At 50.9% G+C, this 71,474-nt stretch overlaps 1 protein-coding gene and 2 pseudogenes across 2 annotated transcripts; all 3 read right to left on the bottom strand.

The window, feature by feature from the left end:
- Positions 1–1,626: 1,626 nt before the first annotated feature.
- Positions 1,627–7,962, bottom strand: LOC136509878 (putative disease resistance protein RGA3). 2 transcript variants are annotated; one of them, XM_066504461.1, is made up of 5 exons: positions 6,693–7,962; positions 6,521–6,601; positions 6,107–6,410; positions 2,264–5,862; positions 1,627–2,199 (listed from the first exon to the last, which is right to left on the bottom strand). In XM_066504461.1, exons 1-4 carry the CDS (start codon positions 7,315–7,317, stop codon positions 2,295–2,297), a joined length of 4,578 nt encoding a protein of 1,525 aa, XP_066360558.1. In that variant the 5' UTR covers positions 7,318–7,962; the 3' UTR covers positions 1,627–2,199; positions 2,264–2,294. The 2 variants fall into 2 exon arrangements, with proteins under 2 accessions (XP_066360558.1, XP_066360557.1); XM_066504460.1 differs by having other exon boundaries at positions 2,289–5,862.
- A 29,950-nt stretch (positions 7,963–37,912) lies between these two features.
- On the bottom strand, positions 37,913–43,304 carry LOC136509879 (putative disease resistance protein RGA1; annotated as a pseudogene).
- Positions 43,305–50,634: 7,330 nt separating this feature from the next.
- On the bottom strand, positions 50,635–68,563 carry LOC136511222 (pentatricopeptide repeat-containing protein At1g03560, mitochondrial-like; annotated as a pseudogene).
- Between the last annotated feature and the right edge of the window lie 2,911 nt (positions 68,564–71,474).

Here is a 71,474-nt window from a genome sequence, read left to right as displayed (position 1 = left end):
AGGTTCCGAGGAGGGACGGACGGCACGTGGCGGCATCGAGGAATTCGCGTCGAGGCGAAGCTACCAGTGAGAAGGCGCGGTGGCCGTCGGATCAAGATTACACCGGGTTGGACAACAACGCCCTTGGGCTTAGCGGTTCAACTCATTTGTATCCAGGGGCAAAACTGGGAATGTGTAATAGCCCTGTTAAATAGGATGAGGGAGCCCCCACCTCCCTCACCTCTCTCCTGTTTTTCTTTTTCTCCTTTTAGACTTAGGGTTTCTTGCTCTTGAGAGAGGTCCAAGAGCTGAAAAATTCGTCCTTGTTTTTCTGAGATTTTTGGTTTGGGAATGGAGGCCCGAATCCTCCTCGTGCCCTCCGGAATTCACCATGTTTTTCTGTGATTTTATTCTTCACCGATTTGGTGTGTGCAATTTTTGTTCGTTGCTTTTCTCCTCCCGTTTTTCCCAAATCTTGCAGATCTAGAGTTTGAGTTGATCTCAGGCAATGATTTCTTGGGGATCTATTTGTTCCTAGTCGAATTACATATCTGCAAAATTTGGAATCGAATCATCGAGTGTGGAGTCGGATTGCGTCAATTTCGTGTCCGCTCGTTTTTCTGTTCTTCGCTTTCAGTCTGTGTTCGTGCAGGATCTGTCTGATGGGTGGACGCAGCAGCGCTACCAGCGCCAGTGCTCCTGCACTGAGCGTGCTCAGATGAGCAGCGCGTGCTCAAGTCTCTCGTCAGTTCCAACGTTTGAAGCTCCCATGCCAAGTTCGCTAATTTCTGTGTTCTTCCGAGTTTATTTATTTCATTTCTCTGTGTTCGTCATGTCCTACAGCAGGAAGAACCAGCAGCGTCGCTGCAGTGCCTATGCCCTTCCCAGTCTAGGACGAGCAGGAGTCTAGGCTGAGCTACCTGCTCCTCCCTCAGCTTTTTATTTGCCCAGCACAAATCAATGCTCGACCATGAGCTTGTGCTTGCATAGCTGAGCATATCACGTGAATTGAAATGATGTTCAGGAAATGTCTCAATCAAGCAACAGTACTTTGAATATTAAATTTGGTCTCAAGCTCATCATTGCATTTTACTGAATCTCTCTTGGTTAGTCGGTTACTATATCTATATGTGAATTTGCTTCTGCAAGTGTGCTTCGTGCCCATCCATTTAGGAGAAGGCAGGCTTGTCATTGCTGCTGGTAGGCTGTGCACCTTCGAGTGCCATGCAAGTCCAGCTCTCTCCTTCTGAGTATGTTTTGCAGGTGTGTCTCACGGTGGTGGTGTCCAGCTCTTGTTGTTTTGTCCGCAGCTCGGTCATTTGAGTTCTGATTCATTTTTGGTTGGTTGCGTTGGTTTCGTGGTGTCCCGCTGTGTTTCTAGGGAACATCCACCCACTCATTTGGGTCGTGGACATCACGGTGTTTGGTTTGCGAGTTTGGCGGTGATTTTGGGACAGTGGCCGAAAAAGTTTCGGAAGAAATTTTACGGCTCCCATTCACCCCCCTCTGGTCGCCATTTTCGGTCCTTCAATTCCAAAGCTCATCCATGCCTTGGACTGTTCCTTGCGATTGGTGCTGCTCGTTGTCCAGGTTTATAGCAGAGAAATAAATGAGTTGCTTCAATCCCATCCCCATTATGTCTACTGGTTAGCAAGAAAGCAAGATGATCGAGGATAACATTATTTACACCAACTCTTTTGATTACAGAAAGTGCATTCTATATATATTGTAGTCCCTTCTATAGTCAACATAAAGAATAAACACCCTCGGGAAGAAAATACTGATAGGCTCCTTTCAGTCATATGACAACAGAACCTCTACTACCTCGCTGCTTTCAGAACGGCCGGCAAGGCCAATCAGGAAAACCGTATACAGCATTCAGCAACATGAGCACTTGAGCAACGAGGACAAGGTTTACAAGTGAAACAAAACCCTGTGCAGAATCAGAGAACCTGTCACAAGAAACATCAGTTTTTTTTTTTAAACTAGAAACATCTGGTTTTTGAGGCTACAGAGTGAAAAGAACAACACTTTTTTGGCACTTTTGGCATTGGCTTCTCGCCCTTGGGCCGTGGTCAACAATAAGCCTTGTAATTTGTAGCAGGTCTCCTAGGAGAAACAGGGAAGTGCTTTCAACACTTGCTCGAACAGCTTGTAACAGTATGATACTCCTATAGGTTCCGAAGACGGTCACTGCAGCCATGGTGTCAGCTTGAATGCCTGCAAATAGACATAAAAATGTATGTAAACCATCAAGATTACATGGTCAACGGTAGAAGTATACCTTTCAAGGCGAGATGTGGAGAAACCTGTAATCAGTTCACATAATTCCCATCAATTTTTACATTTAGCTTGCTTGTCGCTAGCATTCTGCATTGCTCGGTTAGCTCCATGCTGCAATGGCGGACCTCCAGTTTTTCCAGGGAAGGTGGGAGGCCCCTTTCTGGCAGCCTTGAGATACTCCGGCAAAGACTGATCTCCAACCGCTTGAGAGAGAGAAGGCTATGCAGACCCACAGGAAGATCCGAGAGTTCCCAGTAACCATCAAATTGGAGCTCTTGCAGGGACGTGAGGAGCTGAAGTGCTGCCTCTTGCTCGCATGTTAGTCCTGCCGCGTCGATATTATCTTCATATTCGTTCACGAGCTGTAGGCATTGGAGAGAGGTGAGGTGCTCGCAGAATGGCGTGGTAAGAAAAGACGGGTCGTCGATCCGAAGCCTTTCCAATCGAGGGAACAGCTCATAACCCTGCGTTGATAAACTCTTCAAACATCGAGGTAAGCCTGGGCATCCGGATACTTTGAAATACCTGAGACCGCGGAGGGATTGGAAGCCCTCTAGTGCGTCTAGCGATTTGCAATATCGAATTGCCAGCTCTTCCAGTGCTGTGCAGGAATGCAGCTGTAGAGATTTCAATGCATGATTTTCCCACACTTCTAGTACTTTGAGGCGGGTCAGATCTCCCGGAAAGCAGGGCTGCAGCGTTTCTACGGAAGCGTCATAGATAGTCAGTCTGCCAAGTGAACACGGGAGAAGCCATCTTCCGTTTGCCTGGTCATCGATTTCGTCTTCACGCACCAAGGACGATATCAGCTCGGGGCAACCAACAATTCTTAGCTCCTCAAGGGAGGTGAATCCACAGAAGCAGTCCTTGTGCCCCAGAAACTTTAGCTTGCAACGTTCGATGGACATCTTCTTGAGAGAGGGTATGAGGTTAGATGGAATCCGCAGGAGTTTGTTAGGACATGGCCTTGTCGATGCGCCATCTGGATTTCCCTGTGATGAAACACATGGAGCCGAGGGGAGATTTGATAGTCCTGTTATCTGCTCACACCTCACTAAATCCAATGTCTCTAGGGCTCGCACATGTTGCAATATCACAGATAACCACTGGCCAGTTATTCCACAATTTCTAATGCTGAGACACTCGAGAGATGGACTGGCATCAAAATTTGTGCTTGTCATGTATTCATGGGTATGTGTTGACGACACATCTGAAGAGAAAATTGTTTGGCAAGACCATATTTCCAACCTCTTCAAGCAGACGAGTTGCTTCAAACCTTCTAGTGAAATAGACAACAGATTATTGCAGCCCACTATTTGCAATCGAGTTATGGTCCTCAGGTTGTGGAATGACAAAATTTTCTCATCAAGGAAATCAATGGTAGATGGATCACCATAATCATCATCAGATCCAATTCTGTATTCCCCGTTTGATGATCCCTCCATCTCTGGAAGTGCGGAAACTTTTGTGATGGATAATTTACAAAGGCTACTTGAAGGTGGTAGAGGATTTGATACCATTAAATGAGGACAATCCTCGATGGTAAGCTCGCTAACACTGGGCAACCATGACATGTGCTCGATTTCAAAATTTTCACAGCTCTCAAAGAGGATAAAGGCCTTCAGTACCCAGCATCTCCTGATCTCCTGTACCCTCAAACTTGAGTTCAAGTCCCTCACTGAATTGGAGAAACATGTTTCCAACTTTGGCATATCAATCAATACCAGCTCCTCTAACGAAGGAATTAGCAACTCTGTTACTTCTGTCATATTCCTTAACTTCAACTTTGTAAGAGATGATAGACTTTCTAGAGATGGGATTATTTGCCATCCTTTACAATCCTCTAGATGGATCTTCTGCAAGCAAGCAGACCATGCTGGGGAGCAAGCACCGGAGGCTCCCTTTGTTAGAATAAGATTCCTCATGCTGACAAGATCACTCGTACCATCAACAATAAGTGGTTGTCCAACATCTAATACTTCAAGATGGTAAAAATTGCTCAGAGATATAAGCAAAGCTTCATTGCTCCCTTTGTTCTCAAGTTTTAGGTAACGAAGATGGGTACAATTTACCAAACTGCACATGAAGGTATGGAAGGACCGGAAGAATAATGAGTCATAATGCCCAATTAAGATCAATGTCCTCAATCTTCTCACTGAAGAAATCATACTCATCAACTTTTCTTCAAACTTCCCATTACGAAGTATGAACCCACGTTCATCTTTATGATACATTGAATCAATTAGGATTGAAAAATGGCGTACAGTTGGTAGAACTTCTTTGCACTCTAAACCATCCATAGTTGCAAACTTGGCCCTTGAAACCAGTCTTGCAAATTCATGCATCACACCACACATAACATAGTATTTTTTATGGCCAAGTGTAATGAAGTCTGTTATTATAATAACATGCTCAAGGAAACCTGAGTTAACCAGAGCATTGAGGTAATCTTGTCCTGCCTCAACAGATTTTACAAATCCCGACGATATCCACATTTGAACCAAATTGTCAATATGGAACAAATAGCCATTCGGAAATATAGAACAAAACAAGAGACATTGTTGTAAATTGTATGGCAACTGATAATAACTAATCTTCAAAGCAGTCACGATGCCTTCACGGAATTGCAGAGATTCCCAAACACCATTCTTCATGATGCTTTTCCAATGGTGAAGACCAGGCTGCTCTCTTAACATGTCCGCTGCATTTTCTGCTGCTAATGGGTTGCCATTTAACTTTGTAGCTATTTGATGGCCGATATCTAGATGTTCTTTGCATTGGTTATCACCAAATGCACAAGCTCTAAACAATTGCAAAAAAGCATTATTTCCTAGAGCTCTTAATTCAACTGGTTTGATTGTACCTAGCCTTTTTGCAATGGCCAAATTCCTAGTTGTCACAATAATCACATTACCCTTTCTGCAACTTGATCCCAAAGCATCTATTAGATCTTTCCATTGGGAATTATCCATGCAGTCGTAGACATCATCTAGAACAAGTAGAAACTTTTTGGACTGACATGCTATATGTTTCTTTAAGGCCTCTAGAAGTTTCGAGTAGTTGCTGACTCCTTCATAGCTTTCTCTTTTGCGAGATCCTTCATGGTTGGCTAGAGCAACTACGTCTAAGATCTCCCTTGTCACTCTTACTTCATCAAAGATGTTGGACACCCAAACCCATATCCGCTCAAATTTTCTTTCAACACGTGGTGCATTGTATACAAGTTTAGCTAAAGCTGTCTTCCCAACTCCTGGAATGCCTACAATAGGTAGCACAGTAATGTTGTCCGACTTAGCAGCTTTGATCGCCTTTATGATTTTGGCTTTCTCCACATCCCTTCCATATACCTTTCCAGGAAGAGAGCTTGATGTTCTTACTCGTGTATCTGAGTTGTTAATCTGATACTGATCAGGCCTTGCAATAGAGTCCTTGAGATACTCAATCACATCGTGTCGGATTCTTCTTAACTCAAGAACTATTTCCTGGATACTTTTCAAAAAGTGCGTGGTTGCAGCTACATTGTACTCAATTCTCATTCTTTTTCTGCCCTCTGAATCATAGGTCGAAATTGTGGCACCATTTTGTACACTGTCGCCGACACTACAAGAAGAAAAGGATCACAGGTTGGTCACCAGAAATTTATTACCGTGATTTAAAGTTGCACTGGATGTCACAGTTTCAGTAAAACGATCATATTGCTTTCCTATAATAACAAAAACTTGTATGCATATATTAAGGTGCTGGCTCACGCTTGTGTTTTTAAAAAGAATGAAAGCATTGCAATGTTCATAATTTTTGTCCATCATAGTTGTATACAATGCAGATCTTGAAGGGTAAGTAGTACCTTGGACGGTTCGGCGTCTCTTCAATTGCTGAACGTTTTTTGTTGCAACTTTTGAGATGCTTGTGCAAAGCTGATGTCCCGTGACCCCATGTAAGCTCTCTGCCGCAGCAATTGCACTTCGCTTTTGCAGGCTCTCCGTTAACAGATGGTATAATCTGAAAATAATCCCGCACCTCGGATCGATTTTTGCGGCCGCTATTATTCAGTGTACCAGTATTGTTGGCCGATGCATCTGCTTGTTCTTCTCTATCTCTGTCTCCATCTCCAACCATGCCTTCCGGTTCAGTAGCAGGAGCAAGCATACCTGACAGAGAACGGAGAAAGTAAGGACACGTCAAGCGTTACATTTATCATCACAATTTACTAAAGAAAAAAAACTGTAGAGAATCACAGATCACAAGGATCGAAGTATACCAAAAGTATTGGCCGATGCATCTACTTGCTCTGCTCCATCTCCAACCATGCCGTCCAGATCAATAGCAGGAGCAATCATAGCTGAAAAAGAAAGGATAAAGAACATGTCATGAGGATTATGATTATCACAATCTAAAAAAAACACAAATCGCAAGGATGGATGTATACATACCTCTTTCGACCTGGTGCTGGAGCCTACAATAATCGAGCTCATCCACGACGTCGTCAGCGTCATACATGAGCTCCTTGACACGAGCGAGGGAGCGGGCAAGCGGCTTGTTCCCGATCGCCCTGCCCCCGACACCGTTGACGACCGTCTCCATCCTCTCGACCTCATACTTGAGTGCACCGATGGCACCAGCGAGGCCAACTCGTTGAAGCCACGCGTCGAGCTCGCCGGTGGGTAGAAGAGCTTCGAGGATAGTTTGCACCAGCCATAGAATCGCGGACTCCACAGCGGTCGCCTCTGCCACCTCCATCAGATCGATCTGAGCCATGGTGATGGTGAACGGAGGAGGAAGCAAAACTGAGGGTTGCGTAGCCAAAGCAGAGTAGTCAGAAGTGCATATGGATGGTTGGATGGAAGCTGGAAAGATGAGAGAGCGGGTCGATGGTCTATGCCCAGTCACAGTCACCAGCGGAAGCGTGGAAAAAAGAGGGCCCGCGATTTCCACTGCAACGTGGAGCAGTGACCAGCACAAGTGTCTACTCATCATCCGCAAAAAATATCTCCAACCTTCGGTTTCCAAATTGAACAACCAACGTCGATTAAGAAGAAAATGCTCGGTGGAATCCATCTTCTCCGTGAAATCATGAGAACCCCAAAAAGATTAAGTTTTAAAAAACTAGTAAGTTAATTCGCACGAATAGTATAGGTAGCTACTTTGATTATTATTAAAGTATATTTGGGTTTTTTTATTCAGTTGAGCGCAGTGAGAACAAATAAAATAAGAATGAGCACAACGAGAAAAGTATAAAAAAAGAGAATGCAAAAATAGTAGTTGCATTTTCAGTCCGACGCTCTCCCAACTGAGCTATCTCCACTTGTGTATTTCATTTTTATATATTCTTATATATGAATACATTTCTGGGCGGCCTCTACCATATGACCGCTAAGCTGAGTGCTGTGTACCAAACAGAGTATGCCGGTCCAGGGCTCAATCCTTCAGATCTTCAGTCTGACGCTCTCCCAACTGAGCTATCCCCGCTTTTGTGTTTTGTTTGTACAGTTTTGTTTATATCAATTAATTTCTGGTCGACTTACACTGTATAACCAAGCTGTGCTCCGTTCCAAACAGAAGCAGTGTGTCCCGGCACAGGGCTCAATCCTGGGTGACGCCGGAGCACTGCAGGTCTGAACACCGCCGCTAGCACCTTGGATAGTATTATAGTACGTTTTTACTTGCTCATCCGTCATCCCTACCAGGGACGTGCTGTGTTCAGTCATTGTAGAGAACTGATGTCCCTTCAGTAGTGTTGCACCTAACAGCCATTGTAGAGAATGCACTCTTCTTTCACAGGTTTCCGTCAACACTCAACAGCCATTTGCAGTCTGAATTCCAAAACTCATCCATGCCTTGGACCGTTCCTTGCGATTGGTGCTGCTCGCTGTCCAGGTTTATAGCAGAGAAATAAATGAGTTGCTTCAATCCCATCCCCATTATGTCTACTGGTTAGCAAGAAAGCAAGATGATTGAGGATAACATTATTTACACCAACTGTTGTGGCATGGCCGCCGCGAGTGGCGGAGACCTACGCAGTCAGCAGGTTACGAGGGCCTCCGCCCGGACGTCGTGGAGACGTCTCCGGCCGGCGCTAGCAGAACTTCCCTGGCTATGCTCGTAGGGCACCACGCGAGGCCCGGAAGGCTTGTCGCAAATTCCGCCCAGGCCGTGCGTTGGAACCTCCGACCTTCGCTCAGGCGGACGGCGCCTCCGACCAGGAGGGCGGAGGCCGCCTTACCTCCAAACTAATTAAACGACGATCTTGCCTAAGTGTGTGCAGGTACTCAAGCGCGGGCGCCCGGGGACCGCGCCAGCGTCGAGAGCCATGGCCCCCGCGCAGCCGGGCGGAGACCCGCGGGAGATGTCTCCGACCGGCCGGCGGAGACCCGCCAAGGCGACGGCGCGCCCCTGAAGTCGGAGACCACCGTCGAGAGCCATGGCCCCCGCATGGCCGGGCGGAGACCCGCCGAGGCAGCGGCGCGCCCCTGAAGATGGAAGCCAGCACTAGGGACCCGGGCCTTTGGGCCGAAGACCGAGGCGTGGTGGGCCGGCTATTCATGGAGGCCCATCACTCGGAGACGGTATGGCAGGATTGCCCCGCAAACAAGAGGCTAGCGGCGGAATATTCCAGGAATGTATTGTAGCAGTTGAGGGGCATTGTAATAAATTCTGTTACGAAGTAGTTGAGCCCTATAAATAGGGAACACTTGTAACCGTGCAGAGGGTTGGTGAATGCGTTAATGGAACCCTAGTTTCGTGTGCCAACACATCTATTGTCCGTGCCAATCTTTCTGGCCTCAGCCCGAGGGCAACCCGTAGCGGGCGGAGGCCCTGACCACCCTCGCGTTGTGTGCCACCGCCAGTCTTTCTTGTCGCGCCAGTCTGCCGAGCCTTCACCCGAATACCGTCAGCGGTGGGCGGAGGCATCCAATCATCTGTCTGAGACCGCTAGTTTCAACATTGGCGCCCACCGTGGTTGGCCAAGGCAAACCAACGATGGCAGGGAAGAGAAAAACCACCACCAGAGCGGCAACAACCACGGGTCGGAGAGGAAGGCCTAGGCGCACCACTCGTAGCACCTACGCAACTTCGCCAGCAGAGGTCGATACCAGAGCAGATTCCCAGGGTCAACCACCGGAGCCCCAAGAACCAGAAATCCAAGGTCCGGAGGCCCAACCAAATCCAGGCACAACACTCGACCAAGAGCTGCAACAGCTGCAAGCACAGTTGCCGAGAGCGCAACAAGAGAGAGACAGAATAGCAGCAGCGTTCGCAGCTAATCAGCAAGCTACTCAAGCATCAGCGCAAGCAGCAGAAATCAGACAGCAGTTGGCAGTCCTACATGCCGAGATGCTGAGTATGCAGCATGCAGTACCAGCCTCAACCTCCGCAATCCCAGCCTCCCCAGCAATAGCAACAATACCACAGGGGCCTCCGCCAGTGATCAACTAGCCCACAATGCCACCTCAGGTGACGTGGAGGCCTGTCGATCCCAAGTCCCCACTTTCAGAAGGTATACAACAGTCGCCATGGCCAACAGCGTACAAGCCAATCACACTGCCAAAATTCAATGGAAAGACAGACCCCCATCAGTTCATTATGAGTTACGAGGCAGCAGTAGCCTCAGCCGGCGGAGACGACGCCATCCTGGCAAAGTCTTTTGTTATTGCTGCCGAAGGCGACACGTTGGCTTGGTATTCCATGCTCAAACCAAGCACGGTCTATTCTTGGGAAAACCTTCGGGACAAAATATTGGCAAACTTCAAAGGACTAGCAGCACAATCGCTGACATCCACGGATCTGTTCCAGTGCAAGCAAATACAGGGAGAGACACTACACGACTACTTCCGGAAATTCGTGCAAGTAAAGGCGAAGGCACCAGACGTCCCAGATGAGATCGCCATTGAAGCAGCGATCAAAGGCCTTCGAATCGGGCCGTTCGCAGCACACCTAGCAAGAAAGAAACCAACTTCCATACAGCAGTTGTATGACGAGTTTGAGAAATACTGCAGATCAGATAATGACCTCCGGAAAAGGCTAGAGGAGCAGGGTCAAAACAGACAGCAAAGCAGCAGTAAAAACTCCCAGAAGAACTACCCAAACCAGAATGCATCAAATCAGAAAACAGGCCAGGGGCAAGTGCTCAACATTGAGGGTCAACCTCAACCCGAACAAGGGCAATTGGCAACGCCAGCAGGGACGGAGACCCAGACCAGGAACCAAGGTCGGCAAGGCTACCAAGGCAAAAACTGGGACAAAAACAAGCAGAAACAACGCAGGCCATATTGTGTTTTTCACGGCGAAAGTGCAGGGCACAGCACCAAAGATTGTCTGGAGACAAAAGAGACACAAGAAAGAATGAAGAACAAGCAGACTGCCCAGCCTCCGACACAGCAGAGCGCAAGAGAGGTCAACACCACCTACACAACTGGCCACCAGCAGTACTGCCCAATGTATCCAGCGCTGAACGCAAACCAAATACATCCCTCCACACTGGCCTCTGCCTATTACCCAAACTTCTTGCCAGCATGGCGGCCAACGCCTTTGCAGCAGCACCCGGCGGGCAACTACAGGTCGGAGGCAAGCCTAACCTATATAAACCCAAATACTCCCCACATAACCTACCTCGAAACAAACCCACCACCACAAAGCCAGAGCAGGTTCGAGCCTCCGCTGCAACAGCAGCACATTCAGCAACTGCCTCCGCCGCCAACTCACAACCAACTCCCAACACCAAAAAACGAGCCAAACCCAGAAAACCAAGTCAACCCCCATGGACCGCTACCAACAATAGGCATGATACTGCCAATCGCCGGAGGATCATCAATGGAGTTTCAAACGAAAAAGCAGAAAAAAGATCACCTCCGCCTGGTAAACAACGTAGCAGTCCAAGGCCCAGCAAAACACACAGATTGGTCTAGAGTCCCAATCACCTTCACAGAAGATCTCCAGCTAGAAAGCTACCCTCACACAGATGCAATGGTAATCAAGACCAATATAGCTGCATGGGAGATAAGCAGAGTATTGATTGACACAGGCAGCTCAGCAGACATCATCTTTGCACATACCTTCGACCAAATGAAGCTCAGTAGGAATCAACTACAGCCCTCCGAATCCCCTTTGATAGGATTCGGAGGAAAGCAGATACAAGCACTAGGAAAGATATCACTCCCTGTGTCGTTTGGAAACCAAGCCAATGCTAGAACCGAGTACATAACCTTCGACGTCGTCGACCTATACTACCCATACAATGCTATCCTGGGCAGAGGATTCACAACTAGATTCAATGCCGCCCTGCATATGGCCTACCTGTCCATGAAGATACCAGCACTCCACGACATCATCACAGTCAGAGGCAGCCAGAAAGAAGCAAGAAACATAGAAAAAGCAATCTACAGAGCCCAAAGAAACATCAATGCAGTTGAGTCAGCAGACAAAGAACTAGAGCCTCCGGACATGCCCAGAGGAAAAACAGATATGGCAGGTCAAGAAGAGACAAAGTTGACCCCTATACAAAAGGAGTTACCAGATAGAAAAGTAACAATCAGCTCAGAATTGAACAAAGCAGAGGAGCAAGAGCTCATGCAAACTCTAGAAAAAAACAAAGACATCTTCGCCTGGTCAGCCTCCGACCTACAAGGAGTCAGCAGGGACATCATACAACATGAGCTGAATATCAATGAAAACACAAGACCAAGAAAGTAGAAACAGAGAAAAATGTCGGAGGACAGAATCCTAGCAGCAAAGGCGGAGGTGCAGAGATTGCTAGATGCAAAGGTTATCAGGGAAGTCAAGTATTCAGAATGGCCTGCAAATGTAGTACTGGTACCAAAGAAGAATGGCAAAATGAGAATGTGCATAGATTTCACAGATCTGAATAAAGCCTGCAAAAAAGACCCTTTCCCATTGCCAAGAATAGATGCCTCCGTCGACAAGGCCGCCAGGTGCCAGAGGTTCTCTCTCTTCGACTGTTTCTCAGGATATCACCAAATCTGGATGAAAAAAGAAGACGAAGACAAGACAAGTTTCACCACACCATTCGGGACATATTGCTACACCCGAATGCCGGAGGGCCTAAAAAATGCAGGAGCAACCTTCGCCAGAATGACAAAGGATGTTTTGGGCTCACAACTAGATAGAAACATCATAGCCTACGTCGACGACATAGTGGTCATGAGCAAGAACAAAGATGATCATGTCTCCGACTTGCAGGAGACCTTCGCCAACCTTAGGGCAGCTGGCCTCCGCCTCAACCTAGAAAATGTATATTTGGAGTCACAAAAGGGAAGATGCTTGGATACATCATAAGCAGCGAAGGCATTAAAGCGAACCCAGACAAAACCAGAGCAATAATGACAATGACAGAACCCAGAAACAAGAAAGAAGTGCAAAAGCTGACGGGAAGAATAGCAGCGCTCAACAGATTCATCTCAAAATCAACAGAACGTAGCCTACCTTTCTTCCAAGCACTGAGGGGCGGAGACAACTTTGAGTGGGGGTCCAAGCAGTCGGAGGCATTTCATAACTTGAAAGAGTATCTTGCAAACTCACTGGTGGTCTCTGTTCCGGAGTCGGACAACCACCTATTGCTTTATGCGGCGGCCTCCGACCATGCAGTCAGCGCAGTCTTAGTTCACGAGCAAGAAAAAGAATCAGGCAAAACTCAAAAGCCAGTCTATTTTATCTCAGAAGCTCTGTCCAGAGCCAAGCTAAACTACACTGAGGTAGAAAAAGTCGCCTACGCTGTGCTAATGGCATCAAGAAAACTAAAGCACTATTTCCAAGCCCACGAAATCTTAGTCCCAACATCACTGCCACTGTAAGACTTGCTAAGAAACAAAGAAGCCTCCGGCAGAATAGGCAAATGGGCTACAGAGCTATCACAGTTCGGTATCTCATATGTCCCCAGAACAGCAATCAAATCACAAGCACTAGCCGATTTTGTAGCAGATTGGACACCTTCAACAGAGCCCAAGGCACAACCAACCAGTCAAGGCTGGGTAGCATACACGGATAGAGCCTAGGGCCAAGCCAGAGCAGGAGCCTCCGCCGTACTAACGGCACCCTCCGGCGTCAAACTGAAATACGTAGCAAGGCTAGAGTTCAAATCAACAAATAACATAGCAGAATACGAAGGCCTGATCCTGGCACTCAGCAAAGCAAAGGCCCTAGGGGCAAAAACATTAACAGTCAAAACAGATTCTCAAGTGGTTACTGGCCAAGTAGAAAAAGAATACACAGCAAGAGAACTAGAACTCATCAAGTACCTATCCGTTGTCAGAAATTGGGAGCGGAGATTCGAGGGCTTCACCCTGAAGCACATCCCAAGATCAGAAAATGCGAAGGCAGATGAGCTGGCGAAAGCTGCGGCAAACAACCTGCCACTGCCACCAAACACATTCTATCAGACCCTGAAGTCTCCGGCAACTGCGGAGACATCTAAGACACCAAAGCCCATACTACACCTACAAAATGAAGATTGGAGAAAGGCGATAACAGAATTCTTGGAAGAAAAAAACACAGAAGAAGTTGAAGCAAAAGCAGCAAGAATACAGGCCAGGGCAAGAAATTACACAATCATAAATGGTGTACTATTCAAGAAAGGAGTAGTCCAGCCTCTCCTCAAATGCATATCGCAGAGCGAAGGCATAGAGTTGCTCCAAGAAATACACTCAGGAATTTGCGGGTCACACATTGGCTCTAGAGCATTATCAGCAAAGGCAATAAGGCAAGGCTTTTACTGGCCAACACACATAAAAGATGCAGAGCAGACAGTCAGAACATGCAAAGCATGCCAAACATTCTCTCCCGGTCAGTCAAAACCATCGTCGGAGACCCAGCTTATACCTCCGACATGGCCGCTGCAAAGATGGGGTATGGACTTGGTCGGCCCATTACCACCATCCCAAGGAGGAAACAGATTTGCAGTAGTGGTAGTAGAATATTTTACAAGATGGATCGAGGCAAAGCCGCTGGCAAAGATAACCTCAGAAACTGTCAGAAAATTCTTCTGGCAAAACATCATCTGCAGATTCGGCATACCAAGGATTCTGACAGTAGACAATGGAAAGCAGTTTGATTCAGAGAACTTCAAACAATTCTGCAAAAGCATTGAAACAAAATTAGCCTTCGCCTCAGTATACCACCCAGAGTCCAATGGTGCTGTGGAAAGAGCAAACGGGATAGTTTTTTCAGCAGTATCAAAAACATTGCTGGGTCTCCGCAAAGGAAAATGGGTAGATGAATTACCCAGAGTGATTTGGTCACATAACACAACTATATCAAGAACAACAGGATTCACACCATTCAAACTGCTCTATGGAGAAGAAGCCATGTTGCCAGAGGAAATTAAGCACGAAAGCCTCCGGACAACGAGACAACTAATGATACAAGACGAAGAGTACGCAAAAGAAACAATAGAAGCCACAAGAATGGAATTAGTAGAAAACATTGCAAAATATCAGTCCCAAACCAAGAAGTGGAGAGACTCTCAGGTGGTAAGAAAAGACATAAAACACGGAGACCTCGTACTCAGAAGAAAACCAAACGCACAACTTGTTGGCAAACTGCAACCGAAATGGGAAGGACCATACACGGCAACAGCAGCAGGGCGCACAGGCTCTTTCCACTTGACAGACGCCGAAGGTGTCACAACGACACACACCTGGAATATTGACAACCTCCACCGATATTACATCTAGGCAATGTAACAAAGGGCAACCTCCGCAAACAATAAGCGGAGGCCCCTCCGTTAGTTTACTTTTTAGTTTCTTTTTTCTATTACCAAAAAAACTGCAAAAGAGCCTGTACTCTTTTCTTCACAGGGGAACTCCATGCGGAGGTGAGGTTTTTAATGAGGCAGGCTCAATGTAAAAATCCTCTGGAAGTATAAAGAGGTAATTCCCCAAAAGAACGACCGAAAAGTAAAACACCGAAAGCGGCCAGCCCTGGCGCCGCAATATTCGGTGAACAGAAATAACCATAGGTCCTTTCAAAATGCCAGTCACAGGAATCGGCAATTTGAAACGACCTCTAAGGCCAAATAGGCCTCCGACCTTGATAAAGACCTGTCCAAAAAACAAACATCAAGGCAAAAACAACCTCGGCCAAATAGGCCTCCGACCTTGACAAAGACCAGTCCAAAAAACAGGCATCAAGGCAAAAACAACTTTGGCCAAATAGGCCTCCGACCTTGACAAAGACCTGTCCAAAAAATAGGCATCAAGGCAAAAACAACCTCGGCAAAATAGGCCTCCGACCTTGACAAAGACCTGTCCAAAAAACAGGCATCAAGGCAAAAACAACCTCGGCAAAATAGGACTCCGACCTTGACAAAGACCTATCCAAAATCAGGCATCAAGGCAAAAACAACCTTCGCCAAACACGGCCAAATAAAAAAAGGGGGGCAACACCATTATGGTGCTAACACCAGGAAGAAGGTCTCCGCCATCGAAAATAGGAAAAACGAAAAGCGCCTGACAAAGCAATGCCACCACCGCGGCGCCAGGCCTATTTACTTCAAAAGATCTCAAGGGGAACAAATAATACAAGCAGGACACAAGCTATTAAAGCCAAGATACGCTCCAACTAACAACGTACAAAAATGTTAACACCCGAAAGCCACCACCCCACTATAAAAACGAACCCCCCCGCGCCCTTAAAAACTCAGTCAGCATAGGGCGCAAGGGCGCAAGGGGGGAGCAAGGCATAGCACGGGCAAAAGCCACAGCGACAGCCATGGAGGCAGGGGTCTCCTTAGATATCCAAGTTGGCCGTAGATATTGTACGAAAACTCGTAAAATCGGAGGCAACGGTAGACTGTCGGAGCCAGAGGGAAGAGAGATAGGACCTACGGCACGGTGATGAACAGCAAAGGCTTACGAAAGAAGGGGGATATCACACGAAAACTCGTAACATCCCCTTGACGCCGGAGACTTAACCTGCCACCTCCAAAGATCAACCATGTCCCATGGGTGTGCAGCGCCAGAGACCCAAGCCTCCAGATAGCTAAAACACCCAGCTAACAAAATATCAAAAGTCTCTGCCATCTGCACAAGCTGCGCCAAACCTCCGGTTGGATCAAACACCGATTCGGCAAGCATCGCCAGGCGGACTCCAAGTACACCTCCGCTGGTCGAAAAACTGTGGAGACTTCGGCCCCAGCCATCAAGCAAGCACAGTGTCGGTGTTTTTGACCGGGGGGGTCCTCAACCGACTAGTGAATTTGTTCTGCGTGCTCCCGATTCCGGATGGTGATGCAAAGAGACACAAGATTTATACTGGTTCAGGCAATAGGCGCCCTACGTCCAGTCTGAGAGATCGAACTTGTATTCCTTGCACCGAAGTGCTCGTAGTAGGGGGTTACAAGCTAAGGGAGAGAGGGAACTAGTCCTAGGTCTCGGCAGGGTGTCGTGTGGGCCGTCTGAGACGTTGCTCTCAAGCGACTGGAGTGTGTGCATGTCCGTGTGTTACCCGGTGTTCCCCCCTCTCTAAGTGGCCCAAGTCCTCTCCTTTTATAGTTGAAGGGAGGACAAGGACCGTACATGTATTACTATGCGGCGTCGTGCCAATAGGGGTGGCACGTCCGAGCCCTGTGGCCTGTCCCTATGGTGGCGTGGTCGTCGGAGTGGTCCATCCTTGGAGTACTGGGGCGGCGTGGTCGTCCCATCAGATCCTGTGCGTCGTGGGAGCCCCGGGAATGCCTCGGAGTGGACGCGGCGGCGAACGTGCAAGCCACTGTGGACGGACTGTGCGTGAGGCCGAGACTTGGTCGGTGCCGAGGCTTGTACTGCGGTGGGGGGGTCTCGGCAGGCACGAACCCCAAGATCGCCGAGGCCCTGGTGTACGGTGCCGAGGCCTTGAGCGGGCAGCCGATCATGGGTACAGCGTTTGGACACAGTGGCCGGTAATCCCCGTCGTACCCTGTCCCAGCCGGTATGGCGCTGATCGTGGACACAGTGGTAGGACACAGTGGCCGGTAATCCCCACCGTGCCCTGTCCCGGCCGGTATGGCGCTGATGCGACCTCAGGTCGCGTCGGCCATCCTGTGGCATTGAGCCACCATCCGGCTGAGATTGCGGGAGTGGTTGAAGCATTAATGAGACATGACACGCTGTCGGGAGGGTCGGCCGAGGCGGGGGGCGACGGACCGCGGACGAGCCGGCCTCGAGCGACACGGAGAATGAGGCCTCGTGTGAGACAGAGATCAGGCTCCTTGCCGAGGCCTCGGGCGAGAGGCCTCGCGCGATACGGAGAACGCGCCTCCTGCCGAGGCCTTCCGTGGAGAGCCTCGGGCAAGGCGGAGACGGCGTTCCCTACCGAGGCCTTCCCTAGGGAGCCTCGCATGAAGCGGAGTTTGTGTCAGGATGCTGAGACCTCCTGCTCGAGGCTCGAGGTGAGGAGGGGGAGGACCCAGTGGGCTCGGTCGTGGCGGGTGAGGGGCCCATGACTTACCTTCTAGCTAGCGCCGACCCATTTGATGTTTTGCTTGGGGTACCCCATTCTAAGGTACCCGACACACAGAGAAGGAAAAAGAATGGGGCGAAGGCCCTGGCCACCACCTCTGTATCGCGCACGTTCGCCCAAGCAAAGGCCAACAGTGTGCAGGTTCAGAACTAGATGAGATATGTAAACTAGCGTAATAGACGTAGGCCCCCGCACAAACAATCAAGAAAGCGAACCTGCTTTGTATTCCATAAAACCTCAAGTAGCATTCTTACAGGACACAAACTTACAACAAAACCCAAACTATTGGGGCGGAGGTCCGCGCCAAGCGAGGGCACGAGTAAACTCAGCGCGCTCGTCGTCTATGTCAAACCTAACTGACTCAAACACGTCACGCGCGAGTGGCGGGTGAGGGGCCCATGACTTACCTTCTAGCTGGCGCTGACCCATTTGATGTTTTGCTTGGGGTACCCCATTCTAAGGTACCCGACAGTAGCCCCCGAGCCTCAGGGGGAGTGCGTGCACTCCCCCTGAGGGTTTGCCGAGGCTTGGTTGATACCTGCCCCATAGGAATTGGGGTTTGTTTTTTGAGGTTCCGGTGGGTGCGCGCGAGCGCACCCGCCGGGTGTAGCCCCCGAGCCCTCGGAGGAGTGGAGTTACTCCTCCAGGGGCTTTCTTCATTTTCGCGTCTGAACGAGTAGTTCTTATTGCATTTGCCGAGCCCCCAAGCGCAAGTTCGGGTTGCGGGGGTCTCGGTGAGGCTGTAGGAAGAAGCCCTCTAGCCTCCGCACGGAGCGAGAGGTTCGTCAGGGGTCCCCTGACTTTGGGTATGATCCTCACGCTTCCTTTCGCTCAGAAGGAGGGGTGGAATGTGCCAGGCTACCCTCGATGGGCACGAGCGTGGACACTTCCGGTGAGCTGTTAGCGGGTAGTCCGAGTGGAGGCCCGAGCCCCGTTCGCTGGGGGACGGCTAGTGGTCCAGAGACGCACTCCAAGAGTACCAGGGGGTTTCTCTAGTGGGTGCCGAGGCCGTTCGCAGGCCTCGGTGGCTCGGTGCCTCCCTACGGTGGGATCCCATTCGGATACTTCCCCGCCGGTCTCGGACACGACTTAGGACGCCCCGAGCGACCGTTCGCTCGGGCCTGGGCCATTCGTAGGCTCGCCCCGATGTCATCCCTGACTCTGTTGCCCTGGGGTGGCTGTCGAAACCTTTTGGAGGCCCAGCCTTCGAACCCCTGGACCGTAACGGGCTCGATGCCCTTTTATCGTGTTTGTAGCGAAACCTCTGGCGCGGTTTTGGACTGTTTGTCTTTGTCTTGGGTGTTCTGGCCCTTTCATCTAATCTTCACATGTCCTTTTCGTTCGGACAGAGGGTTAGTTTGCTGAGCCCATTCTGGTCTCGGCAAGGTTGCAGGAAGAGCCCCTAGCCTCTGCGTGAGAGGGCCGTCGGGAATTCTCCTGACTTTTTATACGCCCCTCGCACGTGAGGGTTTGTTTGCCGAGGCCCCTTTGGGCGCGAGCCCGGGTCGTGGGGTCACGGCATATTTGCAGGAGGAGCCCCCTAGCCTCTGCATATGGCGAGAAGGCCATCAGGGGTTCCCCTGACTTTTTATGTGACCCTCGCGCTTCCTTTTTGCTCGGAAGGAGGGGTGGAATGTGCCTTGCTACCCTCGATGGGCACGAGCGGTGGCACTTCCGGTGAGCTGTTATCGGGTAGTCCGAGTGGAGGCCCGAACCCCGTTCATTAGGGGACGGCTAGCGGTCCAGAGACACACTCCAAGAGTACCAGAGGATTTCTCTAGTGGGTGCCGATGCCGTTCATTGGGCCTCGGTGGCTCGGTGCCTCCCTACGGTGGGATCCCATTCGGATACTTTCCTGCCGGTCTCGAACACGACTTTGGGCGTCCCAAGCGTTTCGCTCGCTTGGGTCTCGGCCCCATATAGGCTCGCCCGCAGTCGCCCCTGACTCTGTTATCCTGGGGCAGCTATCGAAACCCTTTGGGGTCCAGCCTTCAAACCCTTGGATCGTAATAGGCTCAGAGCCCAGTTCCTTCCTATGAAAGGAACAGGCCGCGGGAAATATCTTCCCTATTGGCTCGGCCGCGGGTGGCGCGCCTTTTGAGGCGGTTTCATGGGGAGGCGAAACGACGCCTGCTGCCATAGTGGATGAGCGCGACGTGATGGACGGGACGTAACTGTCCTCGCATTTAATGCGGGAGACGTGGGCGCGTGGGCCGCCGAAATCGGCTCGTGGTTAACCGCACCGGACGGGGGAAAATCTCCCTGATTTCATCGCCCGTTCGTTTCGCCTCCTCCCTGCATAAATACCCGAGGAATCTCACCCCTCCTCGTCTTACCTTGCCTGCATTAGCACCGCCTCCGTCGAGCCGTCGCTAGAGCAGCGGGTGCCGGGAAGAAGAGGAGAGAAGAGCGAGCCTAGGGAGAAAGCGAGGAAAAAAGCGAGGGCGTGGGAGGGAGAGAGAAAAAACTCACCGCCGCGCCCGATTCCTCCATCGCACCCATGGCCGGCAACGTCGTCGTTGTCGAGGTGGACCCTTGGGATCCGTCGGACGTCACCGAGGAGATGCTCCAGTCGCTTATCGATGGACTCCTCCGCCCGGTGACAGACCCTAGTAGGCCGGAGTGGATTGCTCCGTACGGCGAGCCGGAGCCGAGGCCCCGCGACGGCTATGTCGTGAGCTTCGTCTCCTTCCACGAGCGCGGCCTCGGCGTCCCGGTGGACCGGTTCATGCAGGCGCTCCCGCACTACTACGGCGTGGAGCTTCATAATTTTAATCCCAACTCCATCGCTCAGGCGGCTATCTTTGTTGCCGTCTACGAGGGGTATTTGGGGATCGCTCCCCATTGGGATTTGTGGCTCCACCTGTTCCGGGCGGGGCATACTACCAAGCCGACGGGCACATCGGGTAAGAGGAAGGCATCGAGGGCCGGAGGCTGCACTCTCCAAGTGCGTCAGGACCGCCTGCACCTCTACATCCTGGCCCAACTCGCGTCCTCCAACCGCCGGTGGTACACGAGTTGGTTTTACCTCCGCAATGACAACGGAGGACTTCCCCCTTATACTGGGCGGATTGTGGGGAGTTGCCCGGAGAAATGGAAGTGGGGCATCCCGAAGGTCGACCAGCCCAAGCTGGAGCCGCTCCTGGAGGGGCTGGCGAGGTTGCGGAGCCATGGCCTCACGGTTGCTGTGGTCGTGGCTGCCTTCCACCGCCGGAGGGTGCTGCCGCTGATGGCTCGGCGTCGGCGGCTGTTCGAGATGAGGCCAGGTGAGCCTGTTGAAGGCACCCGGATGTCTTCCTCCGCCCTCTCCGACGAGGAAATTCTCCATTGGGTGGGGGAGACGGTAGATGCAAAGTTGAGGGGCGGCAACCTGACCCCCTTCGCGATGCGACCGTCACGGGGGTTCCTTTCGCTGGTAAGTCGAGTGCCGCTGTGGCCTCTGAGCCTCCTCAATCTCCCTTTATCCCTTTTTTCCTTATGCGCGTTTGTTGTTCCTTCAGGGGATGAGGGACGTGAGCTCCTCCCCGCCGCCCGTTCCCGAGGACGTGGGGCAGCGGGCGATCAACCGCGCTCACGCCGACGCGCAGAAGAAGCGAAAGGACGCTAAGGCGGCGAAGCGCACGAAGCACATCCTTGCGCGCGAGGCATTGGATAAGCACCGCCATCAGCAACGGAAGGATGGTCTCCCGTTGGAGGAATCCCCGTCGACGTCGTTGTCGACGGAGGCCTCGGACGGGAACGACAAGGGCGAGGTTGGGCGAGGTCCCCTAGACCACCTTCCTGACATCGTGGAGGTGGCGCCCGGGGCATCGGCATGCAGCCCGGCACCCCCGGGAAGGGGAGGAGAAGCGGACCTGGTGCCGGCGGTTGCCTGCTCCGGGGCTGAGGCCGACACGCCCGAGGCGCGGGCGTTAGGCAAATGCATCGTCAGCCCGGTAAGCTCGGCGGCCGCGGCGGAGCAGGTGGCGGTGGAGGCGATGCCACCGCCCCCGCAGAGGACCGAAGGGGCACCGGGGTCCGCTGAGGACCGACCGGCGCCGATGGATATGGATGCGATGCCACTGCCACCGCCTCCGCCGTTGCGGATGCGGTTTGCCGTGGCGAAGCGGGGGCCGCCCCGTTCTAAGTAAGTGTATTTTTGGTAGGGTCGTAGTGTCTTCCGTTCGCTTTTTTGGTCTCGAGTTGACCCTGTAGGTTAATTTTCTTTAGTCGGAAGCGGCCTGCGGATGACCTCCCCTTGGCGCCCCTTAAGGCGCTTAAGGCGAGCCCCGGGTCCTCCGCCCACTAGGTGGCGGAGGCACAAGCCGCTATCCAACACGGCGCGGCGTCGGCGAGGGTCGACCCAAAGGGACCGGCCGCCCATGGAGGGGTTGCCGAGGTGGCCCCTACATAGTCGGATGGGGCCGTCGTGCCCTTTGTTGCCGAGGCTCCCGGGGCCTCCGAGGCTGAGGCGATGGAGGCCACGGCGCCCACGACCGCCGAGACCGCAGTGGCAGTGGTCGGTGTCTCTGCGTCTGCCGAGGCCACGATGGCGGAGGCCGGAGCCCCCGAGACCGCCGAGGCCGTGATTGCAGAGGCCGGAGCCCCCAAGGTCACCGAGGCCGTTGTGATGGCGGCGAGGCCGTCTGTGCAGGAGGCGGAGATGCAGGCGGCGGAGGCCTCGGCTGTGCCCTTGGCTCAGGGCCCGCCGTTGTTGTGGGAGAGCGCCTAGGAGACGGAGGTCTATCCGATCTCCTCCGACGATACTTCTTGGGCGCGGGAGGTGGTCAACGCCGAGGAGACCGATGTCGTGGAGCAGCCGGCGCCACTCTTAGACGAGGGAGGCTCGGCCCTCATGCGGGTGCGACCCGAGCCCCGCGGGTGGGATCACCCGCAGGTACTGTGGCGGAGCCGGGACGACCCTAAGGGGGAGCCTCTGTTCGCCCTCGAGGACACGGCTGAGGGCGGGCGCTGGAGTACCTTCGAGCAGTACCGCGAGCTGGCGGAGCAGTTGCTATGGACGGCGCTGTCGGTGGTGGCCGATGAACTGCCCAGAGTCGCCCAGGTTCGTGTTTTCCTTTCTCGCGTGACATTGTTCTTTTCTCGGTTTTGTCGTAATCGACGACCTCTGCTCTGCCTCCTCAGGAGCTCGAGACCCGGTCCCTCGGGAAGTCGGTCTTCCTCCGGCAGGAGAGGGGAATCTGGGACCAGCTTCAGCGGTAGAGGGGCCTTCTTGCCGATGCTAACGAGCTTCTGTCGGCACGAAGCGCGGAGGTGGAGGACCTCTGCCTTCACTGTGCCGATGCGAAGGTCGAGGTGGCCACAGCCTAGACGCAGCTCGCCCCCTTGGCGACGCGGATCAAGGAGCTAGAGGAGGAGCTTACCCGCGCCGTCAGCGATCAGGATGCCTTCAGATCCCGGGCTGAAGAAGCGATGGCCTCAGGCAAGGCCCTCGCCGGGCAGCTGGGGGCAGAGGAGAGTGCGCACCGGCTGACCAAAGGCGCTCTGAACAAGGCCCTTGCTGCGGTTGAGGCCTCGCAAATCGAGGCTGTGGTTTTGAGGGGGACGGTCGAGGGTGAGTTTGAGTCCCCTTGTTTTATTTTCTTCTCCTTATGTTCACTCCCTAACTTCCTTGTGTGACGCAGAGCTAGGGAGTGAAGCTTCCAGGGCGGCCGAGGCCTCTCGGGTCGAGGCCCAGCGGTTGAGGGAGAAGGTCGAGGCTTGTCAGGTGGAGACCCGACGCTGGGAGCTGAAGGCCAAGGGTGAGTTCCGTGGGCTTCCATCCCTAACTTAGGTTGTTTTTTCTCTAGCTCGACCTCATTACATTTTCCGCGGTGCAGAGTCAGAGGCGGAGTTCACCCGGGCCACCGAGGCTTCCAGCGCGGTGCAGACAATGCTCGATACCGAGATCAAGGAGCACGAGGCGCTAAAACGTGCCACCCTTTCCGCCTGCGAGGCCTTGGAGGTCGAGGGGGTTCAGTCAGGCAGCTCCCTTGGGAGCCGCTTGATTGCGCTGAGCAGCCAGATGCACGAGCGGCTCCGAGGGGCGCTGCACACGGGTGTCAAGCGGGCGATGGCCGTCATCTCCTCTCACTATCTTGGCGTCGACCTCCCGGCCATCAGTGATGGCTATGTCCTACTTGATGATGACGAGGAGGCCGACGCAGCGGTCGCGAAGCTGATGGAGGCGGTGGAAGGCCCTGGCGCGGCGCTGGTGACGCTCTTCGAAGAGGAGGTGGTGCCCCCCCTACCATCTGCCGGTGCTAAAGGCCCTGAACCTTGATCTGGGCCCCGGGGGCTATGTAAAGATAGAATAGGGGTTATTTTTGTATCATAACGTTTGTGGCCGTCGAGGCCTTTATTTTTGAAGTATTTGTGTTTCTTAGTTGTTTTTCTCATGTTTCCGAGCCTTTGTCCTCTGTTGCTTCTGATCAGATTTCATTTGCGAAACACCCCTTTGGGGCCTAAGCCATTCCTTGAGCGAGAGGTAGTGAGGGAGTGCCGTAGCCCGGGGGCATAGGCCATCTCGCGACTCTACCGGCCTCTTGCTTAGGAAGCAGACCTTGGTCCGAGGAGTCTTCACAAATGATTCGTCAGAGCCTGCTAGAGTCTTGGCGTAGGAATTTTTGCGAAAAAGCAACTTAAAGAATGGTGCGTGGGACCTAGGGGGAGTCCCCCATCTAGCCCCGGAGGGAGGCTTGGTTCTGCTGAGGCGGAGCCGAGTCTCCCTTGTCGTGTTTATTGTACTGCCGAGACCTACGGTGGGCTCGGGGGGTTTCTCAAAAAATAAGACCAACTAAAGAACGCTTTTTAATTGTATTTCGAGAAACGACATATACAATGCTTGGAAATTTAGGGATAGAAGCGACGTAGCTGTTCTATGTTCCAAGCGTTGGTGAAGATTTCGCCCTTCTCGTTGGCCAGCTTGTAGGTCCCAGGCTTCAGTACTTGGGCGATGATGTACGGTCCTTCCCATGGCGGGGTCAGCTTGTGGCGACCCTTGTTGCTCTATGCTAGCCTCAACACCAGGTCGCCTACCTTCAGGTCTCGGCCTCGGACGCGTCGGGCCTGATAGCGCCGCAGGCTCTGCTGATACTTGGCCAAGTGTAGTAGCGCGACGTCTCGGGCTTCCTCCAGCTGATCAAGGGCGTCCTCTCGGGTGGTGCGGTTGCTTTGTTCGTTATAAGCTTGCAGCCTCGGGGAACCATATTCTAGGTCGGTGGGGAGGATGGCCTCGGCCCCATAGACTAGGAAGAAACGCGTGAATCCCGTGGCTCGGCTTGGAGTGTTCCTCAGGCTCCAGATGACCGACGGGAGTTCAGCGAGCCATTTCTTGCCAAACTTTTTCAACCGATTGTGAATCCTTGGCTTGAGGCCTTGTAGGATCATGCCGTTGGCACGCTCTACTTGGCCGTTGGTCTTTGGGTGTCCTACGGCCGACCAGGCCACACGGATGTGGTGGTTGTCGCAAAACGTCAGGAACTTTTTGCCGGTGAACTGCGTCTCGTTGTCGGTGATGATGGTGTTGGGGACCCCAAACCTGTGGATAATGTCAGTGAAGAACAGCACCGCCTGCTCGGATTTGATTCGATTGATCGGACGAGCCTCGATCCATTTGGAGAACTTGTCGATTGATACTAGTAGATGGGTGTAGCCCCCGGGGGCCTTTTGCAGAGGCCTGACCATGTCGAGCCCCCACACGGTGAATGGCCATGTGATGGGGATGGTTTGCAGGGCCAGGGCCGGGAGATGTGTCTGCCGAGCATAGTACTGGCATCCTTCGCAGGAGCGTACTTGCTTGGTAGCGTTGGCGACCGCCGTCGGCCAGTAGAACCCTTAGCGGAAAGCGTTCCCTACGAGCATCCGAGGCGCCACATGGTGCCCGCAGGCGCCTGCGTGCAAGTCCCAAAGCAGGGCTTGGCCCGCCCCGGCAGTGATACATCGTTGGAGGATACCTGAGGGACTTTGCCTGTACAATTCGTCATTGTAGAGGGCATAGGTCTTGGCTCGGCGCGCAAGCCATCATGCTTTGGTTCTATCGCCAGGAAGCTCCCCCCGATCAAGCCAATCGAGGAATGGGGCTCACCAATCCGCGTCCTGATCAGTCTGCGGAGGCTCGGTGTTGACTTCCATGACCTCGGGCTCGGTCGAGGGGGTCTCGGCAGTAGAGGGGGCGTCGAGCTTTGCCGTGGGTTAAATAGGTGGGTCCTCCTCTGTTGTCGAGGTGTAGCCAATGGAAGGTTTGTGGAGGTCTCTGGCGAAGACGTTCGGGGGGACCGGGGCCTATGCCGAGGCTATCTTTGCCAGCTCGTCGGCGGCCTCGTTGTACTTCCACGCGACGTGATTTAGTTCGAGACCGTCGAACTTGTCTTCTAGGCGTCGTACCAACTTGCAGTAAGCCTCCATTTTGGGGTCGAGGCAATTTGACTCCTTCATCACTTGATCTATGACGAGCCGCAAGTTGCCTCGGACATCGAGGCGCCGTGCCCCAAGTTTGATGGCGACTTGTAAGCCGTTGATGAGGGCCTCGTACTCTGCCACGTTGTTGGAGGCGGCAAAGTGGAGCCGCACCATGTAGCGCATGTGTACTCCGAGGGGCGAGATGAACAGCAGGCCCGTGCCTGCCCCGGTTTTCATCAGGGATCCATCGAAGTACAGGGTCCAGCACTCCATCTGAGTTTGAGCCGGTGGCAGTTGGGTGTCTGTCCACTCAGCCATGAAATCGGCCAAGACCTGAGACTTGATCGCTTTCTGAGGCGCAAAAGTCAAGGTTTCCCCCATAAGCTCGACGGCCCACTTGGCTATTTTGCCCGAGGCGCAAAAGATGATACCACAGTCACTGGGTGAGACTCGAAGTAGTGACGCAGTTTGCGCCGGGCTAGGACCACGACGTAGACCAGCTTCTGGATGTGGGGGTAGCGTGCTTTGGTCTCGGAGAGCACCTCGCTGATGAAATAAACAAGTCGTTGGGTGGGCAGAGTATGCCCCTCTTCCTGCCTCTCTACCACTATAGCAGCGCCGACCACTTGGGTCGTTGCGGCAACGTAGAGTAAGAGGGCCTCGTCCCTGGCCGGGGGTACCAGGACGGGAGGATTTGTGAGTAGGCTCTTGAGTCTGTCGAGGGCTTCCTCGGCTTCGGGGGTCCAAGAAAAACGCTCGGACTTTCTCAAGAGTCGGTACAGGGGCAAACCTTTTTCGCCGAGGCGCGAGATGAAGCGGCTTAGGGCCGCAAGGCATCCCATAACCCTCTGCACTCCCTTGAGGTCTCTGATTGGTCCCATGCTGGTTATGGCCGAGACCTTCTCTGGGTTGGCTTCAATGCCGCGTTCCGAGACTATGAATCCCAAGAGCATGCCTCGGGGGACCCCGAACACACACTTCTCGGGGTTGAGCTTGATGCCCTTCTCCCTAAGGCATTTGAAGGTTATCCTCAAGTCATTGACGAGACCCTCAGCCTTTTTGGTCTTGACCACGATGTCGTCTACGTAGGCCTCGACGGTCCGCCCGATGTTGTCTCCAAAGACCTGGGTCATGCACCGTTGGTACGTGGCACCTACATTTCTGAGGCCGAAGGGCATCGTCACGTAGCAGTACATGCCGAACGGTGTGATGAAAGAAGTCGCGAGCTGGTCGGATTCTTTCATCTTGATCTGATGGTAACCAGAGTACGCATCAAGGAAAGACAGGGTCTCGCACCCTATAGTGGAATCAACAATTTGATCGATTCGAGGTAATGGGAAGGGGACCTTTGGACAGGCTTTGTTTAGACCGGTGTAGTCTACACACATCCTCCATTTCCTATTTTCGTTTTTGACTAACACGGGGTTAGCCAACCACTCTGGGTGGGACACTTCCTTAATGAACCCGGCCGCCAAGAGTTTCTGCACCTCCTCTCCGATGGCCCTGCACTTTTCTTTGTCGAAGCGGCGCAGGCATTGCCTCACCGGTCTAGATTCGGCCCGGATGTCCAGGGCATGCTCGGCGACCTCCCTTGGTATGCCCGGCATGTCCGAGGGACTCCATGCGAATATGTCGGCGTTCGCATGGAGAAAGTCGACGAGCACGGCTTCCTATTTGATGTCGAGGGTGGCGCTGATCCTCAGCGCTCGGTCGTCGGGGCAGGCGGGGTCGACCGGGATGAGTTTGATGGTTTCAGCGGGCTCGAACGCCCCCGCGCGACGCTTGGAGTCAGGCACCTCGCCACTGAGTTGGTCGAGGTGGGTGATGAGGGTCTCGGCCTCTGCAAGAGCCTCGGCGTACTCGATGCATTCGACGTCGCAGTCGTATGCATGTTCGTACATGGACTCAATTGTGATGACACCACTAGGGCCTGGCATCTTGAGCTTGAGGTAGGTATAGTTGGGCACTGCCATGAACTTGGCGTAGCATGGCCGCCCCAAAATGGCGTGGTAGGCTCCCCCGAACCCGACTACCTCGAAGGTGAGGACTTCCTTGCGGTAGTTGGAGGGGGTGCCGAAGCAGACAGGAAGGTCGATACGCCCGAGGGGTCGCGTGCGCTTCCCTAGCACGATGTCGTGGAAGGGTGCGATGTCACCTCGGAGCCTCGACCGGTCGATCTCCAAGAGCTCCAGGGTGTTGGCGTAGAGGATGTTGAGGCCGCTGCCTCCGTCCATCAATACTTTGGAGAGTCGGGTGTTGCCAATGATCGGGTCGACGACCAGTGGGTACTGCCCGGGATTCGGAATATGGTCAGGGTGGTCATCTCGATCGAAGGTGATCGCCTCTCAAGACCAGTCGAGGTACTGGGGGGTGGCCACCTTGACCGAGAAGACTTCTCGGTGTTCCCTCTTGCGCTGCCGCACCGTAAGGCAGGCCGAGGGCCCACCGAAGATCATGAAGGCGTTGCGTACCTTGGGGAACCCGTCGTCCTTGTCTTCGTCCCGGCCGCCGGTGCCCTTCTGCTTGGCGTCATCGTCGGGGAGCCCGAGCTTGGCGTAGTAACGCCGTAGCATGGTGCAATCCTCGAGAGCGTGCTTGACCGGGCCCTGGTGATAAGGGCAGGGTTTCTTGAGCATGTCGTCGAAAGGCCTAGGGCCTTTGAAGCCTCGGGGGTTCTGGCGTTCCGCGGCTGCGACCAGGTCAGCCTCCAGGACCTCCTGCTTCCCCAAGCACCCCTTTTTCTTTCTCTTAGGGAGGTGGGAGGCTGAGGCCTCGTGGGCCTCGTCCCTCCGCTTACCCTTGGTGTCGGTGTTGGGGAAGATGGCTCCGACAGCCTCTTCACCCAAGGCGAAGCTGGTGGCGATGTCGAGGAGCGCGGCAGCAGAGCGCGGCACGTTGCGACCTAACTCTTGGACCAAGTCCCAACAAGTGGTGCCGGAGAGGAAAGCCTGGACGATCTCCGAGTCGCCGACGCTGGGTAGCTCGGTGCACTGTTTGGAGAAGCGCCGGATGAAGTCTCGGAGAGACTCGTCTGGCTTCTGGCGACAGCTCTTAAGGTCCTTGGAGTTCCCAGGGCGCACGTATGTGCCCTGGAAGTTCCCGACGAAGATCCTGACCAAGTCGCGCCAGTCGTGGATTTGCGAGGGAGGAAGGTGCTCGAGCCAGGCTCGTGCCGAGTCCGACAGGAGCAAGGGGAGATTGCGGATGATGAGCAGGTCATCGTCCACGCCACCCAGCTGGCAGGCCAGGTGGTAATCGGCAAGCCAGAGCTCCGGGTTGGTCTCGCCGCTGTACCTCGCGAGATTGGCCGGCTGCCGGAACCGGGTGGGAAAAAGAGCAGCGCGAATGGCCCTACTGAAGACCCGAGGGCCTGGCGGTTCAGGGGAAGGACTATAGTCTTCCCCGCTGTCGTAGCGACTGCCTCGGTGTGGGTGGTAGCCCCGAGTGGGCCCCTCATTGTCATGGCGTCGTCGCCTGCTGACCACCTCATGGTCTCCCTGCACCTCGCGCCGGTTGCCGAAGCGGTCTAGGAGCACGGGGACCCTGTGGGCTATTGGCGCTCGGTCAGGCTCGGGACGAGCCGGGGCTTCCCTGTCCTGCCGAGGCGGTGCCATGGGCAGGTTCGATGCGCCCCCGTGCCGTCGGGAGGTGGAACTCTCGGCCTGCTGAACCGCGGCGGTCTCTAGGAGATCCCGGAGCTCGTCGTGGACCCGCCGCCCCTCCGTGGTAGAAGGCTCGGGCATTGCGCGGACCAGCATTGCGCAGCCGCGACGTTCTGGCTAGCGCGATTGAAGACTGGGGGTTGCTCGCTCCCTTCGTCGTCATGGATGCGGTGATGCACATCGTGGGCCCTCCGTCGAGCTCCTCCGCCTTCGCCGCGACCTCGCTGCTCTTGTTCGAGAGAGTCTCGAAGCTGCTGCAGAAGGAGTTGGTCTTGTTCGACCTTGGCCTGGAGCTCACGGAGCTGCTCTAGGTCTGGGCGCTGAGGTCGTGCAAGAGCGACGTTCTTGTTTCGTGCGGCCGGCAGGACCTTGAGTGGGGGTGTGGCGGCGCCTGCCCCTGGGCGAAGCGGGGAGCGGCTACCTGCTACCCCGTCCTCTTCGCCTGCCCTCGGCATCCCGAGCCCGACGTGGAAACACTCGCGAGTGGGGTCGTAAGTGCCTTCGTCGTCGGAGTCGGAGTAACCGAAGCAGTAGTCGCTTGCGGTCAAGAACTGGCGCAAAGCCCCAGGGTCGTGGAGCCCGGAGAAATCCACTCCGGGCCAAAGCCCCAGGGTCGTGGAGCCCGGAGGGATCCTCGTGAGCGGCAGCGTATGCGTAGGCATAAGAGGCGGCGGCATTTCTCAACCCAAAGGGGTATGGAGATGGTGCCGTCGCCAGATTCTGCTCCGCCGGGGTCGGTTCTTCAGGGAGTGGTGGAGCGGAGCTAGACGACTGGGCATCACCGCGAGCCACCGGCGATTTTCCTTTGTCCAAGCTCAGGCCAGACAGGTCCCCAGCCAGGGACCCCGTACCAACAGCTGGTCGTAGGATATCGGCGGGGAGTGGCGTGCCGCCCCGGGTTCGCGTAGCGTCGGGGTGGCCTTGTTCGCGTCGTGCCTAGCGAGCGCGGCGAGAGCGGCCGCCCGGGCGCCGCCTACGCCTGGGCTACCGGTGTGTAACTTCATCGTCGGACGGTGGGGCTCGAGGAGTGAGGAGTACCATGTCGTACTCATGCCCTAGAGACATGAACTCTAGGCTCCCGAACCAAACCACGGTGCCGAGACGCAATGGTCGTACGGGGTCTGCCATCCGGCACCTACTGGGATGACGAAATTGACACGCAGAGGGCCCTACCTGGCGCGCCAACTGTCGGTGTTTTTGACCGGGGGGGCCCTCAACCGACTAGTGAATTTGTTCTGTGTGCTCCCGATTCCGGATGGTGATGCAAAGAGACATAAGATTTATACTGGTTCAGGCAATCGGCGCCCTACGTCCAGTCTGAGAGATCGAACTTGTATTCCTTGCACCGAAGTGCTCGTAGTAGGGGGTTACAAGCTAAGGGAGAGAGGGAACTAGTCCTAGGTCTCGGCAGGGTGTCGTGTGGGCCGTCTGAGATGTTGCTCTCAAGCGGCTGGAGTGTGTGCGTGTTCGTGTGTTACCCGGTGTTCCCCCCTCTCTAAGTGGCCCAAGTCCTCTCCTTTTATAGTTGAAGGGAGGACAAGGACCATACATGTATTACTATGCGGCATCGTGCCAATAGGGGTGGCACGTCTGAGCCCTGTGGCCTGTCCCTGTGGTGGCGTGGTCGTCGGAGTGGTCCATCCTTGGAGTACTGGGGCGGCGTGGTCATCCCATCAGATCCTGTGCGTCGTGGGAGCCCTGGGAATGCCTTGGAGTGGACGCGGCGGCGAACGTGCAAGCCACTGTGGACAGACTGTGCGTGAGGCCGAGACTTGGTTGGTGCCGAGGCTTGTACTGCGGTGGGGGGGTCTCGGTAGGCACGAACCCCAAGATCGCCGAGGCCCTGGTGTACGGTGCCGAGGCCTTGAGCGGGCGGCCGATCATGGGTACAACATTTGGACACAGTGGCCGGTAATCCCCGTCGTACCCTGTCCCAGCCGGTATGGCGCTGATCGTGGACACAGTGGTAGGACACAGTGGCCGGTAATCCCCACCGTGCCCTGTCCCGGCCGGTATGGCGCTGATGCGACCTCGGGTCGCGTCGGCCATCCTGTGGCGTTGAGCCACCGTCCGGCTGAGATTGCGGGAGTGGTTGAAGCATTAATGAGACATGACATGCTGTCGGGAGGGTCGGCCGAGGCGGGGGGCGACAGACCGCGGATGAGCCGGCCTCGAGCGACACGGAGAATGAGGCCTCACGCAAGACGGAGATCAGGCTCCTTGCCGAGGCCTCGGGCGAGAGGCCTCGCACGATACGGAGAACGCGCCTCCTGCCGAGGCCTTCCGTGGAGAGCCTCGGGCGAGGCGGAGACGGCGTTCCCTGCCAAGGCCTTCCCTAGGGAGCCTCGCACGAAGCGGAGTTTGCGTCAGGATGCCGAGACCTCCTGCTCGAGGCTCGAGGCGAGGAGGGGGAGGACCCAGTGGGCTCGGTCGTGGCGGGTGCGGGGCCCATGACTTACCTTCTAGCTGGCGCCGACCCATTTGATGTTTTGCTTGGGGTACCCCATTCTAAGGTACCCGACACACAGAGAAGGAAAAAGAATGGGGCGAAGGCCCTGGCCACCACCTCTGTATCGCGCATGTTCGCCCAAGCAAAGGCCAATAGTGTGCAGGTTCAGAACTAGATGAGATATGTAAACTAGCGTAATAGACGTAGGCCCCGCACAAACAATCAAGAAAGCGAACCTGCTTTGTATTCCATAAAACCTCAAGTAGCATTCTTACAGGACACAAACTTACAACAAAACCCAAACTATTGGGGCGGAGGTCCACGCCAAGCGAGGGCACGAGTAAACTCAGTGCGCTCGTCGTCTATGTCAAACCTAACTGACTCAAACACGTCACGCGCGACGCTGCGAGGAAAGGCTGAGCGCCAATACTCCCAAAGCTCTCCGCTCACAAAGATACCGTTGTTGTAGAGAGTCAAAGGTGCACATCTTGCACAGGCTCCCGATTCGAAACCTGCGCGAGGTAAACATTTCACACAAAATCATTCAGAACAATAGAAACTTTATTCACAAAAGTCCAACTGGACAACGATTTACAAGACGGAACAGCTAATCCTAGAATGAGCCTAGACCTCTGGCGTCTTGGCCGCAGCTGAAGCCCCCGCAACATCGCCCGCATCCGTTGTGGGCGGAGACGGCACCTGTGGCCTCCGACCTTCACCACCGCCGGTCGTAGCGCCCTTCGGAGTGCTAGCGGAGGCGGAGGCATCGCCCGTAGTCGCCGATCGAGGAATCAGCGGAGGCCTGCTCGCCAGCACCTTCTGTGCCTCCTGTTAAAACAGGCTACAACTTCAGCAACATAGAGCAATAAAAGCATCCACAGCTTTGCGAGAGAAAAGAGAAACAGAAGAAGTACCTTCGCCCTCTTCTCCTCCGCTAACTTCCGGGCGGCAGGTCTCCCAAACGGAGCCCAAAAGAACCCTATGAAATTTCTCAAGGTTTTTCGTAAACCAGGAGAAGTCTCACCAAGCGCCTCCGGACCTGGCAGCACCCCCTCTGGAATACTCTCGGTATGTGTGCAACCGCCACGCGCCAGAAGCTTGGCGTAATTCGTTACACCCGCTAGCGCCCCCGTAGTCCGTGCAGCCATTTATCAGATCGGGAAGCTTCGCAAGGTGACGCTTTAGCCAGGAGGCGAGGGCGTAGACGCTGTCTTCCTCCGGAGGAGCGGAGGTCTCGCCTCTGAACCCGGCCATGGCAGCCCGGTACTGGGCAATGGTTGCGGCAAGAACCCCCTTGACCGAGTCCAAACACCTCGTCGTCAAAGACAGCTGTTGCTCCACCGTAGCAGCGGATTCCTTCTCAGAGGTCAGCTCTCGCCGAAGACCCTCGGCCAATTCGTTCGCCTTGCGGGCATGCTCGGCGGACAAAACTTCAACGTCCCGGGCCTTGACGAGATCGGCCCTCAAGGCTTCCTTTTCTTGTTCCTTCTCCGCTAGGGAAAGGCGGAGAGCTGCAAGGGAGTTGGCCAAGCCCACTTTCTCACCTTCCAGATGTTCGTTCTCCGCCTTGAGCACTTCAATCGCAGTGTCTCGATCTAAGACCTCACGAGTGCAGCGCTCTTCCATAACAACGCCCATGTGATACCCCTGCGCTCAGAAAAAAGAAGACCAGGGCCGTCAGCGATACAAAATAGAAGCAAGTATAAAGGAGAACAGACACACAAAAAGGCAAACGGCCGAGGACGCACCAAGCTCTGGTGTTCTAGATGAACGCGGAGAAGCTGGAAGAAATCCATGTCCCTCAGACGCTGTTTGAAGCGATCTGTTCAAAGAACAAAAAAGCCGTAGGGTGAGAAAAGAAATCTCACAACGAATACAAAAATTGCCGGAGACCACCTCCGACGTTTTCAAGAACCCCAAGATAGCACTCTTCCCAACCTGAGATAGAAGTGTCGGAGGAGCCTGCGTAAAAAGAAATAGCAACAATAACAACTCAGGTCAGAGGGCCGATTACAGGTAGGCGGTAGCAGCAGACCGAAAGACGAGTAAGCTAAAAACAAACTACGCTCACTTGGACCCGGCGCCAGCGGCCCCTGCTACCCCGGACCAAACCTAGCGCTGGCGGTGGCCGCTCGCTCCTCCGGAGTGAGGAGTCCGACCATGACCCTACCTGCAAAACAAGTACGCAGCATTAGCATTTGGTAGAATACAAAAATAGATGAACCCGGCGAAGACAGTACGAACACAAACGCGCGCCAAACAAACTCACCCATAAAAGGCCCAGGCCGAGACGCTTGGTGAGCGCCTTGGGAAGAAATCTCCGCCCCATCATGCGGCGAAGGCCTAGAAGGCCGGCTGACCCTAGCCAACGGCCTGGCAGGCGGAGGGCTCGGAGAGGCCCGGACCGCCGGGGCACGCTCGGCGAGCAAGGCCTCCGGTTGCCCGTCGCCGACCTCTAGCCTGGGGGGAGATGAAGTAATAGGCGGAGGCGAAGAAGCGCGCAGCGGGACGGCCTCCGTGCCATCTTCAGAACTTGAGCACAGCCCGCCGAGAATGTCGGGCATAGGGTTGGCGGCGCTGGCCTCTGGCTGTTCGGTGCCTCACGCTGCACCCTGCGGGGAGCATGCCGGAGCAGCGCCGGCCTCCGGTAGCCCTGCACCCCCTGCGGCGCCATGCAACGAGCTCGGCGGAATGGCTATTGCCACGCCACCTCCGCCGCTCGCCACCCGCACGTCCCCTGGGGCCGATGAACTTTGGGCATCTTCGCTACCGGCCGAAGAAGCACCCGCGCTGTCGGCCGAAGACACGGCCGGCGCGATCACCAGAGCACTGGACTTCTTCTTTTTCGCAGGCGCCTGGTTTACAGCGGCGCCCTTCCTCTTCTTGGACTCGGCCTCCATCGTAACATTCTTCGCGGAGGCCTTCTTCTTCTTCTTGTCAATTGAGGCAACGACCTCCGTGGGAACCTCACGCTCCCGGTAGATAATTCCGAGCTCCTCAAAAACTTGATTGAGGCGCGGCATGATGCCGGACACGGCTCTCCGAGACGTGTACTCACGCTCGGAGATTTTGCCGACCAACCCGATAGCGGCTTCCTCAACCTTGGAGACAAAACTGTCCTCCGTGACGCCCTCGCCTAAAGACTGGCCGAAACGGGGGAACGGAATCCCAGCCTCCGGCCCAAAAACGGGAATCTTCACCATTTCGAGCTGAAAGGGTGGATTGTCTCCTTTGAGGGGCCAATAGTCGGAGGCCATGATCTCCTCCACCAGATCGCGGCCCCCGGAGTAGCGGCACGCCGACGCGAAGGCCCGGTCACAGGCCTCCCTCGCCGGAGATACCGCCTCCGGCGGCTCCACGCGCGTATGCGGCGCCATCGCCTCCATCCTTGAAGTTAGTGGATACTCCACGACCTCCACACCATCATCGGTGGTGCCACGAACCCTGTAGGTCTTCACATAAAACCACCCCTCGAGCCAGCCGTGGTCCCATTTGCCCTTCTGGCAAAAAGAAATTTCTAGGCGATCTACGCCTTGGTTCCTCTTCGCCATGAAGGTGCAACTACCATACTGGTAGACTACCTCCACCTCCTTGCCATCCCGCATCTCTTTCTTCTTCTTCGGTTGCTTCTGCAGCTCGTAGTAGGCGCAAAAGGTGTCCACATCTGGCTCGGCGCCATAAGAAGCACACGCCCAGCAGAATTTGCTGAGCGTAAGGAAGGCCGTAGGAGTCAGATGATAGAACTAGACATTGAAGGTCTCCAACACCCGGCGGAGGAAGGGGCCGTAAGGTAGGTGGAGGCCGCATACGAAGAAGTCCCAAAATACCACAGCGTATCCCTCCTCCGGCTCCGAAACAGTCTGGCCAGATGGAGGGATCTTTACCCTTGAAGGCGGAAAATACGACTCCTTCAACATCTCCGCGACCGCCGCCTCAGTAATGGAGGAGGGGCCGAAATCCCACGACTTTATCGCCATGCCTCCGGAATCTGCAGCGATCAGGTCTCCGACGGACACGGAGACACTCCCCAAATCCTCCTCCAGCAGATCCTCAAATTCCAACGCGGACGTGGAGGCAAGCATGCACTCCTCGAAACGTGCACCCCAGCCGCCTGCCCTAACACCAAGAAGGTGGCGATAGGGACCGAAGAAGGCGGGCCGGCGAGAATGGGCAGAGGTGGAAGAGAGAGCCACCGCGACTGCAACCTCGGAGGAATGCGCAAGCAGAAAGAAGGAACGCGCGGATGCGATTCAGGCAAGAGCAAAGAAAGCAGAGAGCGGTGTTTGGCGCTGCAAGGAGAGCGAACGAGTCGTGTGGGGGGGGACCCCGCCACCAACCTTGCCCTTATATAGGCCGCGGGCGGGTGGCTCAGCTCTCGTCGAGCAACGGTCATCTCCGGTCAGCACGTCTGGCAGCAACGGTCTTCTCCGGATAGTTTGCCTGGCCCAACGGTCATCTCCGGATAAAATGCAAGATGCGCAACGACTAGATTTTCAGCCAAACGGCCACTTCGACAAGACCAACGGCCGCGCCAGAACGGGTCAGGGGGGAACCGGCGGGGATCGGTCGGAGACGAGACTGCGCGTAATCTCCGCCCCCATGGACGTCCTTGCTTAGGGCGCTTTTCGAGCTCACGACACGCTCAGGTGGACCGTGGTCTCAAAAGGGGGGAACTGTTGTGGCATGACCGCCGCGAGTGGCGGAGACCTGCGCAGTCAGCAGGTTACGAGGGCCTCCGCCCGGACATCGTGGAGACGTCTCCGGCCGGCGCTAGCAGAACTTCCCTGGCTATGCTCGTAGGGCACCACGCGAGGCCCGGAAGGCTTGTCGCAAATTCCGCCCAGGCCGTGCATTGGAACCTCCGACCTTCGCTCAGGCGGACGGCGCCTCCGACCAGGAGGGCGGAGGCCGCCTTACCTCCAAACTAATTAAACGACGATCTTGCCTAAGTGTGTGCAGGTACTCAAGCGCGGGCGCCCGGGGACCGCGCCAGCGTCGAGAGCCATGGCCCCCGCGCAGCCGGGCGGAGACCCGCGGGAGATGTCTCCGACCGGCCGGCGGAGACCCGCCAAGGCGACGGCGCACCCCTGAAGTCGGAGACCACCGTCGAGAGCCATGGCCCCCGCACGGCCGGGCGGAGACCCGCGGGAGATGTCTCCGACCAGCCGGCGGAGACCTGCCGAGGCAGCGGCGCCCCCCTGGAGATGGAAGCCAGCACTAGGGACCCGGGCCTTTGGGCCGAAGACCGAGGCGTGGTGGGCCGGCTGTTCATGGAGGCCCATCACTCGGAGACGGTATGGCAGGATTGCCCCGCAAACAAGAGGCTAGCGGCGGAATTTTCCAGGAATGTACTGTAGCAGTTGAGGGGCATTGTAATAAATTCTGTTACGAAGTAGTTGAGCCCTATAAATAGGGAACACTTGTAACCGTGCAGAGGGTTGATGAATGCGTTAATGGGACCCTAGTTTCGTGTGCCAACACATCTATTGTCCGTGCCAATCTTTCTGGCCTCAGCCCGAGGGCAACCCGTAGCGGGCGGAGGCCCTGACCACCCTCGCGTTGTGTGCCACCGCCAGTCTTTCTTGTCGCGCCAGTCTGCCGAGCCTTCGCCCGAATACCGTCAGCGGTGGGCGGAGGCATCCAATCATCTGTCTGACTGAGACCGCTAGTTTCAACACCAACTCTTTTGATTACAGAAAGTGCATTCTATATATATTGTAGTCCCTTCTGTAGTCAACAAATTAAACAATATACACCCTCGGGAAGAAAATACTGATAGGCTCCTTTCAGTCATATGACAACAGAACATCTACTACATCTCTGCTTTCAGAACGGCCGGCAAGGCCAATCAGGAAAACCGTATTCTGCATTCAGCAACATGAGCACTTGGGCAACGAGGACAAGGTTTACAAGTGAAACAAAACCCTGTGCAGAATCAGAGAACCTGTCACAAGAAACATCATTTTTTTTAAACTAGAAACATCAGGTTTTTGAGGCTACAGAGTGAAAAGAACAACACTTTTGGAACTTTTGGCATTGGCTTCTCGCCCTTGGGCCGTGGTCAACAATAAGCCTTGTAATTTGTAGCAGGTCTCCTAGGAGAAACAGGGAAGTGCTTTCAACACTTGCTCGAACAGCTTGTAACAGTATGATACTCCTATAGGTTCTGAAGACGGTCACTGCAGCCATGGTGTCAGCTTGAATGCCTGCAAATAGACATAAAAATGTATGTAAACCATCAAGATAACAAGGTCAACGGTAGAAGTATACCTTTCAAGGCGAGATGTGGAGAAACATGTAATCAGTTCACATAATTCCCATCAATTTTTACATTTAGCTTGCTTGTCGCTAGCATTCTGCATTGCTCGGTTAGCTCCATGCTGCAATGGCGGACCTCCAGTTTTTCCAGGGAAGGTGGGAGGCCCCTTTCTGGCAGCATGGAGATACTCGGGCAATAAATGATCTCCAACCGCTTGAGGGAGGGATGGCTATGCAGACCCATAGGAAGATCTGATAGTTTGGAGCAACGGTGAAATCCGAGCTCTTGCAGGGACGTGAGGAGCTGAAGTGCTGCCTCTTGCTCGCATGTTAGTCCTGCCGCGTCGGTATCTTCATATACGTCCTCGAGCTGTAGGCATTGGAGAGAGGTGAGGTGCTCGAAGAATGGCGTGGTAAGAAAAGACGGGTCATCGATCCGAAGCCTTTCCAATCGAGGGAACAGTTCATAACCCTGCGTTGATAGACTCTTCAAACATCGAGGTAAGCCTGGGCATACGAATACTTTCAAATACCTGAGACCGCGGAGGGATTGGAAGCCCTCTAGTGCGTCTAGCGATTCGCAATATCGAATTGTCAGCTCTTCCAGTGCTGTGCAGGAATGCAGCTGTAGAGATTTCAATGCATCATTTCCCGACACTTCTAGTACTTTGAGGCGGGTCAGATCTCCTGGAAAGCAGGGCTGCAGCGTTCCCAGGGAAATGCCTCTGATATACAATACGCCAAGTGAACACGGGAGAAGCCATCTTCCGTTTGCCTGGTCATCGATTTCGTCTTCACGCAAAAGGACGATATCAGCTCGGGGCATTCAACAATTGTTAGCTTCTCAAGGGAGGTGAATCCAGAGAAGCGTTCCTTGTTCCCCAGAAATTTTAGCTTGCAAAATGCAATGAACATCTTCTTGAGAGAGGGTATGAGGTTAGATGGAATCCGCAGGAGTTTGTTAGGACATGGCCTTGTCGATGCGCCATCTGAATTTCCCTGTGATGAAACACATGGAGCCGAGGTGAGATTTGATAAAGTATTCTCTTTACCTTGTATCAATAGTCCTGTTATCTGCTCACAGTTCACTAGATCCAATGTCTCTAGGGCTCGCACATGTTGCAATATCACAGATAACCACTGGCCAATTATTCCACAATTTGTAATGCTGAGACACTCGAGAGATGGACCAGCATCAAAATTTGTGCTTGTCATGTATTCGTGGGTATGTGTTGACGACACATCTGAAGAGAAAATTGTTTGGTATGACCATATTTCCAACCTCTTCAAGTAGACGAGTTGCTTCAAACCTTCTAGTGAAATAGACAACAGAGTATTGCGGCCCACTATTTGCAATCGAGTTATGGTCCTCAGGTTGTGGAAAGACAAAATTTTGTCATCAAGGAAATCAATGGTAGATGGATCACCATAAGATCCAATTCTGTATTCCCCGTTTGATGATCCCTCCATCTTTGGAAGTGCGGAAACTTTTGTGATGGATAATTTACAAAGGCTACTTGAAGGTGGTAGAGGATTTGATACTATTAAATAAGGACAATCCTCGATGGTAAGCTCACTAACATGGAGCAACCATGAGTGCTGCTTGATTTCACATTTTTCACAGCTCTAAAATAGGGGAAATGCCTTCAGTACATAGCACCGCCTAATCTCCAGCACCCGCAAACTACAATTCAAGTCCCTCACTGAACTGGAGGAACATCTCTCTAACTTTGGCATATCAATCAACACCAGTTCCTCAAGTGAAGGAATTGACAACTCCGCTACTTCTGGCATATTCCTTAACTTCAACTTCGTAAGAGACGATAGACTTTCTAGAGATAGTATTTCCCATCCTTCACAATCCTCTAGATGGATCTTCTGCAAGCAAGCAGACCATGCTGGGGAGCAAGCACCGAAGGCTCCCTTTGTTAGAATAAGATTCCTCATGCTGACAAGATCACTCGTACCATCAACAATAAGTGGTTGTCCAACATCTAATACTTCAAGATGGTAAAATTTGCTCAGAGATATAAGCAAAGCTTCATTGCTCCCTTTGTTCTCAAGTTTTAGGTAACGAAGATGGGTACAATTTACCAAACTGCACATGAAGGTATGGAAGGACCGGAAGAATAATGAGTCATAATGCCCAATTAAGATAAATGTCCTCAATCTTCTCACTGAAGAAATCATACTCATCAACTTTTCTTCAAACTTCCCATTACGAAGTATGAACCCACGTTCATCTTTATGATACATTGAATCAATTAGGATTGAAAAATGGCGTACGGTTGGTGGAACTTCTTTGCACTCTAAACCATCCATAGTTGCAAACTCAGCCCTTGAAACCAGTCTTGCAAATTCATGCATCACACCACACATAACATAGCATTTTTTATGGCCAAGTATAATGATGTCTGGTATAATAACCTGCTCAAGGAAACCTGAGTTAACCAGAGCATTGAGGTAATCTTGTCCTACCTCAACAGATTTCACAAATCCCGACGATATCCACATGTGAACCAAATTGTCAATATGGAACAAATAGCCATTCGGAAATATAGAACAATACAAGAGACATTGTTGTAAATTGTATGGCAACTGATAATAACTAATCTTCAAAGCAGTCACGATGCCTCCACGGAATTGCAGAGATTCCCAAACACCATTCTTCATGATGCTTTTCCAATGGTGAAGACCAAGCTGCTCTCTTAACATGTCCGCTGCATTTTCTGCTGCTAATGGGTTGCCATTTAACTTTGTACCTATTTGACGCCCGATATCTAGATGTTCTTTGCATTGGTTATCACCAAATGCACAAGCTCTAAACAATTGCAAAAAACCATCATTTCCTAGAGCTCTTAATTCAACTGGTTTGATTGTACCTAGCCTTTTTGCAATGGAGAAATTCCTAGTTGTCACAATAATCACATTACCCTTTGTGCAACTTGATCCAAAAGCATCCAATAGATCTTTCCATAGGGAATTCACCATGCAGTCGCAAACATCATCTAGAACAAGTAGAAACTTTTTCGACAGACAAGCCATATGTTTCTTTAAGACCTCTAGAAGCTTTGAGCAGTTGCTTACTCCTTCATAGCTTTCTCTGTTGCGAGATCCTTCATGGTTGGCTAGAGCAACAACGTCTAAGATCTCCCTTGTCACTCTTACTTCATCAAAGATGTTGGACACCCAAACCCATATCCGCTCAAATTTTCTTTCAACACGTGGTGCATTGTATACAAGTTTAGCTAAAGCTGTCTTCCCAACTCCTGGAATGCCTACAATAGGTAGCACAGTAATGTTGTCCGACTTAGCAGCTTTGATCGCCTTTATGATTTTGCCTTTCTCCACATCCCTTCCATATACCTTTCCAGGAAGAGAGCTTGATGTTCTTACTCGTGTATCTGAGTTGTTAATCTGATACTGATCAGGCCTTGCAATAGAGTCCTTGAGATACTCAATCACATCGTGTCGGATTCTTCTTAACTCAAGAACTATTTCCTGGATACTTTTCAAAAAGTGCGTGGTTGCAGCTACATTGTACTCAATTCTCATTCTTTTTCTGCCCTCTGAATCATAGGTCGAAATTGTGGCACCATTTTGTACACTGTCGCCGACACTACAAGAAGAAAAGGATCACAGGTTGGTCACCAGAAATTTATTACCGTGATTTAAAGTTGCACTGGATGTCACAGTTTCAGTAAAACGATCATATTGCTTTCCTATAATAACAAAAACTTGTATGCATATATTAAGGTGCTGGCTCACGCTTGTGTTTTTAAAAAGAATGAAAGCATTGCAATGTTCATAATTTTTGTCCATCATAGTTGTATACAATGCGGATCTTGAAGGGTAAGTAGTACCTTGGACGGTTCGGCGTCTCTTCAATTGCTGAACGTTTTTTGTTGCAACTTTTGAGATGCTTGTGCAAAGCTGATGTCCCGTGACCCCATGTAAGCTCTCTGCCGCAGCAATTGCACTTGGCTTTTGCAGGCACTCCGTTAACGGATGGTATAATCTGAAAATAGTCCCGCACCTCGGATCGATTTTTGCGTCCGCTATTATTCAGTGTACCAGTATTGTTGGCCGATGCATCTGCTTGTTCTTCTCTATCTCTGTCTCCATCTCCAACCATGCCTTCCGGTTCAGTAGCAGGAGCAAGCATACCTGACAGAGAACGGAGAAAGTAAGGACACGTCAAGCGTCACATTTATCATCACAATTTACTAAAAAAAAACTGTAGAGAATCACAGATCACAAGGATCAAAGTATACCAAAAGTATTGGCCGATGCATCTACTTGCTCTGCTCCACCTCCAACCATGCCGTCCAGATCAATAGCAGGAGCAATCATAGCTGAAAAAGAAAGGATACAGAACATGTCATGAGGATTATGATTAGCACAATCTAAAAAAAAACACAAATCGCAAGGATGGATGTATACATACCTCTTTCGACCTGGTGCTGGAGCCTACAATAATCGAGCTCACCCACGATGTCGTCAGCGTCATACATGAGCTCCTTGACACGAGCGAGGGAGCGGGCAAGCGGCTTGTTCCCGACCGCCCTGCCCCGGACACCGTTGACGACCGTCTCCATCCTCTCCACCTCAGACTTGAGTTCCCCGATGGCACCGGCGAGGCCGACTCGTTGAAGCCACGCGTCGAGCTCGCCGGTGGGTAGAAGAGTTTCGAGGATGGTTTTCGCCAGCCATAGAATCGCGCCCACCAGTGCGTTCGCCTCTCCTGCCTCCAGCAGATCTGGCCGAAGCATTGTTCTTGAGCGGTGGTCAACGGAGGAAGACAACGTAGACAATCCAGAGAAGACAGAAGAGTTCAGACAAAGCATCAAGCCATCAACCACTCCTTGGGTGAATGATGTGGGCCAGTGGCCCAAACGAATATCCCCGGCCCAGGGCCCAATCCTTGGGTGGGGTTCGTCCTCCGACTGACTGGGCAGACGCCGGAGCACTGGGACCTCGGCGGAGATGGCGAAGGCCGTGGTAGACGTGGGGAGCTCGCCGTCGGGTGAGCTCTCGTTGCAGCTCTAGCACGTGTCCCTCATCTCCTTCCTCTCGAACCACCGCCCGGCGCGCCGTAGCCGTTGGGCCCACGCCCTTCGAGGCGCTCCTAGAGGAGAAGACGAGGTGGGAAGGGCAGCTCCCGCGGGGACCAGACCCGCTGCCGCCGCTTCCTCAGCCGCCGTCCCCGCAGCCGTAGGCCTCACAGATGGACACGGATGACCCCATGGAGGAGAACGATTGCTGCATCCTCAACCAGGCTTACTTCTGGTAGGTTTCGAATCGTGCTCAGTCTCAACTCAATTAACCACATTGCTATTCCTTTTCTAGCTGTTTTTCAGCACCACAGATTACACCACGCCGGAGATGCCGCAGTGTTGCCGTGCTGGTTAATGTATAGGAGAACATCCCTTGCCCCAAATCTCCGGAACCAGACTTCCACCTCTCAGACTGATTATCGATTGATTACAAAGTGTATCTGTTTCTGCCACAATATCCAATCATCCAACTATAATGACTTACTCAGTAATTGTCATGACTTACTCAGTAACTGGCTCGCTCCATTTCCTTGTCCCCTCTTGAGTGGGTGAATGCCCAATACTTGTAGATTGTTCTCCCAGAGGTCTCAAATCCACATATTTTTCTTTCTTTCCACCTGCAGATTACTCCATTCCAGTTTCACAAAAACGATTCGGAGGAAGAAAGGTTGATATGACCTGTGTTGCATAAGAGTGGCGGCGGTTATGTCTCCTAGTCAGCAGTGGCTACGCGCTGCTGGGTGATGCCTCCATAACTTAATACACATCCATGCACATGATGATGTTTATGGTCGGTGGCAAGGCAACTCAGCAGGTATCATTTATGTATTTTGTGGCATCAAAACAGTTCAAAAGTGTGTACATTTCCCTGTCATCTAAGAGTCCTACTTCAGTAACTATCTTGTACCGCATATCTTTTCTGTTTTCCCTCAGTATAAATAAAACATATTGATATCTGTGTAACTATAGTGTAGGCTGAAACATAGACCTAATTTGTTTCTTTTGTTTAATTTATGAAGGTTTTCCCCTTTTTCGTTGGCGCGGAGGAAGCCGACGAGCGCGCTTTCCTATTTAGAGAAAAGCGTGGTGCCAATGCGCACCACCTTGCCCTTGGTGCTGCCGGAGTCTATGAGGACCTCCTCGGAGCCTTCCACTGGCTCGAAGGTCCCGGCCGACCGCTTGGGGTCGGGTGCTTCTTCGGCGACCTCATTCCTGATGGCCACGAGCTCTCCGAAGGCAACGATTGCCGCGGCGTGATCGCAACACTCAACCTCGCACTCGTAGGCGCGCTGGAAGGAGGTTCCGACGGTGATGACCCCACCGGGGCCCGATATCTTCAGCTTGAGGTAGGTGTAATTGGGGACGGCCATGAACTTCGCGTAGCATGGTCGCCCCAGGATGGCGTGGTAGGTTCCGTGGAACCCAACCACTTCGAAAGTGAGGGTCTCCGTCCTGTAGTTGGACGGACCCCCGAAGGTGACGGGCAGATCGATCTGCCCAAGCGGCACGGCCTGCTTTCCAGGCACGATGCCGTGGAAAGGCGCTCCGGTCGGCCGGATGCGCGCTCGATCGACACCCATAGCGTCAAGCGTCTCGGCGTACATGATGTTGAGGCCGCTGCCTCCATCCGTCAGTACCTTAGTGAGCCGCTTCGTGCCGACGATCGGGTCGACCACGAGCGGGTATCTCCCCGGTTGTGGGACGCTCTCCGGGTGGTTGGTCCGATCGAAAGTTATGGCGGACTCCGACCATCAGTCGTATAGACCTCGCGGCACACGAGCTTCTTGCGGCACTTGGAGTCATAGGCCGCTGACCCTCCGAAGAACATGAGGCAGCCATCCGACGTTGGAAAGCCGTCGTCCTTCCCCTCGGCGTCGTTCATGGTTGGGTCGGGGTCCTTCCCGTGCTCCCCTATGTTGGAGCCTCCAGACAAGAACCGCTTCATGAGGCCGTAGTCCTTGTACAGATGCTTGACGGGGAAGGCGTGGTTCGGGCATGGCCCCTCGAGCAGCTTCTCGAAGTGGTTTGGAGTGCCCTCCGCAGGCTTCTGACCACCCCTGCGGTCGGCGGCGGCCACGAGCGAGCCCTCGCGCCGCTGTTTGTTCTTCTTCTTGGCGGGACGATTGGAGGCACCTTCATCGGCGTCCTCATCTCGCCTCGCATTGCCCTTGAGGCGGTCGAAGATTGCTCCGACCGCCTCCTCACCCGAGGCATGGCTGGTGGCGATGTCGAGAAGCTCCTTCGTGGTTCGTGGGCCCTTATGTCCCAGCTTATGAACCAGGGACTTGCATGTGGTCCCAGACAGGAAAGCCCCTATAACATCGGTGTCGGCGACGTTAGGCTGCTCGTTGCACTACCGGGAGAAGCGCCAGATATACCCACAAAGGGTTTCTTAGGCCTTCTGTCGGCAGTTCTTGAGATCACATGGGTTCCCATGGTGTTTGTACGTGCCCTAGAAATTCCCCACGAAGATCTCCTTCAGGTCCGCCCAACTTTGAATTCTATTGGGCGGAAGGTGTTCCAATCATATTCGTGCCGAATCGGCCAGGAACAATGGAAGGTTACGGATAATAAAATCATCATTATCCGCTCCACCGGCCTGGTAGGCAAGCCGATAATCCTCGAGCCACAATCCAGGGTTCATTTCCCCAGAGTACTTTGGGATGTTGGTTGGTGGTCGGTACCTCGGCGGGAAGGCAGCGTTGAGGATGTGTCGACCGAAGGCCTGAGGCCTCGGTAGGCTAGGGCTCGGGCTTCGGTCCTCACCGCTGTCGTAGCGTCCGCCATGATGAGGGTGATAGTTGTGGCTCGCTCCCTCTCTTGGTTCGTCGTAGGTACGCCTGCGGGCGTCGAGGGTGTCGCGTGCGTCACGGTTGCGGCCGAGACGCTGATGCACCAGGACCGTGGTGCGCTGCCTGCCGCCTTGTGGCGACTGGTGGACTAACGCGTCCTTGCCGGGGCGCTCTAAGGGGGTGCGCTGGCTGGCGTCGAGCTCGCATCACCGAGACAACGAGCTCTCGACCTGCTGCGCCGCCGCACGCTCGAGCAGCGTACGAATCTCATGGTGGACCAGACGGTCCTCGGGCGTCGTGGCTCCCGGAAGGCCATGGAGCAAGGCCTCCACAGCGGCGATGTTTTGGCTCGCCCGAGAGAAGCGAGGGAGGGCTTCATCGTCCGTGATGATCCTCCGGTTCACGTCGCGGGCCATGGCGCGCGCGCGCCCACCATCTCCGTGGCGCTCGATCTCTCGATTGAGCTTCGTGCATTCCTGCTCGTGCTGGAGTCGCGCTTCCTCGAGCTCTTGGTGTCAGGCTCTCAGCTGCTCCACCCACATGTGAGGTGGGGTCGCTGTCTCCCCCTCGACCTTGTCGTTGAGGTCATTCGTCGGGGTTGCCTCCTTTTCATGGATGTCTTCGACGTGTCCCTCGGAGGTACCTTTCATAAAACATTCATAAGAGGGGTGATGACTCCCCCTGCTGGAGTCAGAGCCAGAGGGCGACTCTGATGCTCCGACAAGGAGGTCGTGAAAAGATTCTGTGGCATATTCGGTCATCCCCACGAACCCGTCGTTCGCGAGGGATGAAGGCGTATGGTGCACTAGAGGGTGGTCATCGGTCTCTGTGGCATTGCGGAGATCGAACGGGAGTGCTGTTGGGGCACTCCGGATGAGGTATTCCGGAGAGAGTGGCTCCCCTCCGGTGAGGTGGCGCAGGTCCTTCCAAGACGGATGGGGTCCCAGGAAGGCGCTGAGCTGATGCTCGAACCTCCCGTGGTTGAAGTCGAGGAGCTAGTTGCTTCCGGGGGCATGGGCCCCCGACGCACGCAGCTGCAGCTTCTCAAGCGTCTCGACGATTGCGTCGAGGCCGACGGAGGGGAGAGGTCGGATGGCAGTGGGAGCCATTGCCAACTCTCCCTCCACTGTGATGACGAAGTCAAGGTCCCCGAATTGCACGTGCACACCCGGGACTCAGCTGAGGTTGTGATTAGCCATCCGAGGCCTAGTGTTGATGTCGAGACGCGCAAAGGCTCCTACCTGGCACGCCAACTATCGGTGTTTTGAGTAAACACCAACGAGTAAATTTGTATTATTGCGCGTCTAGGCCAGATGGTGTGCTAACAGGACACAAGGTTTATACTGGTTCAGGCAGAATGTCCCTATGTCTAGTTCATTGCTGCTGCTCGTGTTACTAGCACGGAAAATTTCATAGTAGGGGTTACAAACAGGCGAGAGAGGGACAGGTCCCAAGTCTCTGGTGGAAAGAACGAATGGGAACCGAGAGCCCGATTGTCGCTCGGCTATGTGTTCGAGGTTTGATGCTAGTCGTCTTGATCTAATGCGGTGTGATGTGCGATCCCCATAATGGGACGCCCTGCTTTCCCATTTATAGGCCAAGGGAAAGCACGGGTTACAATGGGAGAAAAAAGGAGAACGAGAGGCAGAGAAAGTCCTTCAGGGTCTCCGGGCCTTCCTTTTCTTCTGTGCGGGCCCCGCTGACATGGCAGGTGGTGACAGGGACCGCCCCACGCCGGGCGCCTGTCCACTGACAATGCTGGGAGTAGGCAGCATAGTGACCACACGTCCGTCACTGTGGGCGATGTGAGTTTCTTGGAACGTCATGTCGCGGGGATAGGTCATGTTGAGATATGACCGCTCCCTGCACGATGCCAAAAGTTAGACCTTGGGTAGTACTTTTCTGGCCCGTAGCGGTTGGCGGGGGCGTGAGCTTCTGTTAGGAACCATGTCCGAGGGATCAGGCGAAGTGTAGCTAGCCCTCAGACGTCGGGCAAGGCGGAACTAGTCCTTAGACGTCGGGCGAGGCGAAGCCAGCCCTCAGCCGTCGGCAGAGGCGGAGCCAACCCTCGGGGGTCGGCCCAGGCGGAGCCTTCCCTCGGGAGTCAGCCGAAGCGGAGCCAGCCCTCGGACGTCGGACGAGACGGAGCCAACCCTCAGGGGTCGGACAAGATGGAGCCAACCCTCGGGGGTCAGACGAAGCGGAGCCAACCCTCGGGGGTCGGGCGAGGCAGAGCCCGCGGCCTCAGTGTCTACCGAGGCGGAGCCAACCCTCGGTGATCGGACGAGGCGGAGCCCAGCAAGAAGTGTAATCGCGCTCTTGACTGCTCGGATGAATCAATGGTGATGGTTATTAGCTCCTCCTCTTTGAATACCCTAGTATTGGTCCCCGACAATTATATATCTAAATACATAGAAAAACTATATATCTAAAAAAATTAAAAAGAGAACATTTTTATCTGAGCTACTAGTTCTCTTCTCAGTATTAGTAAAGCGGCTAGGTGGATCATCAGCAGGTGCTGGATCGCGGGCGCGGCGTATATTAGCTTTTCGTAAAGTGGCCTGCATGTACGTGAGTGATCGATGTCGATCGGATACGGAGATTAACTAGTTTCATCGTGATCATCTGCGATAGATGTGGGTGGTTAAGGGCATCATGTGTGTGGCACTACGTAAAAAATGATTTTTAGCAACGGTTTGAATTTTTTGTAGGGGCGGCTGGTGATGGAGCCACCCCTACAGTGGCGTGCTCGGGTGCCCAAACACCAGCCGCCCCTACAAATGGGGTCTGATTTGTAGGAGCGGCTCAATCACCAGTCGCCCCTGGAGTTGCTATTTGTAGGGGCGGCTGGTGATTGAGCCGCCCCTACAAATGCCCCCGTATATATAGCTCCGATTTGTAGGGGCGGCTCAATCACCAGCCACCCCTATAAATGACCCACATATAAAACAGCTGCAGCACCTTCTTCCTCCTCGGGTCACTCACTCCAACCTGTGAAAGAAAGGTGAGGAGGCCTTGAGCACCTCCCAAAAATTGCTCTACTAAGGGGGGAGGTTTTGGTCTCAAATCCTTTGGTAGAGAGGTTGTAGAAGGTAAGAAAATGCTATTCCACACTTTTTTTGAAGTTTTAATGGTTGGTTAGTGAGTAATTAGAGTTTTATTTTTCTCTCTCTTCTTTGGTGCTTGAGCTATTTATGAAGCAAATTAGACCCAAATTTTAAATGTACTAGGGTAAATTAGGGAGGGGAACAAGATCATACCCTTATTTGGTCCATGTTTCTTGATTTTAGTGAATAATTAGTTAGTTTTATGGATGTTTCATGTGCATGTGGATCTAGATTTAGGGTTTGTTTTTTTTATTAATTTCGTTTTTATAAATTTATGTTTGATGAAATTGGACTAGGGTTTGTATGAAAGATATTGGGTAAAGTATAATTGTTGCTAATTGTTGTCTTTGAAATTGTTTATTGTAATCAATAAATATGTATTTTAATTATTTATGGATAAATGGGTCATTAATTAATTTTTCTCTACCATGGTGTGTTTGTATGCTTCTTGTAATTATATTAGATTTATATTCATATATATCTGAAGTATATACAATTATTTTCAAGTAATTATTAATTTGTTTCATTTTTATATATATCTGAATAAGTAGTCCTTTAATGTTTGTTTTGTTGTTGTTGTAAAAAAGATGGAGTACAGGAACTCTTGGATGTATGGTTCATTAAGGTTCAAGGCAGGTTTCCATGAAGAGGTGGATAAATTTATTGAAGCCGCAAAGAAGCATGCAACGGCATTGAAAGAGAATAATGATACAATTATTTGCCCATGTAAAGATTGCTAGAACCGTATGGCATGGACAGATCTGACTATCATCAGATCACATTTGATTATGCGAGGATTTGTTGAGGACTACACAGTGTGGATTCATCATGGTGAAACGGTTATTGTTAACGACGAGGATGAGGATGAATACGACAACGAAACCATAGAATCATGAGAGAATTCCTTATTTGACACCAGACAAATGACCCATTCCTTTCTTGGCCCTCAAAAAATTTCCGTTCCCTATTTGACACCGAGTTCAACTTTCGTTCCTTATACGACACTCCGTCGGGTTTGCCATTCGTGAACCGTTAACTGACATGTGGGCCCCACCACCCTTCTCCCCTTAACTGACATGTGGACACCAGACAAAACGACGGCGGCGCTTGGACGGGGCGCATCCGCGCGTGGAGGTGGCGGCGCAGGCGCGCTCGCGCGGCCAGGGGCGCGTCCCATCCCCGCGGCGAGGAGCTATCGTGGCAGCAAGGCGGCGACGGCGGCTCCAGGGCCGCACGGTGCCACCACGTTGAGCTTCTCCGACTCTCCGAGTGCTCCAGCTATGACGGGCTCTCGTCTCGAGCGTCGCCGCCGCCGCGAAGTCCGAGCCCGCGCCGGAGAAGAAGGCTGCCAAGGAGGCCGGCGTCCCTCGGTGCGCGGCTCGCAGGTTCCTCAACGCCATCTTCAACGGCAGGCCTGAGCCGCCAACGCCGCCGTCGTCGTCACGGGGGGCGGAGTCCGCGTGCTCCACGGCGTCCTCCTACTCACGCTCAGGTCGTCCAGGAACTGGAGCAGCAGGAGGCGAGTTGGGCATCGTCGTTGTCACGGTGGGGACGTGGATCGACTCTTGCGCGACGGCGCGGGCGTCGTCGCCGTCGTCGTCCCGGCAGGGATGCGCCACCGTTGCCAGATCGGTATTTCCTGCACCAGCTTAAATGCCAGATCGGTATTTCCTGCTTTCCTTAGCGCGTTGATCATCATCGTTCGAACCCTCCCAGGTATCTCACGGCCCTTCTGCACAATGCCATATGCTAATTTGCAGGCCTGCTTGAATCTGCCAGTCTTACACAACACATTGATCATATCCTCATGAGCTGTCTCAGGAATCACACCCATTGGAGCCAGTTCATCCAATATCCTCCATGCACGGCTGAATTTACCAGAAAGGCAGAGTCCATTGGCGAGGACCCTGAAAGCTGCAGCTGTTGGGGTGATTCCCTTATCAATCATGCTGTCCCAGAACTTCAGTGCCTCCTCATTCTTGTGTTCCTTGAACAAACCATCAATTAGAATGGTATATGTGTAGACTGTTTGATCACAGCCATCATCTTCCATTCTCTTGTTCGTCCTGCTTTGACTAATGCGTCGATCAGAACATTGTAGCAATACGAGTCAGGCACAAATCCTTTAGCAATCATCTCCTCGAAGAGCTCCTTTGCTTGGTCAACCATCCCAGCTTTTCCAAAGCCATCAATTAGGCTTGTATAGAAAATGGCATTCACTGCAACACCCTTCTCTACACAACTCCTGAAGCACGCAAGTGCCTCATCCATATTGCCAAATCTGCACAAGCAGTTAACAACCACACCATATGTGACCGCGTCAAGCTCAACTCCACTGGCCTTCATCCTCTCAACGAGTGCCATTGCTTCTTTCTCCCTCCCGAATTTACCCATCGAGTCAATGAGCGCAGTGTACATGGCTGCATTGGCTGGGCAACCTCGCTTCAACATCCTCTCAAACACAGCCAGCGCCTCAAATGGTTTCCCGTCCTTGCTGAGGGCGCCGATCACCAGCACATAAGCATGTTGAGGTATCTCCTTCCCCATTCCCCTCTCTTCCATCTCTTGGAACAGTGCTATGCATTGTGGAAACGTGCCCTCGCTGTAATGGCGCTGCATGAGAGTGAGGTATGTCACCTTGTCCGGCGTGAGCTCTGCCTGTTCCCTCATATCCGCAAGCCGTGCCATCGCATCCTGCGTCCTCCCCTCGCGCAGTACCCCTTGATGAGAATGTTGTAGGAAACCACGTCGGGACGCACTCGATCTTCCGTGGACATTGCGTCGAACACGTTGATGGCAGTGTCAAGGAGGCCAGCGTTGACAAGGCCGTCCAGCAGGCAGTTGTAGGTGAGCCTGGACGTCTCAATGTCGGCGAGGCGCATGGCCTGCCACACCCACAGCAGCTCCTCGGAGAGTCCGAACGCCGCGAGGCTGCGGATCAACGAGGCCGACGACGCCGGCGCGAGGTGCCTCAGGACAGCGTCCCCGTGCGCGCGCAGCTCTGCGACGAGCTGCCGCGCCTGGCCGGCGGCGTTGGGGCCGGCGGTCTCCCTGGAGCGCGTGAAGGAGTGGAGGAGGGAGACGTAGCAGCTGAGGAGGTGCTGCGGGTGCGCGAGGAGGTCGGCGCCGTTGGGCAGGGAGCGGAAGAAGTGGAGCGACGGGAGCGGGTGCGGGGTGAGCTGCGGGGATGGGACGCGCCCCTGGCCGCGCGAGCGCGCCTGCGCCGCCACCTCCACGCGCGGATGCGCCCCGTCCAAGCGCCGCCGTCGTTTTGTCTGGTGTCCACATGTTAGTTAAGGGGAGAAGGGTGGTGGGGCCCACATGTCAGTTAACGGTTCACGGATGGCAAACCCGACGGAGTGTCGTATAAGGAACGAAAGTTGAACTCGGTGTTAAATAGGGAACGAAAATTTTTTGAGGGCCAAGAAAGGAACGGGTCATTTGTCTGGTGTCAAATAAGGAATTCTCTCTAGAATCATTGTCCCAATATTCAGCAGAGCTTGATGTACGAATAGATTTCGAGTTTGGCAATGAACAAGGTGGTGATGCTGGTGGATGGGATGGTAACGATGAAGGTGGTGCCAATAATGATGGTGGAGCACGTGTCGGGGATGAAGATGATTTGGAGGACATGATTCAAGCCCTTGGACTAGAGATTTTACTAAGTAGCCCGAAAGGTCTAGAAAATTTGGAAAGGATGACAAAAGCATCGAAGGAGACTGTGTATGGTGTTGAAAAGGGTTGTCCGACACATTGGACATTGCTACGTTTTGTGCTTGAGCTGCTCATCCTGATGGCTAAGTATGGCTGGTCAGACTATAGTTTCAATGATCTATTGCATCTCCTGTCATGGGTGCTGCCACAACCAAACTCAGTTCCCGCCAACACATACCAAGCGAAGAAGGTCATAAGTCCATTGACAATGGGGTTGAAAAAATCCATGCATGCCCCAACCACTATATACTTTTTCATGGCAAACGTTCAAGTCACTAGATAAATGTCCCCAGTGTGGGGCCAGCCGATACAAGAATAATGACCTTTATGGTGGGGACGAAGCCTCTACGGGGAAAACTGGAATAAGAAGGGTACAAAAAAGGTGGTACAAGAATCTCAGCCCCCAGAGGACACTCTATTAGGCAACGATGCAAAGCAGAGAAGAATTCCTGCCTTGGTAATGTGGTACCTGCCAGTGACCAACCGCTTGAGACGTATCTTCCTAAACCCTAAAGAAGCTGCACTCATGACATGGTGGGATGATGAGCGCAAGGTGGATGATGATAAGATTGCACACTCGGCTGATTGTAGTCAGTGGCAAAGGCTTGATGAGAAGCACAAAGAATTCAGCGATGACCTAAGGAATGTACGGTTTGGCTTGAGCACCGATGGAATGAATCCCTTCAATGAGAGGATGAGCGACCACAGCACATGGCCAGTGATCTTGACCATGTACAACATCCCAACATGGTTGTGTCAGAAGAGAAAGTACCTTCTCCTCACTATTCTTATTTCTGGCCCTAAACAACCAGGCATTGATATAGACGTGTTCCTCGAGCCTTTGATACAAGAAATGGAGAGGCTATGAAGGCATGGGGAGCAGATGTATGATGCGTTCTGAAAGAAGAACTTCATATATAGAGCAATAATATTTGTTACTACCAATGATTACCCCCACGTTGTTTGCTTTGTCTGGACAAATCAAAGGAAAGACGAGATGCTTGGTTTGCATGGATGGTACTACATGGGTGTACCTGGATGCATCCAAGAAGATAGTTTACCTAAGGAACCGACGCTTCTTAAAGACAAGTCACAAGTACCGTAGCAAATTGTTCTTTAGATTTTATGACAACGCCCCGGAGATTGAACCCCCTCTGGAGAGACATCATAACGGAGAACACGTGTACAAAATAGTGAAAAACATACGCGTCATCTATGGAAAGAAGAATCCAGATGGGACGAACAGAGATAGAAGCACACCTCCTGTCGAAGGAGTACCTTTTAAGAAATAATCGATCTTCTTTTAGTATCTGCCTTATTGGCCAGACTTGGAGGTCCCCCATGCCATTGATGCTATGCACATGCAGAAGAATGTCTTTAACAGTCTGATTGCTACCTTGATGGACACAGGCCAGTCAAAGGATGGTCTGAAAGCACGGAAAGACATGGTGCAACTAAACGTGATGCCATAGCTTCACCTAGTACCTGAGGCTAATGGAAAATACACTCTGCCCACGGTATGCTTCAACCTAACACCAGACGAGAAGAGAGCTATATGCACTTTCCTAAGGGGGATCAAAGTCCCGACTAGGTTTTCAGCAAATGTGAAGAAGCTAGTGTCGATGAAGGACATGTCAATAACACACTGCAAGGCTCACGATTGCCATATGATGCTGACAGTGTTTCTACCTATTGCAATCAAGGCTATAAAGCCAGAGTTCTTGAAAATGGCCATCACCCGCATGTGCTACTTCTTTTCGAAGATCTCACAGAAGACGATTGGCAAGCAAGAGTTGAGTGACCTACATGAATTTGTGTTGAAGACACAAAATCAACTGGAGATGTGTTTAGCTCCTGCTTTTTTGATATAATGCCACATCTCATGATTCACATGGTTCATCAGATACAGGCGCTGGGCCCTTGCTACTTGCATGAAATGTGGTCCTACGAGTGGTTCATGTTGGTTCTAAGTCGATACGTGCATAATTGAGCATACCCAGAGGGCTCCATGATAGAGGGTTACAGTACTGAAGAAGTCATCGAGTGCTGTCAAGAGTACCTAAAAGTACATAAAGGGATTGGTAAACCTGATTCTCGTCACAAGGGTAGGTTGGCTGGGAAGGGCACCAGTGGTAGAAAAGTGTTCATCGACCATGATTACAAAGAGATGAGTCGGGCACATTACAGTGTCTTGCAGAGTACACAACTGATGCAACCGTACATTGATGAGCACTTGGCTATCATTATGGCGGAGAGAAATAGCCGTTCGGATGATTGGGTTATGAAACAACACAAGCAATGACTAACTACTTGGTTGAAGGACCAAAATATACCGCCTGGAGAAACCATAGATTCTGTTACCATCAGTTGGTTAGCGGAGGGGCCATCGAGACAAGTGATATCTTGGAATGCTTATGACATCAATGGGTATACGTACTATACCCACGCAAAGGATAGTAAATATGTGAACCAAAACAACGGTGTTCGAATAGAGGCTCTCGATGGATTGGGGCGAAAGATCTAATACTTTGGCATCATTGAAGAGATATGGGAACTTGACTATGGAAGGGATATAACGGTGGCCCTGTTTCGATGCCGCTGGATCAAACAACACCAACTAAACGAGATCGGATTGAGAGTCCTGGACCTCGAGAATCTAGGCTACCAAGATGACCCTTGGGTGCTCGATTCATGTGTCACACAAGTTTTCTATATGTCTGACCCACAAAGTAACCTCCCCCCGAAGAAGAAGACAAATCACGTGGTTGCCTCCGGGAAATAGCACATTATTGGAGTTGATGGCGTGGACGATGTTGAAGCTTACAATAACTACGATGAGATGCCGCTATTCACAGACTTTCCTAAGAAGATCAGTATTGTGGAAAAGAACCTCCTCAAAGACATATTGCCATGGGAACGAAAAGGTGTCAAAGAGAAAGTCGTTACAGCGGGCTAGCTAGTTATTGAACGTGGAGTGTTTATATAAGTGTGTGTTTATAAGACTTCATTTATGGATACGTGTGAGACTATATTTTTATGTACATGTGTAAGACTACATATTTTTGTATGTGTGTGAGACTATATTTATGCATGTGTGTGAGAATACCCTTTGCAACATCCAGATGACTCTATTTGAGCACTTCAAATTTTCAAATTTAAAAAAAATGATAAGTTCGAACGAGATTTTCAACCATTAAATGATTTCAGCTGAAAAAGTGATGAATACCAAAGTTGTATAACTCATAAAATTATAGTCGAAGTTTTAAAATTCAAAATTTTAATTTTTGTTTTTTTTGTTTTCTATATTGTTTTGACTACAATTGTTTTTATATATATATGTGCATATACACAACTGTTTTTATATTACTTTTATTTTGGTCACAATTGAATATACACAATTGTTTTATATATACACAATTGTTTTTATAATACAGAATTAATAATTAAAAAAAATAAAATCACTCCAAAGCTGTAAGGTTCCTATAGAAGCGAAATCTGCTCCTACATCTCTATCTAGCACCTCAGACATATCACTCCAAAGCTGTCTAGCTACCACACAATCGAAGAAAAGATATATATGAATAATACTTTGGCTCTTTAATATTTGGAAAGATTGAAGCTTTCTTCATTGGAAAGAGCAAATTGCTTGCGTTACTGTCCCCTCTGAAGCTTTTATGTTATATACATGTAATGGAGATACCAGTGGGCTTTTTCTCGAAACTGAGATCTAGATTTTTATATATGTGATGCCTATATGACTCATGCATTTTGTAACGCATCATCTCATGATTCTAAATTAAAACAACATATATAGTATTATATAGTGAGTGTAATGCTGGGCGGAAAACACAGGTCATCCATTGCATGGCTCATCTCTCTGTTGTCAACTTGTCATCCTTTACCCCTCAAAAAAAACTTTTAACATGGGGACTGTTGTCAATTTTTTCATCTTTGTGGTCTCCATTGCTCATTTAAACTGTCAGTTAGTGCAACTTGAGTCAGTTAGTGCAACTTGCAAAAAGGCTCACTGTTTTTAGAAATGCCCACTACTTTTAGATATGTGCATTGTTTCTTGAGCTTGTTTAGATATGACAGTGAAATAGTGGGCAATGCAGTCATCAGCTTGTGTGCTTATTTATGTAAATGCTCATTGCATGCTTGACAGCTGCTTAGTCTGGTGAACTGATTAGCATGCTGCTTACTTAGAAAATATTGCTCAGGCCCTGTCATTGTGATCAAAATAAAAATTGCATGCTGTTGTATTATTAAGAGAGAAGTTGCTTGCTGCTGTATTATTAAGAATTTCTATGCTCGAGCTGTATTACTAAGAAGTTGCTTGCTTGCTGTATTATTAATTCCAGCATGAAACTTAGATGGCTCTTGAACTCTTGAAAATAGTCTGTTTTAATATATGCTTATATATGCCCACTATTTTATATATGCACAGTGAGTCTTCTTGCAAGTTAATACATCCTATTTCCTCCATTGCTCATTTAAACTATCAACAAATTGGCTTTATTTCCTATCACATTGTCAACATGGTACTACTGATGCTTGTATTCTATCACATTGTTCTTATTAATGGCTTTATTTCCTAGAACACATTGGCTGTTCTACTACTACTATACTACTGTCCTACTACTACTACTACTACTATTGCTGCTGCTGCTGCTCTACTACTACTCTATACTACTCTAGTGTTGGCTGTTGCTCTGCCCTCTTCCCTATACTCTTAGAAACTACTACTGGTACTAGCTGGCTACTAGCTACTCTACTTGCTGCTAGCTACTCTCCTACTATTACTAGCTGGCTATCTAAGTTACTAGATTTTGATCTACAGGGGTCTTCCAACCATGTGGCAGCAGTCAACTGTTTTTTGGCTATTTTTCCTATCCTCTATGTTTGGGAAGCAGCAGCTACTTGTTTTTACACCTTTTCCTCTCTATATTTGTTAAGCAGCTGTTGCTTTTTTTTGCCAAATCTCCCCTCTCCTCTCCTTTCCTTTGTTTTGCCGATGATGAAATTATCTAAGTCCATACATTATATGGAATATGAGCTGATGATCAAGAACTTGTGAGGAACTTGGCATCATTAGCAGCCGCCCCTACATTACCTTCTCCTCTCTTCTCTGTTATGATGCCTTGATGCTCCAAGTTCAAGATCAGATGATGATTGACATGTTTCTGAGGCCTCTACTACTGCTACTTCTTGTTTTTTTGACATATTGTTGTTTTATAGGACTACTTTGTTTTATAGACCATTTTTATTTCTTATACCTTCTCGCGTACCTAAAGCACACTTTCTTGCATCTATTAGAATAAAGCGCAAAATAATATCGCGGACACCAGACAGTGCAGCCCGATGCCCCGAGCATGATGAGCAGCCAACCCTTGAGGAGCAAGCACTAGATGACCAGCTTACTCAGGAATAGTTCGATAACGAGGTAGAAAAAGATCTAGAAGTGATGCTTACTCAGGAGCAGTGTGACGAGGAGGAAGCCCCCGAAGGAGAGGCTACTGAAGGCGAAGAAGAAGAGGATGATGATGATGATGATGACTCAGAAGAGGGATATGAAAGTTCCGAGGATCCTTTCCCACGTGAAGCTAGAAGGAGGCCAACGGAGGAAGATTTGGACAAGGATTTTGACCCGAACGAGGAGGTAGGGAAAAAGCCTTAGCTTATAAATTTTGCTAAAGCTTTGGCTGTGTTACCTCTGCTAACATTTTGACCTGTCGTATATATAGGTCCCTCCTGAAACTCGGAAAAGACAACGTCGACGTTTGTGACATCTCGCTGGACAAGACGGAGTAGAGAAAAGGAGAGTAGAGGCAACAACCACAGAGACGGATCACGATGCCTCTGCTCCACAACCTCAAGACACAACCATGACTACCAATCCTAAGAGGAAACGAGGGGATAGAAAAGGAAATCTATATCCAGATAAGGCATGCTATGTGATAATGGAGGTCGGGCCAGCAAGGGAGATCCTTGAGCCGAAGGAATTAAGAGGATGATTCCGTAATGCGATCGGAGCCCTAGTAAGAGATAAATTGAACCCAGCAATCCCTAATTAGAAAGAGGTACCAGAGAACACAAAGAATGCACTATAGGATAGACAGCTGAAGCTCAATTTTAGATTTCCAGAGGGTAAGCACAAATTGGTAAAAAAATGCTATCAGGATGATGGGAGGGTCATTCCGACGTTGGAGGTCGGAGCTCAACATGAAGTATATCCAAAAGGGGTTAACTCCCTTCAACGAGTTCGGCAAAATAACTCCTAGTCAATGGGAGGAGCTCGTGGCTCAGAAGACTTCACCAGAGGCATTAGAGCTGAGTGCTCGTAACACCGAGCTGGCGAAGAGGAACAAACACCACCATCATCTAGGCCCCGGTGGCTACTATGCCAAGGAAGAGCAGTTTAGGAAGATGGATGAAGAGGCCGTAGCTGCTGGGAATATCGATGTGACGAATTTGAAGGTACGCTTAAGGAACTGGATATATGCGAGGAGTACAGAATCATCCGGCGATAATCTTAAGTTTGATAAGCCGGAGACCCAAGAGGCAGTATCAAGGATACTAAAATATGCTGAAGACAAGGAGAAGGGCTCATTCAATCCTTCTAGAGAGAGGGACGAGCTTAGCCTTGGCTTGGAAAACAAGGAGCACATAGGCCGTACCAGGGGGCTAGGGAAAAGGACGACCTGGAAGCAAGGATTCGAAGAGGACAGGCACATGTACAAGAAACATTGCAGAGACCGGGAGACTAGTCTTGAGCTCCAAGTGAAGGCTCTAGTTGTGAAGGTGCTGGAGGAGCAAGGACTGTCTATGGAGCCACGGATATTAGTGACGCCGCTGGGAGAACTGGCATTAGTTGGTAGCCCTCCAAAAGTTCCTAGCAGCCACGGTTCCACTGCAGCCACAACCTCCGTCGATCGCATACGGGAACCAACTAGTTGCACCTTGGTGTTTCTCAGCGGCCAGCAGAACACTGTGATGGAGGTGGCAATGGGTGTGGCACATCCTCCTGGTGGCTTACACAACAATAATAAGATACCGTCGGACTACACTAGGGCCGAGGTGTATACAGTGAAGCCCGAGTTCATGCAGTAGAGGATAGACTACGCAACTCCCGAGGGGCTGGTGTTACTGAGAGACGTTATGGGGTAGTTCATCCTCTGGCACAAACGGGATATTATATTGACTGCTTCTTCGTTGCCTCCCCCTCTCTCAAATTTGGAGCGAGTTGTTGAGGTCGGGGAGATATTTTCACCGTCTCGTGACCCCCACATTCCTGAGATGCCACATTCTTCCCCGCCTCCTAGCGAGCATGTGCCTGATGAGATGTCACAACCTTCTCCAGCTCGTACTGAGCAAGTGCATCATGAGATACCATAGTCTTCTCAACAAGCACAGCCGATACATGAACAACGAGTGCCTCCTGAAGAAGGTGATGCACAAAAAGATGAGGACGTGCGTGAATGGGAACTTCGAAAGAAGCATCCAATCACCATAAGGCTAGTTTATGTTCCGATCAAAGACGTCTCGTCGGTGTCCAAGTGGTTTTCCCATGACCAGTTCAAGCCTGAGAACCAAGTTAAAAAGGTCCCATCACAGGGTTCTGAGGAGGCCGTCACTAGCAAACTCCACCAAATTACAAAGTAGTATCCAAATGTTGATGCCATCAAATGGTCAAAGGATTGCCCGAAAACATATGAAAGAGGCAAGCCCTTCCTACCAAACCGGGACATCTAGCGCCTACCACTTGGAATGAGAAGGTTCCATGATTGGTACTTGTGTGTTCTCCCAACAAGCATAGATCTCATACAAGCATGCTTCTTCACCGGCACATTTGGAAGTCCAGCTGGGAAAATTGTCTTTGACTTCAATGACATGCACCCATGCTTTCACCTAGGAGAAATGGAGATGAATCTAATTCGCACGTGGTGCCTGTAAGTCTTTGTCCTCCCGATATGATATGAATGTAATCTTTGAATTTTATTGTAACTAACCCACGCCGTGATTTGTAGAATGCAAGTGTACATTGTCAAACAAATGCCAAGTGTGAAAGCCGGGTATGTAGACCCTAAAGCTATAGCCCAAATAAATTTTAATTACCCTAAACGGTGGACACTGGATGCCAAAGAGCTAGCTGCTGCAAAGACTCTTCGGGAGAAAGAGCGCATCCGTATGGCGAAACTAAGGGAAGAGTCCCTTAAGGTTGCGACATGCATTGCCCTGGCTTTCAAAAATCTCCAACAACACTCTACTATATGGCTATCATACAATTTCGAGTAAGTTCAACTCTATACTTAAAGCTTTGTTTGATATATTTTATTCGATGTAAAAGAGCTTATCTAGTTCTATGATTAAATCCATGCAGCAACCACTGGATTTGTATAGCCGTCGATGTCGGGAGGAGCATGTCATGGGTCTTTGATTCATTAGATAGAGACACGGTGACATACAAAGACTTCATATCAATTCTCAAGATGTATACATATCGACAATCCTCATTAGCTTATATGTTTGTATACATACTTATAACATTCACTTTTGGATACTAACAAGTTGTATTTGCTAAAATAATTCGAACAGGGCATTTATGTTCTATGTCACTAATCATCATGGAAGGCATGATCCAGCGAGGAAGGAAAAGCTAACTATAAAAACACTATGTGCAGTAAGTGTAACTTACTTCTTCAGTACTCTATTACATGGCTGTCAAAAGCATTACTTAATATTTTCATATGCAAAACACACAGTGCCCCAAGCAAAAGTCTGGGAGTATACATTTTGGATACTATATATGTTCTATGATGAGTAACACCGGTGCCTACAGGAGACACCCCTTAAGGGTAAGTTTGAACCTCTCCACTCGTAGTATAAAAACTTCATACATGGTATGAAATACTAAACCAAAACTTGTTCTCTTATAGTGGAAAGAAGAGAAAGGAATGAAAAGAGACCCATACAAGGATGACCAACTCTTAGAGCTTGTCGACTATCATGACCGAGAGTCTGAGTTAGGTATAAATCCTCAGTACCAACACCTTCGTGAGACTGAAAGGCTAGCTCTAGGACGTTGATAACAATATGTATGGAATTTGTATATTTAATGATGGATTGTATATATTCTTGTGAATTGGACTTGTAATTATAGTTTATAGAATACTCTTGTGCTTGTAGTCGCAGTCGCGGGACGTTCGGCAACGTGAATGTGGTTCGAAACGTTGGTCGCGGGACGTTCGGCAACGTGATTTTGAATTGTAAATTTAAATTTTTTTACGGAAAAACATACTATAGGGACGGTTCTAGATTGAACCGCCCCTACAAATACCTGTTTGTAGGGACAACTGGTACTACAGCCGCCCCTACAATCGATTTGTAGGGGCGGCTGGTAATACGAGCCGCCCCTACAAATCGATTTGTATGGGTGACTGGATTTGTAAGGGCGACTGGTAATACAAGCCGCCCCCACAAACAGCCGCCCCTACAAATCGATTTATAGGGACGACTGGATTTGTAGGAGCGGCTGGTAATACGAGCCGCCTCCACAAATCGATTTGTAGGGGCGGCTGGAAACACCAGCCGCCCCTACAAATCGATTTATAGGAACGGCCTGGGAACCGCCCCTATAAATATATGATTTGTAGAGACGGTTCGGTACGAGCGGCTGATCAAACCGTCTCTACAAATAGTTACGAGTCATCCTAAAAAAATTGATTTTGTAGTAGTGTGGTATTAGCTACATATATCCGCTCGTGGCTGACGCCAGCGCTTTCCTATTCCGCGTGTGCACTGACAGGGCCAGTTCCAGCAAGCCCACTGGACTTGCGTTCGCACGCATGCACGCGCCCCCTTTTTATCCATTTTTTATTTAGTCAATATTGTACGCGTCGATCGTGACCTCATCACAAGCCCCAAGTTGTTCACTCTTTTTTTCTTTCTCGGACAAAGTTGTTTAGGTTTAGTTGCTAAAAATTTTCACCTTAAAGTGTCACATCGAATCTTACGGCATATGCATGTAGTACTAAATGTAGACGAAAAAAACTAATTATCCAGTTAGGTGAGAAATCGCGAGACGAAACTTTCGAACCTAATTAGTCCATAATTAGACACTAATTGCTAAATACAAACGAAAATGCTACAGTAGCCAAAACTAAAAATTTTCGCCAACTAAACGCGCCCTTAGGGCCTGTTTAGTTCCCAAATTTTTTTACCTCAAAGTGTCACATCGAATCTTGCGGCACATGCATGGAGTACTAAATGTAGATGAAAAAAAACTAATTGCACAGTTAGGTGAGAAATCACGAGATGAAACTTTCAAACCTAATTAGTCTATAATTAGATATTAATTACTAAATACAAATGAACGTGCTATGATAGCCAAATCCAAAAAAATTCGTCATCTAAACGTGGCCTTACTCTAGCAGCAGGCGGCAGCACAAAAGACATAGAGGGGGAGAGAGAGAGAGGGAGGGAGAGAGATTTCTGGTATGACACGTATCTATCGACAACTTGCTTGCTTGCCGAGATGGAGCAAGCAGAGTCCGGTGCTGGAGCATAAAATATTACACGTACTTATATTAGCACACACGGCCATCTATCCTTATCTATCTCGCCGCCGGCGTGCGTGCGTGTCCATTCAGGTCCTGCACGCACATCTTTCTGTGATTCTTCTTCCACGAGTTTTCACTTACTACATTTTTAAAAATGCTATCCAACAACCGAGTGTTAGAACACTCGATTTTTCCTAGCCCACGCGCCCTCTCTCTCTTCTTCTCCAAATCCGGTGGCCTTAGAAGGGAAATCGAGGGAGGCAGGCTAGCCATATGGTGGGAATGGCGGGAGGGCCGTGTTCGAGTCCTGGCTACGGCGAAGGCGGCCAGGCTAGGTCTGGGCGGGGGCACCCATGTTCGAAGCTCGCCGCGAAAGAAGGAAGGGGAGGAGAAGGAGGAGGCCACCACTCCGGTGAAACCCTAGCACAACAGCGGCGAGGAGGAAGAACAGTGGAAAAAAATCGAGTGCTCCCCACTTGTAAAATACTCGAGTGTTGTATATAGAGATTTTTTAACACTTTTTTATACTAATTTTAAATCTAACATCGTTTGTTTGTTTGTTTCCAAAACTAACACTTTTGGCCGCGCCTATTGCCATGGTGCGGTGAAAAGCCTGTGCCGCGCCATGTATGGTGGCGCGGCGGGTGGCTGACGTGGCGACGACCGCAAATGTTGACCGGTGACGTGGCCGGACCTGCCGCGCCACCAATCTTGACGCGGCAGTGCTGCGCCACGGAGCATGGCGCGTCAGTACCTGGACGCAGACAGAAGATCGGTTGGTGTCGGTGAGGATCGGCAGTGACGCGACCATGGACCCCTGGAAATTTTTTTATTTTCAACATTTTTTGTAAACTAATTTTAAATCTAACATTGTTTTTTTTTTCAAAACTAACACTTTTCAACCCCTCGCCGATGGGCTCCGACTAGGTGCTCTAGTCCGACATGAGGTCGCGCAGCACGGTCGACTACCGCGCGTCTAACGAGGGTGCCTTCTTCGGCGATTTCGTGGCGGCGATGACCAAGCTCGGAAGGATCGGGGTCAAGACGCCGGCCACCGGCGTCGAGATACGCCAGGACTGCCGGTTCCCGAACTAGTTGCTACTTAATCTCGCCGGCAGTGCTGCCACGACGTATCAAAACGAATATGAAGCAAATAAATGAAGTCCGTGCGCAAGTTGACAAGCTACCACATAACATTTTCATTGGTTTGACATAAGTTCAACATAACATAACCAACTAAGCCTGCAAGTTTCGGACGCCAATATTCGTTCGACCTAACAAATTAAGACCTATGAGTGTAAGGATCTCTCGGACGCCTCTGTCTCTTTAGATTTGTTGGCAACACATTGGGAGTGTAGCCAACGTCGGTGTGGTCGCGTTGCCGGTGCGTACGGCTCGTACCCTGCAAGTATATGATATGCACGATTACTTATAATCTTTATGATCTTTTATTCTTGGAGCCTACGTATTTAAAGAAACTACCTTTGTTAGTACCTGTGAGGCTCCCTGGGTACCAAGCGGGGCACCACCTATCTCAGACATGCCGATCTCATCCTACGGCCAATCGTCCCACTGGTCATGCTGTCTGCGGAAGCCCGGGGGGTCGTTGTCGTTGTCGTCATCGTCCTCGTCGTCCTCGGTTATAGGGTTCTTCCTAGCGCTATGATGTGGTGGTGTACGCACTGCGGAAGTGGCACCTGTCACCGGCTGAGAAGAGTCGGCTGATGTCCTTAAAGAGGTTGAAGATGTGCCACCTGACTGCGCTAGGAGTGGCGGTTCCACCCAAGGAGTGTCCATGCAGCTCAGCTTCTGAGCTAGCTTCCTGCAACTCTTCTTCACCTTCTGCATAAATAGACGTTAAAGTTAGTGCATTTCCCAAATACATATACACTGAAGAAACATTTTTGGAATGGACAAGTTTATGTTTACCTCCACAAAAGCCTCGAGAACGCCTGACCCCTGCCCTCTAGACTCGTGAAGCCGAAACGCTGCTTCGTTAGACATCCTTGACAATTATGTTGTCTGGGTACAGAAACGCGGTTGGACAGTTTTAGTACACATACTTAATACCAAAGGGATAACAAATTGTACCATTTAAGTATCTTACCATGTATCTTTAAAGCGGGGCTCTCTGTAGCTATGTGTCCTCCCTAGTGGCAACGTCGTACACATCTTCGATCATATCTTCCTCCGAGTCCTCGTCAATCCCTCCTCAGTGTACGGGGGCTTGATATGTGTACCATGTATCGTCGAAGGTGTGCTGGTCGTGTGGAGGACCCGCATGGACCGGCTGCGGTTCCCTGTTCTGCCACAAGTAGATGTACGCGTTGTGTGTCACGCGCCAATCCTTGGTCTTGTACCTCTTCCTGCGGTCATACCTGCAACAAAATGGTGTTAGTTGTACCACACACACCTCTGAATTGTAGCTTTGTTATTAATCGATAAAGCACCCATGCAATTCTTGGTTGGTGGAGTAAAGCGGTGGTGGGTAGCCTGTCATTCTTCCAAACTATCTGCAGACCCTAATGGGCAAGTGAATCTCGACCACGTGGAAGAAAATAAGAGGGACGTTGCAGCAATACTCGTCTGACTCATCCCTAGTGACAGGACTCAGATAGTACTCGAGCTACGGAGCATCCCAAGGACACCAATGCACCTGAACATTTCGTAATTGAGTTAGGTTGTGATATAGTGTACATCGAACAAGACACATGTATGATAGTAAAGAGAGCGTAACATGGTGCTGTGTCAGGATGTCGAGACCATCCGTGTACTCCCTGTACTTGCGCCTTACATTCCCTCTAACTAACTCTGCTTGCATCTAGATATACAGAGTTGTAGGGAGTGTATCCTGCCCATTCCATTGCTGTATTGAACACAATAATGAATTAGCCATTAATAATTTCATCATATGTAACTGCCTCGAAGAATATAGTGAACCGGAGTACTTACTGGTAAACCAGTATTAAGGGGCTTCCCAACGGGCCATCGTTTCCAACACCAAACCTGGAGTAGGTAGGAGCAACCCCAAGGTTCGCATACCCTGAGGTGCGACGGTAGGCAACGCATAGCTATCGATACGTCCATGTTAGGACTGCGCTGCCCCAGCTGTACGCCGCTATGTTCTCCCACGGCTGGCGTAGTATGTCAAGGAAGATCCAGCAGATGCTGTTGCCCGAGGCGTCTGGGAAGAGGAAAGCACCAAGGAAGTGCCAGAGCCACACTCTAGATTACCTGTCGATCTGAGCCTCCTCAGCTCGTGGGTCCAAGTAATCAAAGCGCTCTGTGGTCTAGGACGACGAAACACCAGAACTTTTTCTAAAATTCACCAAAGAAAATGAGACCCGATGGATGCAGGAAAGCAATGCAAGTATTAAATAGGCTTGAATTGCTCACTTATTTTTCTTTGAAACCTTGTCGTTCGGTGGAAGAAAGCTAGTGAACTGAGCCACCAGCTCTCTCCAGTGATCGTTGTCAACTATACCTGTCACTGGAAGTCTTCCCAACCGAAGGCCAAAGATAGCCTTCACGTCCTGCATGGTCAAGGTCATTTCACCGCAAGATAGGTGGAACGTGTGAGTCTAAGGCCTCCACCTATTATAAGAATATAACGACTATTAGTTGACTCAAATTTGTTATAAGAATGTTTATGTACAAAGAAGGCACTCGCACCTGTCTACAGCTGCACTAAGTAGTGCTGGGTCAAGGGGTGGAAGACCGTAGTTGACAACACGGACAAGCTCGAGGAAGCCGGCACGCCGTATATATGGCGCGTAATGCTCGTCCCACTGGTGCGCCCTGGTGTGTGTGCAGGGCCTCAAAGGAGGCAAGGCCACCTCTGTGTCGGTGTCACTCAAGATGTGTGCTCGGTGTCACTCAAGATGTGTGCTCGGTGCTGGTCGTCGTACTCCACCTCAAGAATGGGATACAACGGGTGCTGCGTGGGAGGGGACATCCTGTTACAAATTGATAAACAAAGGGTTAGAGTGTTCAAATTAACAATATTCAAATTAACATTATGTAGCATTGCAAAATTTGAACTACTTGTTATGCAATACGAACACAATATGAAAGCACATGTATATATTCAAAGTAACATTAACAAACATATTAAACAACTTCACTAGGAAAATAAGCATTTGACAAAACTTCATCAAGTCATCCAAATCGACGTATCACACACTACTAAGTACCGACACTTGAAAACTAGTATCTATACCCAAAATCCCTAACTAAATAACTAACTATAAACTAAATAATAAATACATAATCAATCCCTAAACCCAAAATCCTAACTAACAGTAATCTGAACCCTAACTACCTAACCAAACCTTAACTATACTACAACACACAACCTCAAACCTAAAAACTACCTACCTAAACAAACAAATTCACTAACATAACTATCCTAAATCACTAACCCTAACTATCCTGAATCACTAACTATACTAAATCACTAACTATCCTAAATCACTAACTATCCTAAATCAATAACAATCATAAAACCCTAACTATCCTAAATCACTAACTATCCTAAATCACTAACTATACTAAATCACTAACTATCCTAAATCAATAACAATTATAAAACCCTAACTATCCTAAATCACTAACTATCCTAAATCACTAACCTAACCATCCTAAATCACTAACTATCCTAAATCAATAACAATCATAATAACATGAAATCGAGAGGAAGGTACCTTGATATGAGCGGGCGGCCGTGACGCGTCGGCGTTCGTGGCGTGGGCGCGGCGCGGCGGTAGTGGGCAGGCGCGGGCGCTGCGCGGGCGGGCGCGGCCGTTCGGGCGCGGGGCAGGCGCTGGCGGCGGGGCGCTGCGCGGCGGCGGCGGGCGGGCGGGCAGGCTGGCGTGCATGCATGCGGGCGGGCTCGCTCATGATATTTATCTGGCCCTGCCGGGCCAAGATCGGTGGTACGGTAGGCCCTACCACGTCACCGGTCCGCATTTGCGATCGTCGCCATGTTAGCCATCCGCCGTGCCACCATACATGGCGCGGCACAGGCTTTTCGCCGCGCCATTGCAATAGGCGCGGCCAAAAGTGTTAGTTTTGAAAGAAAAAACAATCAGTGTTAGATTTAAAATTAGTTTAAAAAAGTGTTAAAAATAATAAAAAATCTATATAGACACCTCCTTGTTTTTCTCCTTAAGTTCTTGGTACTATTTAATAGCGAACGTCATCGCAATCACCTTTAATTTGTGCGTGCGGGCGATCGATATACATATATTCCTCCGACCCATCCTATACGATGAACTCGATCGAAATCACGCCTCGCTGACACATAGTTAATTCCAGTAATCCAGATTAGGCACGCACACGCACATATCTGTCGTATCATATCACACCAAAAGAGATCGATTCCGTCACCGCGAGTGCTTTTCAATAGGACTTTCTATAGTTCGATCCACACAGTCAGCAAGTGCTTTCTTACTCATCGTATCATTGATCCTTGGGTCACTAGCCAGTTAGTTACATGTCATCAAATGCACATGTGCACGTTCGTAGTACGCACTGACGGCGGCTCCCATTGGAGATTCCACGATCCGGCGGTTTGTTAATCGCGAGGGTTTATCCAACTGATGTGGCACTTTTGTTATTCATTAGGCTGGCATCATACGTAGACGCACTAATACACTCTTTCTTCAGGACGGCTGCCCGGCTTCTCTCTATTCCGGTCGATGGATAGACATATAGATATAGATAGATTACGTACGAGATCTCGATCTCATCAAAAGGAAAAGATGATCATGTAGTTTTTGTTCTTTCCAACGTGGGCACGCAGCTGATAACAATCATCATTTGGCGCACATTTAACTTGACCGGAATTTCAATATTCGCTAGCTGCTGTGCTCTTTTGACCAATGGACGTACTTCTGCTGTCCGCGCATCATTCGTCGCGGTAATAAGTACAGTACGTAGTAGTAGCAGTGGTGTTGTTTTACGATTTTAGTGCGTGTTTAGTTCATAAATTTTGAAAATTTGGCTACGGTAGTACTTTCGTTTTTATTTGGCAATTAGTGTTCAATCATGAACTAATTAGGCTCAAAACGTTCGTCTCGCAATTTTCAACCAAACTGTGCAATTAGTTTTTTTCATCTATATTTAATGCTCCATGCACGTATCGCAAGATTCGATGTGGTGGCTACTGTAGCACTTTTTGAAAAACTTTTTGGAAACTAAACAAGCCTTTATATTTACAGCTGATGGGACTACATGATGCGGCTGCGCTGATGAATCAACTAGGTAGCCATCAGAGTTTTCCAGCACCAGCAGTGTACATATGCAAGAGTACAGTTATTTACTCTGAATTATTACTGGTAGCTATATATAGCAGCAGTTGACGACAACTGAGTAACATTTCTGCTCTCTCTCTGTTTTATTATATATTATTTCTCCCTCTCTCTCCGTCCAAAAAGAACGAAGTCACGGTGTACGTGCCGATCAAACTTCCTTGACTGATTTTTTAGAAAATACTAACAACATTTATATCTCCAAATAAATTTATTATAAAAATATATTTAATAATATATGTAATGATTCTAATTATGCACAATAAATATTAATATTTTTATATATATTTAGTTAAAGTTGTAAATGTTTGAATTTTTTTGGGAAATGAGGATGACCTTCTTTATAGGACGGATGGAGTTCTAGTAGATAGCTTTTATATCAAAATAAATCCAGTGAGAGAGTTCGTTCAACGTACGTATAGTACTCTGTGATGGCGCCAAAGTCTTAATTTTAATTGTTATTCTCTTCGATCGGGTAGAAAGGGAGACGACACATAATGGACGAAATTCAATCTAATCCCGGCTTCAATGGGTAAGCTGATATGCATGCCTGGAAAAATGCAAGCATAATTCTCTCGCAGGTGGGGTGTGGGTCTCTCGTGTCATAGATAACGTCGCAGTCATCACATGAGGTGGTCACACTGAAATATATGTTGTGTGGGCTGTGCTAGCTTTAATCATTCTGCACTGGATAATAGACATGTATGGGTAATTTATTACATTCAAATTTAGGTTCTACGTACTTTGCATAGCCTTTCATAATGACATTGCTGGCTAATTTATATATAAATTTAGGGGTTATTTTAAATATTTTTCGTAATGGCATAGGTGAATAATTTAGATATAATTTTAGAAGGTTATTTTAAATTACCTTTCATAATGACATAGGTGGCCAAAGGACTCTAGCCCAAGTGGTTAGGGAATTCCGACGGCACCCCTCAGGTCTTGAGTTCGACTCCCCGTGAGAGTAAATTTCAGGCTGAGGGTAAAAAAAAATCCCCTCGCCCGTCCCCATAAGCCAAAGCGTAGAACGGCCCGGCCCGGTTCTCACCCGAGGGTTAGGATGGCGCGAGGGTTCGGGGGTGTGGCAGAACCGCCCGAAATAACGCACTTACAGAGGCGCTCGTCTTCCACCAGACACTAAGCACCCCGTAAGCAAGCTACAGCTACGGTTTCCGTCAGGCACACCCCAAGGGAGAGCCCGAAAGATCCATATTTTTTCCCAAGGATCAATAATGAGAACGAGTTACAATACTTAGAACATTTCATACATCCGGAGTTTTTTAGAAATTACATTATTACATTACCAAATGTCAGAGTGCGGAATATTAAACAGCGGAATGATAATAAACATCTATCGGCAAAGAACAAGAATCCGTCTGTACTCACCAGAAGAATCCTTCACACAATGGTACTCCTCAAGCATTACCTGCAACAGGGGTAAATAAACCCTAAGTACATAATGTACTCGCAAGAC

Source organism: Miscanthus floridulus, chromosome 16, assembly GCF_019320115.1.
Source record: "Miscanthus floridulus cultivar M001 chromosome 16, ASM1932011v1, whole genome shotgun sequence".
NCBI classification, from domain to species: Eukaryota; Viridiplantae; Streptophyta; class Magnoliopsida; order Poales; family Poaceae; genus Miscanthus; species Miscanthus floridulus.
Note: the sequence above shows the minus strand (reverse complement) of the source record. Positions and strands in the feature narration are given on the sequence as shown.

Bases quoted from the DNA above. Each gene is read 5' to 3' on its own strand.
- LOC136509878 (XM_066504461.1), bottom strand. From the start codon at position 7,317: ATGGATTCCACCGAGCATTTTCTTCTTAATCGACGTTGGTTGTTCAAT. The intron at 6,602-6,692 runs GTATGTATACAT...TTTCTTTTTCAG, and splicing joins CCAGCACCAGGTCGAAAGAG to CTATGATTGCTCCTGCTATT. The intron at 5,863-6,106 runs GTACTACTTACC...TTCTTCTTGTAG, and splicing joins GAGACGCCGAACCGTCCAAG to TGTCGGCGACAGTGTACAAA.